The 72,089-nt window shown below is 40.9% G+C and overlaps 2 protein-coding genes and 1 long non-coding RNA gene across 4 annotated transcripts; 2 read left to right on the top strand and 1 right to left on the bottom strand.

Moving 5' to 3' along the window:
* Positions 1–12,414: 12,414 nt before the first annotated feature.
* On the bottom strand, positions 12,415–47,003 carry LOC107771819 (uncharacterized). 2 transcript variants are annotated; one of them, XR_001644886.2, is made up of 3 exons: positions 46,591–47,003; positions 31,419–31,482; positions 12,415–13,179 (listed from the first exon to the last, which is right to left on the bottom strand). It is a non-coding gene; the product is annotated as an uncharacterized LOC107771819 (long non-coding RNA). The 2 variants fall into 2 exon arrangements; XR_012706148.1 differs by having other exon boundaries at positions 12,415–13,968.
* Positions 47,004–51,269: 4,266 nt separating this feature from the next.
* LOC107771825 (uncharacterized) lies at positions 51,270–52,070 on the top strand. The gene has a single exon (XM_016591272.2). It carries the CDS (start codon positions 51,270–51,272, stop codon positions 52,068–52,070), a length of 801 nt encoding a protein of 266 aa, XP_016446758.2.
* Positions 52,071–52,082: 12 nt separating this feature from the next.
* LOC107771824 (uncharacterized) lies at positions 52,083–52,883 on the top strand. Its single transcript, XM_016591271.2, has one exon. The coding sequence runs from the start codon at positions 52,083–52,085 to the stop codon at positions 52,881–52,883; it is 801 nt and encodes a 266-aa protein (XP_016446757.2).
* Positions 52,884–72,089: the final 19,206 nt, after the last annotated feature.

A 72,089-nucleotide genomic window follows, 5' to 3' on the forward strand; every position in this document is an offset into this window, starting at 1 on the left:
GATCAGTTGGGCAGTCATGCATCATACGATAAGGATAATAGTCTGAAAGAGAAGAATTATATATATAAGTATAATAAGTATGTATATACGATGGCACTTCAGAGATTCAGGTTAATTCTTATATGTCTTTAATTAATGTTGACTTATTGTTATGTTTTAGTTCCGCCTTACATACTCAGTACATTATTCGTACTGATGTCCTTTTGTTGGGGATGCTGCATTCATGCCTGCAGGTATAGATAATCAGTTTAACAAGCCCTCATAGCAGACAAGGTCAACATTCAGCGAAGGATCAGTAAGACTCCACCTCATTCAGAGTGCAGCCAAGTCTATAAGTCATCTTGTCAGAGTTTTGCTACAGATTTATGGGTAGGCCGGTACCCTGTCCCACTTGATGTCAAATAATCTTAGAGGCTTTATGGACAAAAGTTCGTTTTGTACAGTATGTTAGAGGCCTTGACGGCCCATATGTATACATGTTTTAAGAACGATAGTTCATTGATACAGCGTTTGCCCACTTACAGTTGTACATTATGAGTGGTGGCCATGTGGGCCCATGATAGTTATAAAAAGAATGAGTTCAGTTAATTCGACCTATGTATGTTCTAGTTTTGGTCGAACGATCATGAGTTCTAGAGTGGTTTTCTCGGGCCAGCACGGCACCGGGTGCCAGCCACGCCTCACCAGGTTTGGGGCGTGACATTATGGGTTGTTATTGAATATTATTGTTTGACGGTTGACGATATTGCTTGATTTTATCATATCAATTTGTTTATTCAACCTTGCGCTCTATTATTTTACTGTATAGCTAACAGTAGAATACTATCTATGAATTTATAGTTGAATTTGAAAGTGGGAACTATTGATTGCAAATAAGATTGAATAGATTAAGTTCTTGAATCCGGGCATCGCAGAATATATTCGCAATTAGGATAGACCTATTCTGGTTGCCTTATTTGGTTATTTGTTTAGGAGATATACATGCATTCTTGTTAACCCTGATTATATAGATATATAGCATTAGGTTGGCTTGAATACACGAGCAAGCATCGAAAGAACTTCGCGATCATAATGAACTCTGTTAATCAACAAATTAGATAGACAAGTAATTGAATCAACCGGAAAAAATGCAATAGGAGAGACATTAATCCCGTAACCTCGTTATATTCCCATCTTATTGAATTTTATCTTAAGTGTTTGTTTGAACTATTTTCATCCTTATTCGTTTGATTGTTCCTTATTTCCATAGTAATATTGGTTAGTAAAAGTCACAACCATCTTCTTCAAAACTACTTAAACAATGAACTCATAAGTAGTTTAGTTTAGACAACAGTTAATCATAACTTCTCGTGGGATGATACTTTCTCATCACTTTATTACTTGTCAATCACATATACTTGCGTGTGCGTTTTCCCCCAATACCTACCGTTCTGCATCAACACACACCCAAGGCCAACTTGAAAAACATGATAATAGACAATGTACAACCCCGTTCCTGAGGCCAATACTAAAACTAGAGTTGCGGTCAAAGCAGTCTTGAGCTTCTAAAAGATCTCCTCACACTTCTCCAACCATCTGAATGGAGCGCCCTTCTGAGTTAGGTTGGTCCATGTAGCTGCAATAGATGAAAATCTCTCTACAAAGTGACGATAATATCCCGCCAAACCTAAGAAACTCCTAATCTCTATAGCGGTAGAAGGTCTGGGAAACTTTCAACTTCCTCAATCTTCTTCGCATCCACCTTGATCCCATCACTAGACACCACATGGCCGAAGAATGCCATTGAATCCATCCAAATATCACACTTGGAGAACTTATCATGCAACTTCGTCTCCCTCAAAATCTAAAGCACAATCCTCAAATGCTACTCGTGCTCCTCCCTGCTATGGCAATATACCAAGATATCATCAATGAACACAATAACAAAGGAATCCAAATAAGGTTGAGACACATGGTTCATCAAATGCATGAAAGCTATTGGGACATTGGTCAAACCAAAAGACATCACTAACGCATAATGCCTATAACGAGTCCTAAAAGCCATCTTAGGGATGTCTGAAGCCCTAATCTTTAACTGGTGATACCCCGATCTTAAGTCAATCTTTGAGAACACCCTAGTGCACTGGAGTTGAGCAAGTAAATCATCAATGTGTGGTAGTAGATAATTGTTCTTGATGGTAACCTTGTTCAATTGCTTATAATCAATACACATACTTGGTAGACCCATCTTTCTTCCTTACAAAGAACACCGATCACCCTAAGGTAAAATACTAGGCCTGATGAACCCCTTATATAGAAACTCTTGCAACTGTTCTTTCAATTCCTTCAACTCAGCTGGATCCATACGATATGGAGGAATAGAGATAGGCTGAGTGCCTGGTGCCAAATCAATGCCGAAATTAATATGCCTATCGGGTTGCATGCTTGGTAGGTCTGTAGGAAATACATCCGGAAACTCTCTCACTACTGGGACTAACTCAACAGTAGAAGTATCAACATTAACATCTATGACAAAATTTAGATATGTGAAACCCCCATTCTCTACCATCCGCCGAGCTTTCAAATAGATCACTCAGCTAGGAGTATGACCATGAGAGCCCTTTTATTGCAACCTTGACAATCCCGGCATTTCCAACATCGCGGCCTTAGCTTGACAATCAAGAGTAACATGACATGGAGATAACCAGTCCATACCCAATATCACATCAAAGTCTACCATATCTAACAATAGCAACTATGTTCTCGTCTTAAAACCACATATAGTGACCACACAGGCCCGATAGACTCGATCCACCACAATGGAATCCCCAACCGGTGTAGGAACATGAACAGGGGTGGCAAGCCAATCACGTGGCATATCCAGACAAGAAGAAAATTATGATGGCACACAAACATAACCGGGAATAACTGTATCAGAAGTGACAACCTTGGTCCTCCCTAGGAACGCATAGCATGAGCTCCACCTCTAGGATGACCACGTCCTGGATGTCCACCACCCCAAGTTGGCTGAGCGGGTGGTCTAGTAACTAGGCACAAGAACCATAGTCTAACTTCCCTGCTGCCCTGAACCTATGCGAAGATGGGGGGTAGTATTTCCTGGCGTGCCCCAAGTCTCTACACTCATTGCAACCTCTGAACGAAAATGACTGTGGCGCCTAAGTCGGACCCCGTGAACTAGGATATCCACAGAAGAACTTAGTACAGATGAAACCTGAAAAGATGAAGCACGATGATAACTCTGCGCTAAAAGTGCACTGAATAAAGACTGCACAGAAGCTCCTCGATTGGGTGGTGGTGTATGATAAGCTGGCTTGCTAGAATTGCTAGAATGCAACCTCTAGTCTCATTGAAGATGCACTCAATACTATGTGCTATCTCCACAACCTGATGAAATGAAGTTGCGGTCTCTACCTCTCTAGCCATGCAAGTCGAATATGATGGTTAAGACTATCAACGAATCTCCTCACTCTCTCCTCCTCAAAGGTAATAAAAATAGTAGCATGACAAGATAGCTTGGTAAACCTCATCTCATACTCAGTAATTGACACTAGACCTTGCTGAAGGTACTCAAACTACCTCCTCAGCTCATATATGCTAGTTAGGGGCACAAATTTCTCCAGAAAGACCGCGGAGAACTGACCCCAAGTAAGAGGAGGTGATCATGCTGGTCTACCCAGCTCATTAACCTGCCACCACCTCTTGGCTGGACCTTGCATCTGGAAGGCGGTGAAGTCAACTTCATTGGACTCAACTAGTTCCAAATTGCACAAAATCTCGTGACAATGATCCAAAAAATATTGGGCATCCTCTAAAGGTGTACTGCTGATGTGAGGAGGATACAACTTTGTGAACCTATCCAGCCTTTTCAGCTCATCAGCTGACATCGCGGGCCTATACTCAGGCTACGCGACAATATTAGGCTGAACTCCCCCAACTGGTAATACTCCCAGGGTCTGATAACCATGGGCCATCTTCTTGAGGGCACGAGTAGCTGGAGTCTGCGCTTTGTCCTCTGCCTGAGATGTAGCTGATGTAGTAGAGAATGCCCTAGCATAAGCTAAACTCTCAAATAAACCAATCATACGGACAAAAGCGTCCTGAACAACTGGTATTGGAAATAAACCCTAGGGAACATGAGCTGGTCCATTGGGATCCACATGATCTAGAATTTGCTCCTCAATGGGATCTACTAATGGCTCAAGAATAGGAGCTCGAGCAGAGCCCTTAGCTGTAGTGTGTGCTCCACCCCTGCCTCAGCCTCGGCCCTGGCCCCTCGAGGCCCTGGCCTAAGGTACTGGTGCCTACTCAGCTGTACCGGAAGAAGGTGTCCTCACCATATGTGAGATAATATAAAAGCAAAGCTTCAGACATAGGGATACACAAATCCTTATAATATATAATGAAAGAAAGACAAGTTTTCTTAACAACCCTGTAGCCTCTCAAAGATAAGTAGAGACGTTTCCGTACCGATCCACAAGACTCTACTAGACTTGTTTATGCCTCGTGAGACCTAAGCAACCTAGTGCTCGAATACCAACTTGTCACGACTCACAATTCATGAGAAGTCGTGATGTTACCTAACATCGCTTGCTTGGCAAGCCAACAACATATATGTGGAAATAAACTTCAATAATAATAAGAAACACTCCCAAATAGAAAAAGAACATAAATAATTGAAGTCGAGTAATGATACAACTAAAACTACCTCAAAATCTAGTGTCACTGAGTACATGATCTCTAAAAAAATACAATATTGTCCAGATATGGCTCACTAGCAACCACCATGATCAGCAACACCACATGAAGTGCAGAGTGTAGTATGAATATCACCGACCCCATGTACTCAATAAGTAGCATGCTTAACCTTGGGCTAAAAGCAGTGAGGAGCTTGGAAAGGTCCAATACTTACTTTCAACAACCAATAACAACAATAACAACATAGTGATGGCAAAAAGGAAAAGTAGCTTAACTAATATCATGTTAAAATCTATCACAATAAGATAAGAAATAGGCATACTTTTCAAGTATATTAGTCAAGGCATCAATGTTTCCACAGAAATCACCTAAACAAGTATTTATCAAACTAAGCTACAATTTCAAGATCTAAACATCAGATAAAGACATTAAATATCCATTAGCATGAGGTAAATACAACTATATGCCTGAAGTACTATGTACATGCCAAAGTAAACAACATCACAATTTAATCATCAAGTATACAAAGTCTCAGCACTTTGATAGTTCCTAGCACAAGTACAACTCAATCATGCTCTCAGCACTATCACGGTGCCTGGCATAATGCCCCTGAATCATCTCTCACACACGCTCAACATTGTACGGGTGCCTGACATAAGTCCCTCACTAAGCACATATCAAGTGCATGCACTTATAAGGCCCAAAGTAACATGAACTATCACCTGACTCCGGAGGAGTGGATCCTAGCACAACCGCTGATCAGATCAAAAGTCAACAATCAATATCACTCTAAGCAATATGGGTCCTGGCGCAAGCGTCACCTCTCAATCAATATCAACACTCAACAATCAATGCCATTCAGCTCAATTGTCACTACCCAAAATCCTAAACCCGTTGTGATGGCGCCTAACACACTTGCCAGGCAAGCCGGACATAACACTAAAGAACAAAAATAACGAAATTTATAGAAATAATATAAGTCTGAAACTGCTAATACATGATAAATCCCCCAGAATTGGAAAATACAGAGTCATGAGCTCTACAACGAAATACAAGTCTATAAGCTAAACAACAATATTGTCTGAACTAAAAACAACAGTACATAAGAAAAGAGACATCAAGATTGCGGGTGAGATTGCAGCTCTTCCTCGTCTCTCGATACTCGGCTCAACAAGCAACTCCGTTACTGATAACCGGTCCCAACACCTGGATCTGCACAATTAAGTGCAAAGTGTAGCATGAGTACAACCGGCTCAGTGTACTCAGCAAGTATCATAACTAACCTCGACGAGGTAAAAGAAGCAAGAATTCTAAATGATACTTGTTATAACCTGTACAGTTTCATCAATTTTACAAGTACAGAACAATAATGTGATCAAGTCATAAAGCACAGAAAGTACCCTCTAGGTGTGTGTGTGTGTGCAATTACTCAAGTTCTCTATTCAGTCAATGACACAACATATAAAGATGATATGCACATAAATCAGGTAATTAACCATGAAATTTGCAAGTAAAGATGAAATGTAAATCCAAAACAAACACTGGCTAGACTTTTCTCAATCTTTCCATATCCGTACCAAACCACTGATCAGTTTTCCTTAATATCTGCATGTACACCATCAAGAGAGAAACATGAGAGGGTGACCCTAGGGGGATGGATCCGTATCCACATGCATGCATGGCCAATTCAATGTGCTACTAGCCCGGCGTGGTCACAGGCTCAATATCATAATCTGCCCGGCATGGTCACAGGCATAACAGTACAATACGCCTGGCATGGTTACAGGTATGACAACATAATCCACCCGGCATGGTCACAGGCATAACAACACTATCCGCCCGGCGTGGTCATAGGCATAATAACAGAATCCGCCCAGCGTGATCACATGCATAACAACACAATCCGCCCTGCGTGGCCCCAAGCATAACAACACAATTTTCCCAGCATGGTCACATATATAACAACACAATTTTCCCGGCATGGTCACATGTATAACAACATAATTCGCGCGGCGTGGTCACAAGCATCCAGTCAAAATCATATCACACAGAAGCAAATATATGAGAATACATGTATATGATGAATGAATAACAGATCTCATGCTCTTGGACTGGTATAAGTGACATGTTAAAGTGTAGGGATGTGCAAAGTGTGCTATCATATCTCAAATCAGCAATTTCATCATAAAAATAACAATTATCAAGTTCATTCAGGGAATTAGCCTCTTTGTAACCTCAAACATGGCTCAAATAGTTCACACCAATGTTATAAATATGAGAAACAACATATCTTAAAGCTTAACAGTCATATCTAGGCATATCACAACCTAAGCACTACCCTAAACATGGAAATATACCTCGGTGCTCGCACATGGGCTCAAACCCCACACATATGCGCACCCATAGCACGTAGCTATCACAAATAATTCAGCCAACTCGTGCCTCAACAAAGTTTAGGTAATATACTTACCTCAAGCAAGCCAAGTCACTCCTCTAACAAGCCCTTCCCGCGTGAATCAACCTCCGGATAACCCGAATCTAGCCAAAATAACTTAATATAATAAATAAAAGACATAGGAATCAAATCCAAATGATAAAGCTAAGATCATTAACCAAAATCAAAAAGTCAACCCCGGGCCTGCACCTCGGAACACGACAAAATTCACAAATTCCGAACACCCATTCAATTACGAGTCCAACCATACTAATTTCATCCAATTCCATCCACAAAGCGACCCTCAAATCACCAAATCTCACTCTCCATACCATGGTCTAAAATCCCTAATTTTCACTTCAAATTCAAATAATCTAGGTGTAAAAATCAATGGGTAATCAATATTTATCAACATAAGTGATTAAACATCACTTACCTTTTTAATTGTCGCCCTTCGCCGAGTTCCAAATCTCCCAAAATGAGAAAACACTCAAACCCTTCGATGTAATATCTTGCCCAGCGATCCCGCACCTGCGCTCCTACTTTTTGCTTTTACGGGACCGCGCACACCTGCGCATTTCACTTAAATCCCATCCAATCACTTTTGCGGTCCAACTTGTGCTTCTGCGCGTACGCACTTGCGGAACCCTTTCGCATCTGTGGTCCAAAGCCCATCCAGCCACACTCCGCTTCTGCGGAACTCTACGCGCATCAGTGAAGCTCCCTTGGCCAGGCCGTCATCCGCTTCAGCGACCCTTCAGCCACACCTACGGATTAGCATTTGCGGCCAAGCCCACCGCAGGTGCGATTACATCGGAAGCCATAAACCTTCAGCAATCCTTTCCAAGTCCAAAATTATCTGTTAACCATCTGAAACACACCCGAGGCCCCAGTGACCCCATCCAAACCTACCAACAAGTCCTAAAACACAATACAAACTTGCTCGAAGCCTCAAATCACATCAAAAATATCAAAATCACGAATCACACCCCAATTCAAGCCTAATAAAATTATTGAACTTCTAACTTCTAAAACTAATGCCGAATCATATCAAACCAACTCCGAATGACCCTAAAATTTGCACACAAGTACCAAATGACACAACAGACCTATTCAAACTTTCGAAACCAGAATCCGAACCCAGTATCAACAAAGTCAACGCTCGGTCAAACCTCTCAACCTTCCAAACCTTCAACTTTCCAACTTTCTCCAAAAAGCCTCAAACCAACCTACGGACCTCCAAATAATTTTTGGATATACACCTAAGTCCCAAATAACCATACGGAGCTATCGGAACCATCAAAACTCCATTCCGGAGTCGTCTATACAAAAGTCAAACTCCGGTCAACTCTTCCAACTTAAGCTTCCAACCTTGGGACTAAGTGTCCCAATTCACTCCAAAACATCCCCGAAACCAAACCAACCACCCTGACAAGTCACATAACTACAAATGAACATAAAAGAAGTAGTAAATAGGGGAACATGGCTACAATACTTAAAATGACGGACCAAGTCATTACATTCTCCCCCTCTTAAATAAATGTTTGTCCTCGAACGGGTCTAGAATCATATCTGGTGTCTCAAATAGGTGTGGATATCTGCTCCGCATCTCCCGTTTGTCCTCCCAAGTAGCCTCCTCGACCGACTGAGCTCTCCAACGAACTTTCACTTATGCTATATTCTTCAACCTCAACTTTCAAACCTGCACGTCCAAAATGGCCACCGGCTCCACATCATAAGTCAAATCCCCATCCAGCTATACCGTGCTGAAGTCCAAAATATGTGACGGATCACCATAATACTTTCGGAGCATAGAAACATGAAACACTAGGTGAACACCTGATATACTAGGTGGCAATGCAAGTCTGTAAGCCACGTCTCCCACTCTCTCAAGCACTTCAAAAGGACCAATATACCGATGGCTCAACTTGCCCTTCTTCCTGAACCTCATCACACCCTTCTTGGGTGAAACTCTGAGCAACAACTTCTCACCCGCCATAGCCATATATGCAACATGACGAACCTTCCTATCAGCATAACTCTTCTGCCTGGATTGTGTTGTCCGAAGCCGATCCTGAATCAACTTGACTTTCTCCAAGGCATCCCGAACCAAATCAGTGCCCAACAACCTAGCCTCTCCTGGCTCAAACCAACCAACTGGAGAACGACATCGCCTCCAAAATAAGGCCTCAAAACGAGCCATCTGAACACTCGATTGGTAGCTAGTGTTGTAGGCAAACTCTGCAAGCAGTAAGAACTGATTCCATGAACCCCTGAAATCCATAACACAGACAAGTAGTATATCCTCCAATATATTAATGGTTCACTCGATTGCCCGTCTATCTGGGGGTGAAATGATTTACTCAACTCAACATGTGTACATAACTCACACTGCATAGCCCTCTAAAGGTGCGATGTGAACTACGTGCCTCGATCGGAGATAATTGACACTGACACACCATGAAGACGAACAATCTCACAGACATGGATTTGAGCCAGCTGCTCTGAATAATAGGTAACCACAACCGAAATGAAGTATGCAGACTTGGTCAGTCAATCTACAATAACCCACACCGTCGAATTTCATCAAAGTCCGTGGGAGCCCAACAACGAAATCCATGGTAATACACTCCCACTTCCACTCGGGAATCTCAAGTCTCTACAGCAAACCGCCCGCCTCTAATGCTCGTACTTCACCTGCTGACAGTTCAAGCACCGAGACACATACTCCGCTATATCATTCTTCATTCGTCTCCGCCAATAGTATTTCCTCAAATCCTGATAAATCTTAGCGGCACCCGGATGAATGGAGTACCGTGAATTATGGCCTCCTCAAGAATCAGCTCCGTAACCCATCCACATTGGGCACGCAAATCTGAACCTACATCTGCAATACCTCATCATCATTAATAGAAACCTCATTGGCATCACCATGCTACACTGTGTCCTTAAGGACAAGATAATGGGGTTGGCCATACTGACGCCCTTTGATGCACTCATACAAAGAAGACCGAAAAACTACGCAAGCAAGAACCCGACTAGGCTTCGAAACATCTAACCTCATGAATTGATTGGCCAAAGCCAAAACATCCAATGCTAGAAATCACTAACCAACTTGAATATATGCAAGGCTACCCATACTCTCATCCTTTTTACTCAAGGCATCGGCCACCACATTGGCTTTCTCGGGATGAAACAAAATGGTGATATCATAGTCTTTTAACAAACCTAACCATCTCTGCTGCCTCAAGTTTAGATCTTTTTGCTAACACAAGTGTTGTAGACTCTGATGATCTTTGAATACCTCACAAGGCATGCCGTAGAGATAGTGCCTCCAAATCTTCAATGCGTGAACAATGGCTGCCAACACTAAATCATGAACGGGGTAGTTCTTCTCATGGGGCTTCAGTTGAAGTGAAGCATAAACAATTACCCTACCCTCCTGCATCAAGACACACCCGATGCTAATCCGCGAAGCATCACAATAAAATGTATAAGAACCCGATGCTGACAGCAAAATTAGAACCGGAGTTATGGTCAAGAGAGTCTTGAGCTTCTGAAAGCTCTCCTCACAGTCATCAGACCACCTGAATGGGGCACCCTTATGAGTCAATCTAGTTAAAGGTGTAGCAATAGACGAGAAACCCTCTACGAAATGGCGATAATAACCTGCCAAACCAAGAAAGCTCTGAATCTCAGTAATTGAGGACGGTCTGGACCACATCTGAACTGCCTCAATCTTCTTTGGATCTACCTTGATCCCCTCACTAGACACCACGTTTCCCAGAAACGCCACCGAATCAAGCCAAAACTCACACTTGGAAAATTTAGCATATAGCTTCTTCTCCCTCAAGGTCTGGAATACAATCCTCAGATACCGCTCAGGATCCTCCTAGCTGCGTGAGTACACCAATATATCATCAATGAATACTATGACAAAAGACTCAAGATATGGCTGGAACACACTGTTCATTAGGTGCATAAAGGTGGTGCATTGGTCAGCCCAAAAGACATCACAAGAAACTCGTAGTGACCATAGCGGGTCCTGAAAGCTATCTTCAAAGTATCAGAATCCCGAATATTCAGTTGATGATACCCCGACCTCAAATCAATCTTCGAGAACAGGCCATCCCAAACCTAAAGCTACAGGTGAGTCCCTCAACAAATCTACAGACCCTCTCCTTCTCAGTAGTAACCAAAAGTTTGCATAGCACGATAACTCTGTAAACCTCATAGCATACTCGGTCACAGTTATACCATCCGGGCATGAATGCTCAAACACACTACGCGACACATCCATGCAAGTCTGTGGGATAAACTCCTTCAAGAATAGAACTTAAAACTGAGACCATGTGAGTGGTGTTGTTCCAGCTGGCCTACTCAACTCATAAGTCTGCCACCATCTGTATGCTTGCCCCGATAGTTGGAAGGTAGTAAAATCAACCCCGTTTGACTCCACAAAACCCAAAGTGCACAGAATACGATAGAACTTATCCAAGAAATCCTGTGCATCCTCAGTAGGCTCTCTACTAAAATGTGGAGGAAGAAGTCACTGAAACCTCTCCATCCTTTTATGCTCCTCAGTAGATAAGACTATCCTTATCTCGAACTGAACTGCAACCATTGGCTGCAATAGTAGAACACCCGAGGATTGATAAATATGAGGCAGCTGCTCTGGTGTACATGCAACGAGAGTCTGGGCTCCTCCCCCATCCTATGAAGTACCGGTGCAACTGGAATCAATCCTACCTAAGTCAAGCTCTCAAACATACTCATAATGTGAGCCAAAGTCTCCTAAAGTCTAGGTGTAGCAGTGGGTCCATTTGGTGCCTGAGCTGCTCCCACTTGCTCAACGTGATCAGGCACCTACTCCTCAGCTGGAGCTACTGGTGGCTCCACAACGGCCTCTACCCTGTCCCCGGCCTCCCACGGCTTTGACAGGGGGCACTATTGCCTTATCAGTTGCTCTCGTAGAATGTGTTCTCACTATCTGTGAGAGAATAGAAGGTAAAGGTTCAAACTTTAGGATAAACAAATCCGCACAATAAAGAATGAAACAAAGTCAAGCTTCCTAATAATCTGGTAGCTTATCGAAGATAAGTAAAGACGTCTCTTTACCGATCCGAAAGACTTCACTAGACTTGCTCATGACTTGTAGAACCTATGAACCTAGGGCTCTCATACCAACTTATCAAGACCCAAAATCCCACCAAAGGTCATGATGGCACCTAACCTCCAAGACTAGGTCAACCAATCACACAATAATATAAAATAGCAAAAAAAGATATTAAAAGACTGAATTAACATAAATAGTAGTATAAAGCTCCAACAATAGCTAATACAGTAATACATAAACCAAACTCCCAAAATCAGGTAGTACAGAGTCATGAGCTCTAAAACCAAATACATAATATGTCTCAATAGTACTAAACAATTTGAATGAAAAATAATATCATAAGATAAAGGAAGGAGATTCCAAGGGTCTGTGACGTCCATGCAACAATACCGTGAATCCTCTCGATCAATCAAAATCTCACTCTCAACATCCACTGCTGCCAACTCCCGGATCTGCACAAAACATACAGCAGCGTAGTATGTGTACAGGACAACATGTACTTAGTAAGTATCAAGACTAACCTCGATAAAGTAATGACAAGGTTCAAGTCATGTGATACTCACTAATCAAAGAACATGTGGAATATACAAAATAACTTGCAACGAGAATATAATTGAATGTAGTATCATCAACTCAATAAAACAAGAGTTATCAACTCAACACAGCTAAATCAATCTTGACAATAGAATTATCATTCAATAACAGAGGCATAGAGTAGCATGTTAAAATCTAACATAAAAGTATATAAAATTGCATAACAAAGCATAAAGGATTCCCTTGCATGGCCAAGCTTCCACCCTTACACTCCAGTCATTATCAACTGCCTCCACAACAGAATCAATCAACATCAGTCAAGGTACCACAATCCGCATGAACGCCATCAAGAGAGAAACATGAGAAGGAGACCCTAGGGGGATGGATCCATATACACATGCTGCACGGCAAAGACCTCATGACATAACAATAACAATATCATCTTAACCGCAGAACAAAGACCTCATGCCATAAAATAACACTATCTTCAATCCGTACGGCAAATACCTCTTGCCATAACAACAACAACATCATCATAATCACATGGCAAAAACATCATGCCACAACATCAGCACACCATAATATCCATACAGAAGAGACCTCGTGCCAACACCAAACCAATCCGCTCAACATGTCCATATGTGCCAAAAATCATATCAATCCAGGGTAAAAATTTATCATCAAAGAGATATATGCTCACAATTCATCAATAAGGTGCACAAGGACATGAAAATAATTAAGTGTGGATGTGTGCTCAAGATGTGAAACATGACTATGGCTAAATCAATATAGCAATTATTCCACAAATGCCCATCTTGGATAATTAGGAGATAATAATCCTAGATATGATCTCTAGTATGAATGGATAAGCTCATGTAGTCATAAATAGGATTACACATGTAATATAGAGATCACACAATCAAATTAAGGCATGGTAGAAGCCTAGAGTCAAATTAACGTATAGTAGAAGCCTAGAGTCAAACTAACGCATAGTAGAAACCTAGAATCCGCATATACACTTGTTGCCTCGCATATACGTTGCTTTACCCACATTACAATTAGACAAATAAAGTCTCATCCTAAGGGTTATTTACTCACACAAGATTAGGCAATATACTTACGTCAAACGGGCCAGATCAATACTCCAAAAATGCCATCCCCTTAGAAACCACCTCCAACCGGCTGTCATCTAGCAAACAACAACTCAATAACATCCGACAAATCCATAGGAATCAATACCAAACAATAAAGCTTCAATCTTTAATCAATGTAAGGCCCCATAAAATTTAACCTAAAACCCGGGGTTTTATGGTTAGAAATATCCGCGGCAAACTTGCTCGCCACAGTACGGACTTTTTGGGTTAAACAACGCGTTGGGGAGTTGAAGAAAATAATTTGCAAAACAGGGCATTTTTGCGGTCCATTATACAACTGTAGAACTGATCTGCGGACCGCAGATCTGCCGCAGAGTGAAGCAGAGAAATGGGCAACCTTTGGAGTTTGTTTTGCAATCAACTATGAGACCGCATAGTCGTTTCGTAGGCCGCACATCCGTCACAGAACTAGCATGAAGATTTCTTGGGGGAGATTCTACGGTCCATTCTGTGGCCGCATAATTGGTACGCAGACCGCAGATCTGGCCATAGACTGGACCAAACCAGACCAGTTTTTTGGGACAATTTCTGCGGTCCATTTTGCGGGCTGCAGACCTGATCTGCGATGCACTCTACGACCGTAGAGTTGAGTTCGGAGGGTCCATTTTTCTATTTTTATTACTCGACCCCATTTCGTTTTATATAGCCATAGGGGTCATATTTGAGGGATTATCTGATATTTTAGAGAGGGAAGAGAGCTATTCTTGAGAGAGAAAGGGGAGGATTCAAGGACTTCATTACTGAACTCTAATCAAGCCTTGGAATTTTATCAAGAGGAACTTGCTAGGGTTTCTAAAAGGTAAGAATTTCTTCCCCCAATTCTCCAATTTTATCAGATTTGGGTTGGTTATGGGTGATGAGAGTAGACTTAACACATGCATGAGCTCATAGGGATTGTGGGGAAGTTGTTGGACAATCTTGGGTGGTTTTGTTGTTGAATTGGTTGAGGAAAGGTTGGGTTGTCATTGTGGTAGCTCTTGCCATACGAATTCCTCTAATCGCGCTTGTAATTATCCCCTATTCTATAGATTGGCATTGTTATGAGTGTCGGGACGTTATCGTTACACAACGAAAATCTCTTTCGAGGTATGAAGGCTAAACTCTTCTTCTAGTATCGAAATTCCCGTATTCTTAGATGGCTCCATCGTGTGTGGTTCGAACTTGAAACACCATTGAAGTGAGATATTCAAGCTAGTAAATTGATTCTCAAATTTCATAACGTGTCAGAACCCTCATGTGTTAATGATTCTCTATTATGACTTAAATATGTTATACCCCTTTTCGGAAAGAAAGTTTTGTACAAAATCAATGTGATCAAATTCTTACGTCTCATATGATGAAATCTTATGAACTTCTACTTGTTAAGGCCAAAGGTTCCAAAGGGTTTGATTTGAAAAGAAATCTTTTGTACAAACTATTATCGTTTTAAGAATCCAAATTGTGGTATTGTGATTACACCTCCACCTGCATACATTGGGGTGAGGCGACAAGGCCACTTTGTGTAGAGATTGTGGCATTGTAATTACAGATCCACCCACATACATTAGGGTGAGGCGGAAGGGCCGCTTTGTGTAGAAATTGTGGCATTGTGATTACACCTCCACCCGCACACATTGGGGTGAGGCGATAGGGTCGCTTTGTGTAGAGATTGTGGCACTGTGATTACACCTCCACCCACATACATTGGGGTGAGGAAGCAGGGCCGCTTTGTGTAGAGATTGTGGCATTGTGATTATACCTCCACCCGCACACATTGGGGTGAGGCGGCAGGGCCGCTTTGTGTAGAGATTGTGGCATTGTGATTACACCACCCGCACACATTGGGGTGAGGCGGCAGGGCCGCTTTGTGTAGAGATTGTGGCATTGTGATTACACCACCCGCACACATTGGGGTGAGGCGGCAGGGCCGCTTTGTGCAGAGATTGTGGTATTATGGTAGAGGTTGTTATAGAGGATCCCCAACTTGAAATTCATAAATGTTATTGAAAGCTTTAACTGAATTTGCTGTGGTTTTAATGGCTATTTAAACTCTTTTATTGCTTCCATGATTCATCACATTCATGTTTTACTTCTAATCCTTGAAAGGGGTGTTTGATTTTCATACTAGTACTATTCGTCATGTACTAACGTCCCTTTTTGCTGGGAGCGCTACATCTTTAATGGATGCAGGTGGTTCCATAGCAGGCGGCTTTGATCAGTGATAGCAGTGCACCCTCCTCCCAACTGACTTGGTGAGCCCCACTTCATCTCGGGGTCGTATATCTTTTGTTCCTCGTGTATTATGTTTTGAGGTATAATCGGGGCCTTGTTGTTGGCACTACCATTCAGGACTCGGACCGCAAGTACGACTTGGTCTTGTAGACCGAGTTGCTCCACGACTCTTGATTGAATGATGTTGACCAAGCTAACTGGATCAATTAACACACGTTTAAACCGAATTTTATTCACAAGTATCATAGTACTCTTTTGTATCTATTAGAGGCTCTGTAGACATAGTGTGGGTTGTATGTTGGTGTCGGAAAAGTCAAAGTAGTAATGTTGTATTTGTATCGTATGTTTCCACTTCTAAACTATGAATGTGTAATGTAATATTTTGGGAGATCTTGAATGAAGTTCTAACGGTAATGAAATTTGGACTGTTCATGTAACCTCCTTGTTGCCTAAGAAATGAAATATATCTTCTCTTTATTCATGGGTGAGTTTGGGTAGGAGGCATTGTACAAGCTTGCTTGGCCGGGTTATCTCGATTGAGTGCCGGTCGCGCTCCCCGAGGTCGGGGCGTGACAATCAAATCCCCAAGAGTCAATAAAAGCCAACTCGGGCCCATATAGTCAAAACCCAAGTCAAGAGGTAGATCCCGACTACCCATAACCCCACGAGTATAAATATGTCATTAGATTCAAAAATGAAATCCAAATCATAGCTCAAAACCCCAAATTTTACTCTCTTAAGTTGTTGGAAAAACTCCCAAAATTTCCTCAAAATTTCATGTTTTGGGTGTTAAAAATCAATGTAGATTCTTGAAACAATACCAAAAATGAGTTGAAATCATTTACCCCAAAGTCTTGTGTGAAAATATCCAAGCCAAAATCACCTTTCCCAAGTCTAGGATTAAACAATATGAAAGAATGGCTAAAATCCTGAAATTCATCACTTAAATGCACTTCCCATGGGTATTCTTCGCGAACGTTGCATGTACCACGCGTTTGCGAAGCACAACGGCTTATGGCCCCAAAAATACCCTTCGCATTCACGTAAAGTCTCTCGCTAACGCGATGCACAAATCATGCCTCCCTACGCGAACGCGGCCAAGCCTTCGCATTTGCGAAGGCCAAATTTCTAGCTCCCAGTCCCCTTCGCGAACACAATAGCCCAGTCGCGAACATGAAGAACAAAACCTTCCCAACACCATATCCTTCATCGCGAATGCGAGGCTCCACCCACGAATGTGATGAACACCAGACACCAACAGAATCAACCAACTCCAAACTTGTTCTGGGTGGTCCGAAACTTAGCCGAGCCACCCAGGACCCCGGCCAATCACACCAACAAGTCCATAAACACTACCTGAACTTATCCAAAGCCTCCAAACACATACAATAACATCACGACAAGAAATAAGGATCAAACCACAAGTTGAAGTTCTCTTACGTTCAAGAACTTCCAACTTCAAGCCAAGCGTCCGATTCAAGATTAACCACTCCGAATTACAACAAAACTTTGCACACAAGTCCCAAATGAAAAAACAAACCTATCTTAACTTCGGGAACAAGAATCCGAACCCGATATCATCCAAAATCAACTCCCATTCAGAATTAGGAACTCTCCAGACATTCAAAGTGCCTACTTTAGGAAAATAGAGCCAAAACATCCTATGAACTTCCAAATCAAAATCCGAACATATGACTAAGTCCAAAATCTCCATGCGAACTTGTAGGAACCATCAAATCACCAATTTGAGGTCATCTATAAAAAAAGTCAAATATTGGTCAACTCTTACAACTTAAGCTTCCACCAATAGAACTAATTGTTTTGATTTACTATCAAACCTCCCCGTAACCAAACCAACCATCCCTAAAAGTCACAAAACAACAATCAAGCATACGGGAAGCATCAAATAGGGAGAACGGCTTAAATACAAAAAATGACCAGCCGAGCCGTTACCGTGGTGATTAAAATCTCTCCAAAATATTGCCTCGAGCTGAGCTCCAAAATACCAAATAATGAAAACATAGTCAAAATTGACTTAAAACCCTTCTACCCGGCCTCTCGCACGGTCTATGCGATATCGCATGAAAACATGCGACTTAAAACCCTTGACTTGAAAACATGGTCTATGCGATATCGCTTCTGCGACAAAAGTTTCGCATCTGCGAGCTTCACTTAAAAAACCAACCACTTGCACCTGAACATAACATCTCGTATCTATGTCTACGTAGGTGGGATAAAACCCTGCAGGCGTGCTCACCGAATGCGCGGCCCTTATGCGCTCCTGCGCCTTTCCATCTGTAGGCCTTCCTTCGCAGGTGCGGTCCACAACCTCACAGGCCGCACCTATGCCCATCATTTCGCATAAGTGGCCTATCTCCCAAGCCTCAACCACTTCTCGTCAGCAACTTCACAACGCTCACCTGAAACTTCGCACCTTTCGACCAAAGTTCCGTAAGTGCGACACACCATCACCGAACCGGCCAACAACACCAAAAATAGTTAAGAATTATTCTGAAACACACTCGTGCCCCTCGGGATCCTATCCAAAATACCGACAAGTTTATAAACACTACTGATAGTAGGCTATAATCTCATTTTTTAGTCGCTTATTGCACTCTAATTTACTGCACTTTAGTCGTGTTTGAGCTTTAATTGATAGTGTTTCGCACTTATTGTGTGTTTTATGCCTTGTAGGAGTGATTCTGAGTTATGTAGATGGTATGGAATGAATTCAAGCTATTTGGAGCTTTGAAGTCTGAGTAAAAGCCGAAGGGATTAAGCCGGGATCGTGTTCGGGGGTCGAGGACCATGTCTGGACGTCAAAAATTGAGATTTGATCCGTACTCTGAGAAATCTCCACTGCCGCAATGCGTGGGGAGGCGCGCTTGTGCAAATTCCTATTTTCTGGCAGAAGTTAGCTCTCTGGATTTCCCCACTAATGCTCTGCATGGCGCATCGCCGCATGTGGCGTGCCTGTGTATTATTTACAGAGTAAATATCCTATTTCGGCTAGGAAAAGGTGATTTCGTCTGGGGCCGACCCTACTTAAAAATGTTATTTTCTAAACTTTTGACACATATTTGACCTAAGGAGGCTAAGGAGGAGTTGGAGGAACACGAGCACAAGGATTTCATCATTCCTTCCTCACTCAAGAGCCGAGCTTGGATTGAATTTATGTTTTACTATACTTTAATTATATTTTTGATGAATTGCTCCATATCTATAGAGTAGTTATCTTAAGGGTTTGATGGATTTGATGTATTGATGATTGTTTGTGGATTATAATTCAAGTTTTTGTGGATAATTGTTGCATCTATATTAATTTATTCATGTAATCGAGAGAGGCATAACTTGTGATATCTTTGCATTATATTGTTGGTTGAGTTTATTAATTCTTCTTAGTAATCGAAAGAGGTTAGTTGAATCATTGATTAAACCTAGTTAGGAGGATAATCGAGAGAGGGTCTTCTAAAGACCAATCCACTATGCATTCTTGCATATCTTCACGTGCTTAAATTTGTTCATCTTGTGAGGTTAAAACTTAACCGAGAGAGGAGTTTTTGCTGAACGTTTGAACTAATAATTGAGTGAATTCGAGAGACTCACTTAAACATTAGAATTGAATTATCTAGAGTTAGATCCCAAACAATTATCTTGCACCTATCCTATCAAAACCCTATCTTCTCCCACTGATAACTTCCTTGCTTATCCTTGTTTTAATTGTCATTTGTCAATAGATTTGGATCTTAGTTAATTTTAGTTAGAAATCATATAAATCTCAATTGTTGATCATCTTAGATAGCAATTAAGCTAGAAACTACGAGAATATTGTTTAAATCCAATCTTTGTGGATACGATATTATACTATACTATATTTGATTAACGAGCATAATTTAAGTGTGTGTTTAGAGCCCGTCAACTACCCACTCTATCCAAAGCCTCCAATTTCATGCGATAATGTCACAACATTGAATCAAAGATCAGAACACAATTCGAACTTCTCTTAAGTTCAAGAACTCTCAAACTTCCAACCAAGCGTCTGATTCAAGCCCAACCAATCAGGATTACACCCAAACTTTGCACACAAGTTAAAAAGGAAAACAATAACCTATTCCAAGTTCCGGAACAATAGACCGAGTCTGATATCCTCAAAGTCAACTCCTGGTCAAACTTTGAACTCTCCAAACCTTGAAATTTTCAACTTTCGACAAATAAAGCCAAAACATCCTAGGAACCTTCAAATCCAAATCCATACATATGCCTAAGTCCAAAAATGCCATACGGACTTATCATAATCATCAATTCACCAATCCGAGGTCGTTTACACAATTACAATCTTGATCAACTCGTACAACTTAAGCCTCCAACAAAGGAGCTAGGTGTTCCAATTCACTCCAAAATCTTCTTGGAGCCTAACCAACCATACCCGCAAGTCCCAACACATCGAATAAGCATACGCGAAACATCAAAGGGGAGAAATGGTGATCAAATACACAAAATAACTGACTGGGTCGTTACTGCATTATCATATATTGGCATGTTGGACTCAAGTAGAAGCATTCATGTAAATGTTGTTTGAAAATTTATGCGAAATTTGATATTTATCATGTATTAACACCCTACATTTAGGTAGAAGTTTTCGAGTTCATGTTACTTCGCATTTATTTCCTAAGTATGCAAATTTGGTGCATTTGTACTTGCGTTGATCTAGTTATTTGAAAAGCATGCTTATTACCTCATTCTGGAATTGTGAACCTTGTTGTTGAAATCCACTATTATTTGGCTATTTCTTTGTCGTTGTATATGCTTATGAGCTGCACAGGTTATTTAAAGTGAGTATCTCCTTACTACACCCCCTCACTACTTCGTTGAGGTTAGTCTTGATACTTACTAAGTACATGGGGTCGGGTGTACTCATGTTGCACTTCTACACCTTGTGTGCACATCTTTGGATCTGAGTTGCTGTGGAGCCGACGGTTACCATTAAAGATGTACCGGCGTTTCTATTGCGAGCTACCATTTTGTTCATGGTAGATTAAGGACTTATATTTCTGTTCATATATATTTCGAACAAATTATGTATTCTTCTGCATATCATTATTCTATTCTTAATTTTACTAGCTTATGACTTGTACTACTAGTCCTTGGGATAGTTATATTAATTTTTGCATTCTTATTTATTATTTATTTGACAATTTCCAATTCTATCTGTGTTATATATTGGTTGGCTTACCTAGGGGGTTGAGTTAGATGCCATCACGACTTGGTGGGTTTTGGGTCGTGACAATCGCGAAGATTAAACCTAGGCTAGAAGTTTGTGAATTGCAATCATAGAGGTTATGGTCATGACAACAAAGGGTTAATTGTTGTCAGGGTATTTTATGTTCAGAATTTCGGTTTTTGCTTATTTTCAGTATTTTTGAGTTTTGGAGAATGGGAGAAGGCAATTTTGAAGAGGGATTTCACCCAAATCTATAGGGTAAGTTCTTTTAACTTGGTTTTGATTATATATCATGAATACTCGTGGATTATTACACCTAAATCAATGATTTAAAGAGTCAAAATTGGATTTTAATTAGACTTGAAGTTTGAGAGAGTGAATTTTGGGGATTTGGACCTTGATTAGAAGTAAGATTTTGAAATAAATCATATATTTAGACTTGGGGAAGAACCAGTCACCGAGATTTGGTCTTGGATGCGGGTACTGACCAAGTGGGTCTGGTTGACTTTTGTTGACTTTTTGGAATTTCTTTAAATATTGAAGCTTTATTAATTGGGATTTCTTCCTTTAGCCCTATTTGACTTCCTTGGGAGATATTTGGCTAGGCTGTGGACAATTAGAGGTCAAGAGAAAAGGATAAGGCAAGATTTGGGGTTGAAGACTTGCCTGGAGAAGGTAAGAATCTTCCTTAACCTCGGCTTTAGAGATGGTTTTCTATAATGGAATTATATGCTACATGATATGTATTTGGGGGTGACGTATATGTGAAGTGACGAGTGTATATGCAGGCACCAAGGTTATAACATGCTTGGGGTAGGTCTTAGGATTCATTATGTCTTATTTTGGTACATGCTCTACTTGTGAGATAATTTAGTTGTTTGTATGACTACTGGAGCTTTCTTATTCATATTAGTGATCATGTCTAGGCTTTTGAAGCTTTATTTGGACATGATTATTAGATTGCATGTTGTAGCCGTAGTCATACTTGTTCATACGCATACATTCCTACATGGTTATATCTTTTCCATGTGCATCATACATGCTTATATCTTATTCATATGCATATACTCCCGCATATGGTTCTATTATATGGACTGAGATTATGATACATGAGTTGTCCGTGCAATTGAGATAATTATAGCACATGAGTTGTCCGTGCAATTGATATTTTTATGGCAAGATAGTTTATGCAATGCGGTTATTATGATATTAATATTGTTATGGAACGATGATTTATGCCGTGCAGTTATTATGATATTGATTTGTTAGCCATGCTGGTACTTGGATATAGATCCATCCCTCCGGAGTCACGTGATCACCCATGTTATATTGGACCCTGTGAGCGTAGTTGACACGCGTATTGTGTTGGAGCACATGGGATGTACTGGATATTGGTTATGGTTGAGTCTTGAGCAAGCGCTGATATTCTAAACTCATGTAGAGACATTCATGCATATCATCGACATATGCACATTCATGTATTTTATATATGCATGGGACTTGTTAATGCATTGTTAGAAACTTAGTGTAATGACCTGGGCCGGTCATTTTTTGTACTTGAGCCCCTTACCCCTATTTGATGCTTCCTGTATGCGTGTTTATTATTTTGTGACTTGCGGGGATGATTGGTTTGGCTTCGGGAAGGTTTGTGAGTGATTTGGAACACCTAGTATCATTTTTAGAAGCTTAAGTTGTAAGAGTTGATTATGGTTTGAATTTTGTATAAACGGCCTTGAATTAGTATTTTGATAGTTCCAATAGGTTCATATGGTATTTATGGACTTAGACATATGTTCAAAATTGGATTTCGAGGCTCCTAGGGTATTTTGGCTCTATTTGCCGAAACTTGGCAATTCGTAGGATTGGAGAGTTCAAAGGTTTGACTGTGGGTCAACTTTGAGGTAATCGAATTTGGACTGCTGTTACAGAAGTTGGGATGGGTTCATTTTGACATTTGGGACTTGTGGGAAAATTTGGATTGTAATCCGGATTGGTTAGGCTTGAATCAGACGCTTGGTTTGAAGTTTGGAATTTGATGAACTTAAGAGAAACTTAGCATATGTTTTGACCGTCGATTCTTGGTTTTGATTTTATTCACTTTGTTTGAGAATTTGGATAAGTTTGTATTAGGTTTTTGAACTTGTTGGTATGATTGGATGGGGTTCCAAGGGGCTCGGGTGTGTTTTCGTGTGGTTTCGGATCATTTCCATGAGTTGAGGCATCAGATTTTTGCTGGCGTCTGATGTTCATTGTGTTCACGGGGGTGGTTCCACATTCGCGATGAAGGATTTGGGAGCTGGGGGTTTTTTCTCTTCGCGTTCGCGGAGGGGAAACCGTGTTCGCGAAGAAGGAAGCTAAGCTGGGATGTAGACATTCGCGTTCACGAGTTGGCCGCATTCGCAAAGAGGAGGGGCTTTTGGCCTTTGCGTTTGCGGGACCCCTATCGCATTCGTGAAGAAGGTATTCTGGGCAGAGGCAGTGTGTGCTTCGCGAACGCGAGAAGGTGCCGTGTTCGCGAAGGGTATGCTTGGGTAGACCACTTTATGTTGAAATTTCGGGATTTTAACCACTTTATCATATTTTGAGCCCTAGACTTCAAGAGTGGGAGACTTTGAAGACAAAATTCACTACATCATTGGAGGTAAGAAATTTACACTTGGATTTAACTTTATATCATCATTTTTCATGGATTTCTACACCTAAAAGCTTGGATTTTAATGTGAAATTTTGGGGGGTTTGTCAAAACCTTTGGAAAATGCATAATTACGATTCAAACCCTGATTTGGAGTCAGTTTTGGATGAAACTTGTATATTTGCACTCATATCGGAATGGGAGTTAGGGATTTTTGAGTTTTATCGGGTTCTAGGAAGCGAACCCGGGTTAACTTTTTGGTTGACTCTATTTATTTGATTAAAGATTCAATCTTTATTTTCTAGGTTAGATTTCTATGGCTTTGTTTGATGTTATTGGGTTGTATTTGCCTAGATTCGAGCTGTTTGGAGTTGGATTTTTGAGGATTTTGCATTTTTTGTGATCTTTACGCTACCAGGTAGAGGTAAGTCTCTTGGCTAACTTTTTTAAGAGGGAAATCCCCCTAGGATTTGACTTGATAGCTATGTGTTTAAGATATTGGGGGTGGTGTATAAACATGATGGTGAGCGTATATGTACCTCCCGAGTTTATGTCATGACCGTGGTAGAATTCGAATTTTGTATGCCTTGTTTTGACGATATGCTCATTTGATTCAACACCCAGTTCATCAAATCCATAAAGGCTGTTGGGGCATTAGTCAAGCCAAATAACATCACCAAGAATTCGTAATGACCATATCGAATCCGAAAAGTTGTCTTAGGGACATGCGATGCCCTAATCTTCACCTGATGATAGCCAGACCTCAAATCAATCGTGGAAAACACCATAGCACCCTAAAGCTAGTCAAATAAATCATCAATCCTCAGAAGCGGATACATGTTCTTGATACTGTCCTTGTTCAACTGTCGATAATCTATGCACATCCTCATCGATCTGTCTTTTTTCTTCACAAACAACACCAGTGCAGCCCAAGGCGAGACACTAGGTCTAATGAACCCTTTGTGAAGCAAATATTACAATTGGTCCTTAAATTCATTCAACTCAACTGGAGCCATACGGTATACCCGGCAAGTCTGTAGGAAATACCTCTAGGAACTCTCTCACCATTGGAACTGAATCCATGGAATGAACCTCCGCAGTGGAATTGCGGATATAAGCCAAATACACCAATCACCCCTTCTTGACCATACGTCAAGCCTTCAAATATGAGAATACCCTGCTAGTGGAGTGCCCAAGAGTCCTTTCTCCACTCCAACCTGGGCAACCCCAGCATGGCTAACGTCATAGTCTTGGTTGATAATCCAAGATAGCGTGATATGGGTACAGCCCATCCATACCCAGTATAACCTCAAAATCCACCACATCTAACAACAAAAGTGTAACACCCCAACCTCTGGAGGTGCAACCGGCACACGATGCCCGAAGGCCCGTGGGAACTGTCATCCATGCTTACACTTATTTAACCATAAAACTTGGGCCAACGAGGCCTCAAAGCAGCAATACTAGAAATTTAAAATGTATAGACCTGAATTTGAAAGAAAACATCAACATTTGTACAACTTCACAAAAATTACCAACATGGTCATAAGCAACCATTACATACAACCCAACACTAGTTTGCAAGCCTCTAAGAGTGCTAAAACGTAGTACATGACTTGGTCGGGACAGCGCCCCACCGTACCAAAAATAACTGGAACATACACTGAGGTACCAATTGACTTCTGAATAGCTACTCCGAAGAAGTGGAGTGCAATGACCAACAGCTGGGACGAACACCCTACTGGGGAGGGACGTCAACGGGTTTATCTGCACCTGTGGGCATATTCTCATCACCTTCTCACTCGCCCTTTCTATTCCTTACTCCTGTCTTCCTAAAACCTTGTCGCTTTACCATTCTTTAGCTTGCAACCTACACATATCTATTTATACTACTCGCAACCTTCCTTCAACTTACTTGCATAATAGATTTTCGTGTGTCATTCTGGGACATCAAGAGAGACATCACATCGTCTCTAACCCTTCGTTACTCTCTTAATCAGGCTTTTCGATACCTAGAAACCACAGGTTGGAAGATATGCCACTGACGATGCCGTTATCATTCCTGGATATTGAATCCCCGTGCTTCTAGCCTTCTATCCTAAGTATGGACTATTCACACCCTTCTGCATTTGAGTATTTCGTACGTTGTTCACCTTTACCTTACTTACCTTAAAATCTCGCATCACATCTTCTATCTCTTTCATGACCTTCATTCCACATAGGTATAATTCACATCCACAACTTGAAGCTCAATTATAACACTTGCACCTCAGGTGCATACACAATCCGGTGGGAGCTTCATACTGATTCTTATGAGGCTGGTACTTTACTAACTGGCTCTAACGTAGGGTCGTTATAGAATATGGTTGTTGTACTATCTCTCTTGTACCTCTGATATTAAGAGTGATTCTACAATGTTCTCAATCATGATCTCTATAATTTTCTGGATCCAATAATCAGATTCCCGATTTTCTTAGTTGATGTAGTTTCCTCTTCCTTTTGATCAGCCTTTATGTAGGCTTAAGCTATCTTCCGATCTACGGCTTCTGGTATTACCTATTACTTTAGCCTTCCATGGGCGCTATGGAATATCCATGATACAATCTTTTAACAATTCAATCCTTTGTCTATGACATGGACTCAATTCTTTCTTTTAACTTACACCGGAGTCTTTTACGGTTGTATGATTGTCAACATATATGCTTCTTGGATAATACTCCCAAATCTTAAGTGTGTTCATAACGTAACTAACTCTGGATCATTGATCGAATGATTCTTTCTGTTCCTTCTCAGCTTTCTTTAAATGTAAGCAATTATTTTTCCTGGTCTTCTTGCCCCCTTGTTGTGTGCATACTTAGCTTACCTTAGTGCCAACACATATTGAATTCCATACAACTCATGTGATCTTGAATATCACTTCTGATTTTACTTCCCGTTCATTAGCCACGGTAGGTGCCACTTTCTTATGGAGTGCATGCAATGTTGTGGTAAGACTGTTATTACAAGACCATTTCCTCGTTAGGTCACTGTGCTTAGGCTGAAGCCTTCTTCCTTATTCCCTCATCTAGTCTTTTGTTTTAGTACTTAGGGAGGGCCCTCTGACTCTTGTAAAGCTGCAAGCTTATTGCATCGTATACTTGACGAAATTTTTGATGTTCTTCCTTGCCTATAATTATCCGTAGTTACTTATTTCCACGCCCTTGTGCTTCTAGGGTTGCTCATGAACTGAAGTTTGGACTGTCTTCCCAGTGGCATTCTCTTTTATTTACCTTTAACTACCCCAACTCCTATCTGAATATATCTCAAGGATCACGATGTCATATCTGCGAGACTGAATTCCCATGTTGGGGTTCACTATGTTTATCTTGCACGATCTGTTGATTTGTCTGTAACCTCTTATCTAGCCATAACTAGACTCTTCCTGAATCAACTACTAACTGCTCGTTGGTCCATTTTCATATCTGTATTCCGCGCAATCCCTCTTGGGTTACTCCATTTGTCTTAACTTACGTCTTGCACTGGCTCCTTATTTATCAATAACATCTCGGGTAGGAACCCTTACTTCCTTTCCTTGACATCGTGTTTGCATAATGTTCTGGAATCGTAGAATATCTGCAGGATAAGTACAATCTCATTCCTTTCACATTTATTTTATCGCATTCTTCCTTTACCATTCCATAGTTACTAGAACCACTTAATTCTGACTTAAAGCCACATCACTCCATATTCCATCTGCTTGAACAGATGCTGGAGACTCTGATTTTCGGTATAGACCTTACATAGAATGTCGTACAGATAGTGCTTCCAAATCTTTAGTGCATGAATAATAGCTGCCAATTCTAAGTCATGCACAGGATAATTATTCTCATGAACCTTCAACTATCGAGACGCATAGGCAATCACCCTACCGTCTTGTATCAACATTGTGCCAATCCCAATATGCAACACATCACAATACACAGTGTAAGATTCCCAACCTGTAGGCAACGCAAACATTGTGGTCGTAGTCAATGCAATCTTGAGCTTCTGAAAGCTCACCTCACACTCATCGTACCATCTGAAAGGAGCACCCTTCTGGGTCAATCTAGCCAAAGGTGCAGCAATGGACGAGAAACCCTTTACAAAACGGCAATAATATCCGGCCAAACCAAGGAAACTCCGGAGCTCAGTAGTTGAAGACGGTTTGGGCCAACTCTAAACTGCCTCAATCTTCTTTGAATCTACCTTGATCCCCTCACTAGACACCACGCGATGCAAAAACACCACTGAATGAAGCCAAAACTCACACTTGGAGAATTTTGCGTATAACTTCTTCTCCCTCAAGATCTGGAGCACGATCCTCAAGTGTTTCTCATGATCCTCCCGGCTGCGAGAATACACCAAGATGTTGCCAATGAATATGATGACAAACGAATCAAGATATGGCTGGAACACACTGTTCATCAAGTGCATAAATGTTGTTGGGCCATTGGTCAGCCCAAATAACATCAACAAAAACTCGTAGTGACCATACCGAGTCCTAAAAGTAGTCTTCGGGATATCTGAATCCCGAAACTTCAACTGATGATACCCTGGCTTCAAATCAATCTTCGAGAATACTCTAGCACCCCGAAGTTGATCAAATAAGTCATCAATGCGCGGTATTGAATACCTTTTCTTCACTGTAACCTTGTTCAGCTGCCTATAATCAATACACATCCTCATAGAGCTGTCTTTCTTCTTCAAAAATAGAACTGGATCACCCCAAGGCGAGACATTCGATCGGATGAAACCCTTATCAAGCAACTCTTGAAGTTGTTCCATTAATTCTTTCAAATACACTAGTGCTATACGATATGGTGGAACAAAAATGGGTTGAGTTCCTGGCACCAGGTCAATACCAAAATCGATATCCCTATCGAGCGGCATACCCAGCTGGAAACACATCTGGGAAATCTCTCACTATCGAAACTGACTCAACGGTAGGAGTATCATCACTAACATCCCTCACAAAGGCTACATACGCTTCACACCTCTTCTTAATCATCCGATGTGCCTTTAGGAAGGACACAACCCTGCTAGGAATATAATCCAATGTACCCCTCCACTCCAACTATGGAAATCCTTCCATAGCCAGTGTCACAATCTTGGCATGACAATCCAAAATAGTGTGATAGGGTGACAGCCAATCCATGCCCAAGATCACATTAAAATGTGCCATACTAAGTAGTACTAGATCAGCTCTGGTCTCATAACCACCAATAGTGACTAAACACAACAGATAAACACGATCTACAATAACAGAATCTCCCATAATCGTGGACACATATACATGAGTACTCAAAGAATCACGAGATATATCAAAATACTAAGTAAGATGACACAGATAGTGGAACTTGGATCAAATAAGATTGATACATCCATATGACAGACCGGAACAATACCTGTGATGATAGCTTCAGATGCAACTGCCTTCGTCCTACCAGAAAAAGCATAGAAACAAGCCTGGCCTCTCTCTCTAGGGCGACCTCTACCTACATGACCTCCACCCCTAGCTGGCGGCACAGGTAGAGCGGCAACTGGAGCAGTAACCATGACCTATGAACCCTGTAGAATCCGTAGAGCCTGTGTAGTCTATGGAGGTGCACTCCTCTTAAGTCTGGGGTAGTCCCTCACCATATGTCTGGTATCACCACACTTGAAACAAGCTCTCGGTGGGTGCGGCTACTGAAACTAACTCTAGCCTGGTCGGCTAGACTGACCGCTGAACGCACTCCGTGCATGAGGTGCACTGAAAAGTGGTTGTGCATAATGGGCGACTTGAGACCTCGGAATAGCCAGAGCACTATGGGTAGCTAAAAGTGTTGAATGAACTAGGTAGCTCACATACCCTCTGCCATGACGAGTTGAAACTACAGCGTGGGCACTACTAAATCATCCAAAACCTCGAGGCCTCTTGGCCTCCCTGTCCTCTCTCTCTCTCTCGGCCCCGCATACCATTCATCCTCAAAGCGATCTCTACAACCTGCTTAAATAGAGTATCTGTCTCCAACTCTCGATCCATGCTGAATCTAAGACCATAACTGAGCCCCTAGATGAATCTACGAACTCGCTCTCCGACTTTAGAAACCAAGACAGGTGCATGTCGGGACAACTCACTGAATCTGATGGCATACTCTGACACTGACATAGTCCCCTTACACAGCTGCTTAAACTCTATGCGCCACGCATCCCGAAGGGTCTGGGAACAAACTCCCTCAAAAACATCTCTGAAAACTGAGCCCAAGTGATTAGGGTTGCATCAGCTGGCTTACCTTCTCGTAAGCCTTCCATCACTGATACGCTGCTCCTAACAGCTGAAATGTAGTAAAGGAAACTCCGCTCACCTCCACAATACCCATGGTGCAGAGAATATGGTGGCACTTGTCCAGAAAACCCTGTGCAACCTCAGTAACTACGCTACTGAAAGTAGGAGGATCATACTTCTTAAACCTCTCAAGTCTCCTCTGCTCCTTCTCAGATGCCTCTAGCCTGACCTCAGGCTGAATCGGAATAACGGGTTGTGCTGGCATGACACCCGAAACCTGATCAATATGGACCCGCTGCTCTGGAGTACGGGCGCAGGAGTCTGAGCTCCTCCCCCATCCTAAGATGTAGCTGGGTGCAACAGAGATCAATCCTACCTGAGCTAAAGTGCTCAACATACTTAAAACGTGTGCTAGGGTCTCCTGGAGTCTAGGGGTGACAATAGGCTCCTCAGGTGCCTGTCCCCCAACCAGAGCTACTGCTGGCTCATAAAATACTACTCTTGCAGGTTCTCTGGCTGCAATACATGCTCCTCCTCGACCTCTACCCCGGCCCCAGCCTCTCGCGGCTCTAGCAGGAGACGCGGGTGTCTGGTCATCTTATCAAGCAGTGTGTGTCCTCATCGTCTATGATAAAATAAAAAGACAAAGACTCAAATTTCGAAATCAACAAATCTACATGATAAGGAATCAAGGAAGTGGAAATTTCCTAATAGTTTTGTAGCCTCTCGAAGATAAGTACAGACGTCTCTGTACTGATCCGCAAGACTCTACTAAACTTGCTTAGGAGTAGTAGGACCTATGAACCTAGAGCTCTGATACCAACTTATCACAACCCCAAAATCTCACCTTATGATGTCATGATGGCACCTAGTCTCTAAGACTAGGTAAGCCTAACATACATTGAGAATTTAGAAGAGATTGATTTAGATATCAAATTAAACTGGTAACCTATCATAATAAAACCCAAAGGGTACAACAGTCACAATGTTTCCAAAATCGGTGAAACTCAGTCATAAGCTCTAAAGAGAATGTACTAGTAATCTCTAAATACCACTTTGTTTGAAATGTAGATACACAGTCGTAAGGCAAAAGAAGAAGGTGACTCTGAGGCCTACGAGTGTCAAGAAGGTATACCTTGAAGTCTCCAAAGTAACTGGGTCCACTCACTGGCGTCCGACAATAGCAGATGTACCTGGATCTGCACAAAAATGTACAAAAGCGTAGCATGAGTACACTACAATGGTACCACTAAGTATCACGTCTAACCTCGATAGAGTAGTGACGAGGCCAGGTCGAGACATCTACTAGACATAGAAACATGTGTTAGATATTGATATAATCTAACAACGGAAAATAAAGGCAATGGAAGGACAATAAAGCAATTTATCAATACAAGGCTAACAATGAAATTAAAGCAACAAATGACAATAAGAGAGTACATGTGATAAAGACAACAAGTAACCAATTACAATCAAAAAATACAAATGGAAGGAAATAAGGAAACAAGAACAACAACCATTCAAATCATCAAGCCTTTCCAATATAGAATGTACAACAAGAATCATACTAAGTTACCTCACAAGTCACGATCACAATCTTCCTTATATCGCCGCGTGAGCCTTGCATTTATATTTTTGAAAAATATTTTTCCCAAAATAGCTACACACGCTTTAGCCCCCTTATCTCACCACGTGGATTCAAGTAATCCCCTTACTAGAAACACGCGTATAAACCCCACGTTATCTCGCCGCATGCACATCAAACCATATCCTTATATCGCCACATGCACATCAATATCACAACACAATAATCAACTCGCACCATACGTGCCCATATGCCATAACATTGCCAAAATCAACAATACCAATGTTACCACAACATATGGTCCAAGGCTCAACCACAATGTGTACAAGAATCTCAATAACAACAAAAGTGATGAGAAACAACTCAACAAGGAAATATATCTCAACAATTAACAACTTCAATCACAATGTGTTAATAGCTTTCACAACTACAACTTCAATAACTCAACAATGAAGGTATTCTCATGAAATGGAAACTTTCAATTAAAATACATGACATAAGCTTAACAATGAAAGAGATAGCATGAAATAGCGACTAAGTGTAAATGCATGACAATAACTCAACAATGGAAGGAATGGAATGTAACAACTACTACAAGCAAATGCACATACGAGTAACTTGACGATGGAAACTAGAACATGTAATGACAATTTCAACTAAAGCATGTGAGAGTAAAAGTAACAACGAAAGATAGAACGAATAATAATAACTTCAATTAAGTGTTTATAAGTAACCTAAGAGTCTAAACTGGTCAAATACCACATATAAGCCTGTGTACACACTCGTCATCTCATGTACACGTCTTCCACACAATTCAAATAGTACAAAAAAAAACCAAATCCTAAGGGTAGTTTTCCCCACACAAAGTTAGGCAAGATGCTTATCTCAACTAGGCCAGATCAATACTCAAAAATTGCTTTTCCTTAAAATTTTCCTATGCACAGCTCAAATCTAACCAAAAACGACTTAATATCATGAAACAATGCAAGAGAAATCAATTTCGATTAATAAGGCTAAGATCTTTACACAATTTCCCAAAATTCAACCCCAGGTTCGCTAATCAAAACCCGGGTCTAAGGGTAGATCCTGAATACCCATAACCCCACGAGTTCATATATGTGTTTTGTATTCAAACCAAGTCCAATTCGATTCTCAAATCCCAAATTTTCATTTTTTTCAAAATATAGACAAAATTTTTTAAAATTTCTCTTTGATTCTCATAACTTTGATGTTAAATCTCATATATAATCATGTAATATAGTTGGAAATTGATCAAAATCACTTAGCCAATGATTGTAGGTGAAAATCCCCTCTCCAAATCGCCTCCTATCGAGTTTAGGGTTCTAAAATAAGAGAAATGAGACGAAATCCCGTTTTCTCAGCCCTTTTGTTAAGGCGAAGATGTCGCATTTGCCACACTGGGTTCGCAATTGCGGTGCTTGTCAGGCTAATGGGAAGTCGCAATTGCGACACTGGCTTCGCATTTTCGAAGCCTTCTCCCATGGCAAAGGCGACAAAATAGTCGCAATTGTGAACCTACCCAGCCCAGGCACTTCTTCGCAATTGCGATCTAGGTATCACAAATACGACACCTGAGGCCCCCCTGCTATGATCTCTATTGTGATGTTGGTGCTCGCAATTGCGACACCTGAGGCACCAGCACACCAGCAACCTGGAATTGAGTCCAAACCATTACGAAACACGTCTGAAACTCACCTGAGCCCTCAGAGCTCCAAACCAAATATCCACACAAGTCGAAAAATATCATATGAACTCGCTCGCGCGATCAAAATACCAAAATAAAAACTAGAACCACGAATCGAACATCAAAATGCATGAAATTCAAAAGAAAACTCAAGAACCTCTAGAATTACAACCAAGCGTCTGAATCCTATCAAACCAACTTCAAATGACAACAAATTTTGCAAATAAGTTCCAACTAGAAAAATGGGCCTATTCCAAGTCCCAAAACCAAATTTCGAACCCGATAGCCGCAAATTCAACCTACAGTCAAACTTAGGGAAACTTCTAAGCCCCAAATTGCCAACTTTCGGTAAAATAAGTCAAATCAACCTAGGGACCTCTGAATTTAAACACCGTTCTGGGGTCGTTTTTATAAAAGCTAAACTTCGGTCAACATTTCCAACTTAAGCTTCTAAACCAAGAACCAAAGGGTCCAAATCAATCCAAAACCTTCCCGGAACAAAACTAACCAACCCCGCAAGTCATAAAACCACAAATACACATGTGTGAAGTATCAAAAGGGGAAATGGGGCTCAAATACACAAAATGACCGGTAGGGTAATTACAAGCGAGCAACCTGATCCCAATTTTATTTCAATATATGTTGCGGTGAGCAACCCTATCCCAATATCATTTCAATAACATTAACAACTCAATACAACAAATTCCAAAATCCTAACATAAAAAGGAATTGGGGTGTTTAAATCACCAAGGACCTACGAGTACAAACAGAGAACAACCAACAACTCAAATTCACAAAGTACCCTCATATCGTAAGCCAACACGAACCTCGCCAAGTCATTAACGCAAGAATATCCACGGGCTCACATAATCGGGTATAACATAATCAAGTGCAACAAGTAAGGTAAAGGAAAGTAAAGGCACGAAACAGTATTGACGTTCATTTAATACAGGTGAGAGAATATAGCAGGTAAAGCGGTTAATAATCAAGGAATGAATAAATAGAAACATGTAACAAATAAATGGCAGTTAACAAGTAAAGGCAACAATAACAAGTAATGACATATAGCAATCAAAGCATGCAACTAGATATAACATGGAATAAATGATGACATAATGATAAATAGCCCAACCGCATTATTGAACCCATGACAGCGCATATACACTTGTCACCTTGCATATACGTCGTCACCACACAGAATTCACGTAGCAGGTAGACCATAAAAGTCATATTTCCCTAAAGTCAAAGTTAACCAATTGGGATAACTAGTCCAGGAAAGAATGGGGTTCAAAATGCGGCTAAGGCAATGTCTCCTAATCCTACTCCTACAGGGATTGAGGAGGCTGCTAGAAAGGAGTCTACTATAGATTGGGTGCATAGGCAATTTGGTACGAGCAAGGAAGAACTTAGGGAGCCCAATGTCACAGTTGACCACTCTTGTCATGCGATTCCTTCTCAAACTTATAAGGATCCTGGGCAGAAGGATACAAATATTGAAGTTAATTCTGGGAAATCTTTGTGGAGTGATGAAGTTGATAATATAGAGGCACAAATACACACAAAAATTACTACAGGAGGCAAAGAAAATAAGGACAACTGGAAAAAATAACAAACACAAGTAACACTAGTGCTACAGTAAACCCTAGGGTTCTACAAACTAGGGTTAATGGTAGCTTGAGCTCAAACAAGCAGCAACCAATTCCACCAGCTAGAGTTGATAAAGGTTCATCTAAAGAAGCTAGAACTACTGGAAATTCAGTTGTGGAAGCTTCGGCTAAGAGGAAGGCCAATGCAACAGTAAACCCTAGTGATGTTGTTGAGGTTTTGGCTATTGTTAAAGATGATCCGATGGAAGTTTCAGGTGGTGTGTAGGTTGGGGAAATTCATACTAAGGTGCTACATGATTCAGTGAGGTCAGAACATGAGACAGCCGATGGGAATCCATCTAATCTTAATGGAACAGTAATTCCAATACTTCCAGCTATAGTAAACCCTAACCTTGGTTCTGTATATGAACTTCAATTTAGAGTGATGCAGGAGAATTTGGGGGTCATGGAGAAGAACTCTGAAATGTTAAAGGAGGCAACAATGAGGGCACATGATGAAATTGAGAAAGTTATAGTCCCTAGGAACTCATGTGTAATTGAGACACTACCTATGGCATGTGCTTCAGGCACTGGATCTCCAATGCAAATTCAGATCAATGTGCCATTGAAATCTCCCAATCAGGTGTTAAATGATATTATCACACACAATGTTCTGTATGTGGACATTCACAATGCACTAGTAAAGCAACAACAATTAGAAGATGAAGGTGATGATGAGTCAACTACTGGGAACTTTAACGTTGTAGTTAGGGGAGAAGATTTTTTACCTAGAGTTTCTGCTAGAAGGGGAAAGAAAGGGAAGGAGCAAACACAAAATAAGGAACCACTACCACCTACAAGAATCTTGCCCAAGAGGGCAGCCTCAATGAATAAATGATGATCAAAACATTAATATGGAATATACGATCTGTTAAGACTCAACAGGCTTTTCAGAGAGTCGTCAACATGCAAAGGGAACATGCTTTTTTCATTGTAGCTCTTATGGAACCTTTTCAAAAGCCCAGGTATATTCAGAACTACAGGAGGAGGCTAGGTATGGAAGCTACAATATCAAATGTCAATGGAAAAATATGGTTATTCTTTGATATTGTGGTGGAATGGGATTTGTTGATAGATACTGAGCAGCATCTGACTATCAAGGTGTACCATCAGGATATTGGTAAGCACATTATGATGAGTTTTGTATATGCAAAATGCTCATCACTGGAAAGATTAGAATTGTGGGACAATCTGTATTATCTTGCTAGTGACATGGAGCTTCGTTGGGTGGTTGGAGAAGATTTTAATATGGTTCTTAGTGAAGAGGAGAAGATAGAAGGACTACCAGTCTACCCCCCAGAATATAAAGATTTTGCTTTTTGTGTTAACTCATGTGGATTGTTTGATCTTGGATATAAAGGTTGCCTCTTCACTTGGTGGAATGGGAGGCCAAATGCTGAATGTATTTTCAAACGATTGGACAGAATTTTTGTTAATTTGCCTTTCTAGTCTTTGTTCCCTAATATAGAAGTGGAGCATATCATTAGAACAAGCTCAGATCATGCTCTACTTCTGATGAGTTGGGGAGATCAGGCTTTGCAATTTGTCAAACCATTCAAGTTTTTGAATTTTTGGACTAAACATGAAACTTTTAAGGAGGTAGTTAGGCTGAATTGGATGGCTGACTTCATTGGAGATCTTTTCCTTATATTCAAGTAGAAGCAACAGAGGGTTAAAATTGCACTTTCTAAATGGAGCAAGGTAACTTATGAGATATCTTCAAGCAATTGGCTATCAGGAAAAATGTGGTTAGAGTGAAGGAAATGATGATTAAGGAAGAGCCAACTATGGAGAATAGAATAGTACTTCAAAAGGCTCAAGCTGAGCTAAAGAAGTATTTGAGCATTGAAGAGAAGTATTGGAAACAAAAAAGCACGTATGTCATGGTTTGCAGAAGGGGACAGAAATACTAGATTTTTTCATAACCATGTCAATGGTAAAAGGTAGAGGCTACAATTGAAGAGAATTCAAAATAGTGATGGTGTATGGATTGATTCACAAGATCTTATGGCTGAGATTGCAGTTGAATTTTTCCAGAAGCAGTTCACACAAGAATTTGATCCTACAAGCTTTGAACTTCTAAACAATGTTCCTACCATGGTGTCTATTGAGCAGAACTTAGAGCTTTGTAGAACTCCTACAAGAGAAGAGGTAAAGGGAGTTGTTTTTGCACTGAGTGGTGAGAGTGCAAGTGGTCATGATGGCTTCACTGGCATTTTCTTTCAAGAATGTTGGGACATAGTAGGGGAAGATATACACAACATGCTGAAACTATTCTATGGAGGAAGATCTTTGCCAAAATCTATAACACACACGAACCTTGTGTTGCTGCCAAAAAACCCCATGGTCCAGACATTCTCTTATCTCAGACCAATAATTTTGAGCAACTTTATAAACAAGGTGATTTCTAGAGTGGTTCATGATAGGTTGGAAAAGATTCTACCTTCTTTGATATCATCAAATCAATCAGGATTTGTTAAGGAGAGACGTATCTTTGAGAACATCTTGTTAACACAAGAGATTGTCACTGACATAAGATTAAGGGGTAAACCTGCCAATGTAGTTATCAAACTTGATACGGCAAAGGCATATGATAGGGTGTTTTGGAAGTATATAATACATATGTTGAGGAGAATGGGATTTGCTTAATGTTTCATCAACATGGTGTGGAATCTTATTGCTAATAACTGGTACTCAGTGTTGATCAATGGCTAAGCTTTAGGTTTCTTTCACTCAACAAGAGGAGTTAAACAAGGGGGTCCTTTATCACCGGCCTTATTCATACTATAATGATCCGACCGGTCATTTTTGAGCTCTAGCGCGTCGTTTAGTGGTTTGAGGCCTTGGGTAGTTTCACTTCAGGTATTATGACTTACACGTATGGTCGAAATTGAATTTTGGGAAGTTCGGAGTTAGTTTGGGAAGAAAATTTTAATTTCGGAAGCTTTAAGTTGGAAGAATTGACTAAGGTTTGATTTTTGAGTAAACGACCTCGAAATCAGAATTGGAAGGTTCCAACAGGTTCGTATGATGATTTTGGACTTGGGCGTATGTCCGGATCAGGTTTCGGATGACCCGGGAACGTTTCGGCGCCTATTGTGGAATGTTGGCGTTTTGGAAGAATTTCATAAATTTGGGTTGAAGTGCATTTCAATGTTATTGATGTCCGTTTGGGATTCCGAGTCTGGGAATAGCTCCGTATGGTGATTTTAGTATTGAGAGCGCGTCCGGATGTGGATTTGGAGGTTCGTAGGTCATTTCCGGGTCATTTGGTGAAAGTTAAAAATTTGAAGGTTTTTGAGAAGCTTGACCGAGAGTGGACTTTTTTATATCGGGGTCGGATTCCAATTTTCGGAAGTTGGAGAAGGTTCGTAGTGTCGAATGTGACTTGTGTGCAAAATTTGAGGTCAATCGTACGTAATTTGATAGGTTTCGGCATCGAATGTAGAACTTTGATGTTCTAAAGTTCATTAAGCTTGAATTGGGATGCGATTCATGGTTTTGGCATTGTTTGATGTGATTTGAGGCCTCGAGCAAGTTCGTGTCATATTTTGCGACGTGTTGGTAAATTTGGTTGAGGTCCCGAGGGCCTCGGGTGTTTTTCGGATGTTTAACGGATCAACTTTTGGACTAAAGGAATGATGAGGCAGCTGGTATCTGGTGTAACCGCACCTGCGAGGTTTTGGCCGCAGGTGCGGAGCCGCAGAAGCGGCCAAGAGGCAGCGCAGAAGCGGAATTGGCTGGGGAAGGCTGGGACCGCACCTGAGCACGAAGAGCCGCAGAAGCGTGGGCGCAGATACGCATGAGGGCCGCAGAAGCGGCCAGCGACCTTGGCTTGGTTTCTCGCAGGTGCGAGACTTGGAGTCGCAGAAGCGGCTGTTGTAGAAGCGGCCTTCGCACCTTAGAAGCAGAATTCGTGCTGGGCAGTGAGGTTTCTTTAAAACGGGGTTTTGACCCATTTTCTTCCATTCTCTCTTGGTTGGGCAATTTTTGGAGAGCTTCAAGTGGGGGGTTTTCATCATCTATGTCAAGGTAAGTTATTCCCACCTATTGTAAGTTAAATACATGGTTTTATACAGATTTAAGCATGGAAATTATGTAGGAATTTGGGATTTGGGATGCACTTGCGAATTTGGGATCGTCGGTCGAGGAAGGTGACTTGAGCTCGGGGACTGTCGTTCAACTCTCGAGATCCGTGGTCGAAGATGGTCACGCCGAGATAAATTCTACAAGCTTAACCTGGGATTGGAGAAATAAGTACATTGAATACTTAAAGAGCGGAAAGCTCCCATCGGACACTAAAGATTCAAGGACCCTACGGACCAAAGCTGCTCGATTCACGTTGGCTTCAGATGGAACGCTATACCGAAGGATATTCGATAGACCATTAGCAGTATGCTTGGGTCCAGGAGATACCGATTACATCCTATGTGAGGTGCACAAGGGCACTTGTGGGAATCACTCCTGTGCCGATCCATTAGTCCGAAAAATAATCAGAGCAGGGTATTATTGGATCGATATGGGCAAAGATGCGAAGGAATTTGTTCGAAAATGTGACAAATGTCAAAGGTTTGCACCAATGATCCATCAACCCGGAGAGCAACTTCACTCAGTCCTATCCCCATGGCCATTCATGAAATGGGAAATGGATATCGTCGGCCCTCTGCCATCGACACCAGGTAAAGCTAAATTCATTTTATTTATGACTGACTATTTCTCTAAATGGGTCGAAGCACAGGTGTTCGAGAAAGTAAGAGAGAGAGAAGTTATAGACTTCATCTGGGATCATATCGTATGTCGATTCGGGATACCCGCCGAAATAGTATGTGACAATGGGAAATAATTTGTGGGCAGCAAAGTGACGAAATTCTTCAAAGATCACAAAATAAGAAGGATATTATCAACACCGTATCACCCCAGTGGGAACGGACAGGTCGAATCAACGAACAAAACCATCATTCAGATCATAAAGAAAAGGCTGAACGACGCTAAAGGAATGTGGAGAGAAATCCTACCTGAAGTCCTTTGGGCATATCGAACGACGTCAAAATCCAGTACGGGGGCAACCCCGTTCTCCTTAGTATATGGGTCCGAAGCATTGATACAAGTCGAAGTCGGCGAACCCAGTGCCAGATTTCGATACACAACAGAAGAATCAAATAACGAGGCTATGAATACTAGCCTCGAATTATCGGATGAAAAACGAGAAGCTGCTCTCGTCCAATTGGCCGCTCAAAAGCAATGAATTGAAAGATATTATAATCGAAGAACCAAGCTCTGCTATTTCAAACCCGGGGACTTAGTGCTAAGGAAAGTCACCCTCAATACCCGAAATCCAAACAAAGGAAAACTAGGACCGAACTGGGAAGGACCATATCAGGTTCTCGAGAACGTCGGAAAGGGATCATACATGCTCGGTATTATAAACGGCAAACAACTATCAAGCAATTGGAATGTGTCACATCTAAAACAATACTACTGCTAAGGTACGACCCCTCCATATTCATTTACATTTCAAAAATGACCCTTGCAGAAGTCCGATCAGGAGCTAAGATGGATCATTCGATACGAAGCCATAGATCTGAAAGCACGCGTTGCACTCTTTTTCCCTTAGACCGGTTTTATCCCAAATGAGTTTTTCGGCAAGGTTTTTAACGAGGCAACCAATGATCGTGATGCACTTACAACAGTATCTGAGGCCTCTTTACAATCGACCTCGAATACTGGGGGGGCATTAGGCCCTCAAATATATCAAGTTCAAATGCAAAAAAGTTATTTCGCAACAATAGGGTTCCAATAGGAAAAGTTGTAAGAGCCAAATGGTCAAAACGAACCATGCTTATGTAGATTGGCCCAAACCCAGGGGCGAAACATGAACACATGTGTAGTGACTTGCAAAGAAAGTTCTCCTCTTTACCGACATCTTATACCCAAGAAAAATTCCTCTATTTGGAGATTTATTACGCAAATATAATTAAGATAAATTCGACCATTACGCCTACGGGCTACATTATTTCGAGTTCGAATCATTCACCCGACGACTAAGCCTACGGGCTACTTTTATTTCGATTTCGAGCAAGCACTCACTCGACCATTACGCCTACGGGCTACATTACTTCGAGTTCGAATCATTCACTCGACGACTAAGCCTACGGGCTACTTTTATTTCGAGTTCGAGCAAGCACTCACTCGACCATTACGCCTACGGGCTACATTACTTCAAGTTCGAATCATTCACTCGACGACTAAGCCTACGGGCTGCTTTCATTTCGAGTTCGAGCAAACATACACTCGACCATTAAGCCTACGGGCTACATTACTTTGAGTTCGAATTATTCACTCGACGACCAAGCCTACGGGCTATTTTTATTTTGATTTCGAGCAAGCACTCACTCGACCATTACGCCTACGGGCTACATTACTTCGAGTTCGAATCATTCACTCGACGACTAAGCCTACGGGCTACTTTTATTTCGAGTTCGAGCAAGCACTCACTCGACCATTACACCTACGGGCTACATTAATTCGAGTTCGAATCATTCACTCGACTAATAAGCCTACAGGCTACTTTCATTTCGAGTTCGAGCAAGCACTCACTCGACTATTACGCCTACGGGCTATATTTCTTCGAGTTCGAATCATTGACTCAAGTAATAAGCCTAAGGGCTACATCACTTCAAGTCTAAAAAAATACTCGATCGATCATAGAGACTACGAAGTCCAAATTTGATTAAGTTGTTTAGATCCTTGTGAAAACATTCATAAAGGCGTGAATAAAGTCTTCACGAAACAGAAGCAAGTCGGCAGAATTATCAATATACAAAATTATCTACATGGTTGATTACAACGTAAAAACTAAGGACTAAACTTCTTGGTCATCCTCAGGAGCGGTCTCTTCTTTATCGGGCTCCCCCCCGTTCTCGGATCTGCTCTTGCTCCCATCATCACCATCGTCATCATCATCGTCATCGGAAACCAGAGCTTCAGCATCAGCTTCGAGCTCCTTGGCCCTTTTTATCTCTTCAGGGAGATCAAAACCACCAGCATAGATCTCCTCGAGGGTTTCCCTTCGGGATCGGCACTTAATTAGTTCGGCTACCCGATGTGCTCGAGTATCGGCGGTCTCGGCTGCCTCTCTTGCTTGGACCTAGGCAGCTTCAGCATTGACCCGATAGACTGCCACGAGTGCATCCGCATCGGCCTTTGCCTTTTCGGCATCAGTTTCGGCCTTGGCAAGTACAAAGGCCAACCGAGCCTCAAGCTCTATTCTTCTCGCTTGAACCAGGCCTTTTTCCTTCATTTTCTGAAGTTGGGTTTCGGCCGATGATAACTGGGCTCGAGCAGTTTCTTTTTCTACAGCAAAGAGGTCCATATCTTCTTTCCACTGCAAAGACTCCGCTTTTATTACATCGACCTCCTCACGAAGCTTCCCGATCATCTCGATTTTTTGCTGTAGCTGTGAGACCGAAAAGTTAGCCATCATTCCGGTATCAAGCCTATAGACTTTCAAAAGTATCATTACCAGCTCAGACAAATCGGTCTGATCTTGGTAATCCTTGGCCAACTTAGCTCAGAGGTCTTTTATTTCCTTTTCTCTCTGACCTAAGAGAAGTCTTAGGGAGTTCCTCTCATCAGTAACCCGTTGAAGGTCGGCCTCGTATCGACGCAGCTCGTTTTGGGACCGAGAACATGCTTCCCGATGAACTGCCGCTGCCTACAAAGAAACAAAAAACGAAGTTAACGAAAAGTAAACATAAAGGTAGTACCGACAAAATAATTTTAAAAGCTTACCTGATTCAAAGCCTGCCGCACTCCGTGAAAAAGATGCGATTCATCATCAGTACCGGCAACGTCCTCGATACCGGTAAACAGGTCAAGAAAGGGATCCTCTCCATCGTGAGGCATGTCTAGATCGAGGGCCCCTAGAGCTTGGGCTTCCCGAATCACCCCTGCGGAAAAAGCGGGAAAGGCAGGTGAATCTTCGATTGCTGCTGCCCCAAATGAATCACCTGGATCATTCTCTTCGGTTCGAAGGGATTCGAGGGCCCCTTCAGTCATATCCTCCATCCGTTGGCTCCGATAAGATGCGTCTCTGATCTCCGATAATTCGGGGACTCCACCCGAATATTTCTCCGGTATATCCTCAGTTCGAGGCAGAGCCTCATGTAGCATCATCGATCCAGCTGCCGATGGGGCATCGGTGGTTCTCTTCGTTCGGGCCACCAACGCGGACCTATCATTTTCTTCTTCTTCATCATCTTCATCTTCATCCCTTAGACGCAGAACTGATTCCACGGTCAAAGGAATGGCATTCTTGTTCGGCTTACGAGCCGTCCACTTCTTCGGTTTTGGATCTTCGGGAACGGAGGCTCTTTTCCTTTTATTTCCCTTCACCGGTTTTGGGACAGAGGCCAAGATTTCTTCCTCGTTGGACAAGGGCCTCAAAACCGCGTCTTTACCCAAACCTTCATAGGGAAAATCTTAATAAAATATTTGAAAATCACCTCGTTCGAATTATCAAAGAGTACGAGAAATGGGCTTACCAAGATTTTTGGCCTCCCACTGACCCTGTGACAAATCACGCCATGAGCGCTCGGCGTTTGTGGAGGTCGAAACAAGAGCTCGTGCCCAGTTCTTGAGATCGGGAACTGCTCCGGGCATCCAGGGAACCGCTACATCACAAAAGGAGGAGTGTCGATGAGAGAAGAAATGAAAGAACAAAGTAGAAGTAACAGCAGGATCACACTTACGTTTCATATTCCACTCCTCGGGAAAGGGCATCTTTTCAGTCGGAATCAGGTCCGAAGTCCTCACTCGAACGAACCTGCCCATCCAACCCCGATCCCTGTCCTCGTCAATGCTCGAGAACAGAGCCTTGGTAGCCCGGCGTTGAAGTTTTATTAACCCTCCTCGAAAAAGTCAAGGACGGTACAATCAGATAAGATGGTCGAGGGTGAACGGCATCCCCTCGATTTTGCTCACCAAATATCGGATCAGGATAACGATTCGCCACAAAGAAGGATGGACCTTACCTAGGGTTACCTGGTATTGACGACAAAAGTCAATAATAACGGAATCGAGGGGACCTAAAGTGAAAGGGTAAATATACACATTCAAAAACCCTTTCACGTAAGAAGTGATATCTTCGTTAGGAGTAGGAACTATTATTTCTTTTTCACCCCAATTGCAATCCTTCTTTAGCTGTTTGAGGTGCTTCTCGGTTATCGAACACATGTACCTAGATACCGGCTCACACCGGCCAGGGACCGATGAACCTTTATCGACCTTTAAATCAGAAGTAAGAACACACGCCCCAGGAACGCACTCCTCAGGCCGTGGTTCTGCCGGTGTCTCATCGGCGGCACACTGTAAAGATAAAGCCTTCTCTTTCTGAGGAATGGTATGTGATGTTTTCGCCATTTTCGAATTCAAAGGTGAGGAATAGAAGAAAGTAACAAAGATTTGTTAGAATTGAAGAGGAGCTTTTGGGAAATCACAGATTTGCGGGTAAATCAGAAAATACGAAAAGGGACTTGGGAAATTTGGAAGATTGAAGATGTAAAAGTGTTAAATGGTAAGAGGAAGGGTTATTTACAGGCTTAAGCGATGGCGGTTCAGTATCAGCGGTGGCCGACCACCGTCTGACATACATTAAATGCCTTAAAAGACTAAACCGACGGGACAGCTATCACATGCGTCATGATCGAGCCCGATGGGGACGTCAGGTTATAATCCGATCGAGCCATTAAAAAATCATATCGTTTATCACCACATTCTTCCTGAAAAACGAGGGGACTATCTGTATACGGTCGAAATACAATTCGGTCTTCGCACGTCCGATCGATCGAACTGACTCCGAACGATGATCGATCGAACTGACTCCGAAGATGGAACAAACAAGCCTCAAACCCGAGGGGCCGATCCATGTCGAGTCAGACATCGTTTTCGAGCTCGAATCCAAATCGAACTATGGCGCAGAGTAAAGCTATCATGTTTATGATCTAGAGACCAACTAACATTTACCCCAAATCAATTCGAGAGCTCGAGTCAGAATCGAGCTCGAGCCAAGATCGAGAGCTCAAGTCAGAATCGAACTCAAACCAAGATCGAGGGCTCGAGGCAAGATCGAGCTCACAGACAAAAGCCATTGCAATCCCATTAGCAAGAATCTTGGCAAAAATTATGGAAAAGCTGATTTATCATGGGTCTCCCACTGAGTATTGTTTTATTATGCTTAGAGCAAGGTCTCTCTATTATAAAGGGCAGGGTTATCATTTATGAAATGGCAAGTTTTTTCAGGCATACATTGTAATAAAAACGCTATATTCCCCCACAATAAAGAATCGTTCTTTCAGGTTTCTAAAATTGATTCTACTTGTTGAATCCTAAGATTCGTTTTTCCTTACAACCTTATCTATTTCGCATTCTTTGCAATCCATATTTATATTTCTATTTATCCTTGCAATTTATATTAAGTTACGCCACATATCCTTGGAACTACGTATAAATTCAACTCTATCCATTTTTCGGGTAAACACATTAGCCAACAAAAACAATGTATGAAACAGGGTAAGAATAAGAAGACTGAGTAACAGAAGTACAAAAAGGAAGCAAGCTTATTGTTCAACTATGATTTTCTTTTTGGGTGATAAGGCAAATGTTATTGTTCAGCTATGATAGATGAGTATGTTACAGGAAGTCTACGGAATCTTGCCATCAAACACCTTAGGTGAATAAATGTGCACATGATGTTGGGTGAATGAATGTGCACGCGCGGTGCTATAATAGTGATCGAGGATCATCTGTATGAATCTCATATAAGACAAAATAGGCAACAACGAAATATAATAGGTATCGATAAAGAAAACAATCATAACCTTGAACCTGAATTCTAAAATCGTGATCTTTAAACTCTAAACTCAAAAAAGTCTAATTCCAGCACATGAAAGAAAAAATCATATCACCTACTAACTGTTAAAGTTACAAACTCATCAAAAGCATCGAATAAAGATAACATATATATACACGTAGAAAGATACAGAATTTCATTATTACTGTCTAATAAGACATGTTTTTCACTATTTTGAATAGATCCATTAAAATCAGAATACAGCAATTTAGAATTAGGCAAAGTTTTCCTAATTAAGAAGATTTTATCAGGCATTTTATGGATATCGCAAATCTCAAAAGCGGATTCAGAAGTCAGAGACTATACAATATAAAAATAAATCGTCAAACATGCATGTGCAAATCAGATACAATTACGATGTCTATGTACAAAATCCAACAAATAGCTATTCGAGAACAGAAAAGAAAGAGATATCCACCAAAATTCCTTTAGCACTAACAGACAAAATGAAGAAAAACTTACCCAAACTGATTCATTTTAAATTCACAATTTTTGTGTAGCCCGTGCAATATGAATATCATTGCCAAGATCTGAGAATATAATTGCTCAATTAATGGTAACAGAGATGGCCAAGACGTGCAAGAGTTGAACCACCAAAATAGACCTCCAAGGCTCCAAAAAAATAAATACATTAGATTCACTCTCTAAGTCCTAAAAGGCGAGGAAATTAGTGAAATTCAGAGAACCACCTGACGATATTCGAGAAGCAACATTTAAAAAGAGCGAGAAAAGAAGCAGCCGCAGAGAAAAGAAGTTGGAAACTGGGGTTTGATATTGAAAAGGGTGAAGATGAACTTTCTAAAGAACACGTGTCTATGAGAGGAGGGGGCACAATTTAGTCACCAATGAGAGAAATCCAAGTTTACCATACAATCTACGCTTACTGTAGTTTCTCACTTTTATATATATATATATATATATATAGTACTAGTGTAATGCTCGTGCTGAGCTCCAACACAATAAGGCTAAACTTTTTTTAATCATATGAGTAGTATTGCATTAATCTACAAAGTCGCTTATATCGTTTATATATCAATAGTATGATAGTAATGCAAATTTTAATTGCAAATTTTATGTATTTCACTTTCCTTTTTAACTTCTTCCTCTAGATTCTCATAATTGCTCAACTCCTCTTTCAGTTTTCTTTGTCCCTTCCGATCTTCTCTCTTCCTACTCAATTTATGTGCTTGGTTGTATAGTTATAAGGTGAGTTTTGCTTTCTTAATTTTTTAATTTTCGGAATCACTGTTGCGTAAAAATTGTTTAAATTGGATAAATTATTGATCCACTATTTTCTGTGTTTGTTCGCAAAAAATTACGATTGATTGTGGACTCTGAAAAACGGGGCACTCGTGTTCCTCCAGATTCGCATAATTGTTCAACTCCTCTTCTAGTTTTCTTTGTTGCTTCCAGTCTTCTCTCTTGTTGCTCAATTTATATGCTTCGTTGTATAGTTATAAGGTAAGTTTTGCTTTCTTATTTTTCTGATTTTCGGAATCTCTGCTAGGTAGAAAATGTTTCAATTGGATAAATTGTTGGTCCACTATTTTTTGTGTTTGTCCACAAAAAATTGCTATTGATTGTGGAATCTGGAAAACAGGTCATGCGTGCAAAGGGATAGGTTTTTTACCAAGATTTATTTGTTATTTGTTTAGTTTAAAGAGAGGGGCGTAAGGTGTTTGCTCATTTGCCTGAAGTATGTGTATGTTCCTATACTGCAATATTGAATCTGTATGACTGCAAGATACTCATTTACACTACTAAATAACGAATAATGGTGAAATTTGAGTACAAATTAAAATTACTGGTTGAGAAAGGTATTAGCTTTAGTCGAACTGGACAGAAGTATGCAACGACAAAATTGATTGCTACCATCTTCATAGGGTTAGATGATGTTAAAAAAAGTTGGGGCTTTAGTGGTGAATTTTCCATATTGTTGTTCTAAAAATGAAAGTTTTGATGCATATTCAAGTCACAACACAAGAGTAGTCATAACGTTAAAGTAATGATTCAAATCATCACCGGAGTACAGAATTAAAAATTATGTGGTTGTACCTTGTAATTAAACTTTTTTCATATGTCTTATTTTCATTTTGGCAAACTTATCCATTTTGGTTATGATTAGTATTGACACAGGTAATTATGTGAGTGAGATTTTTGGATAAGATGTTTCACTATTAAATATAGCAACTTTTGTATGAAAATTTCAGGCCAATAAGCCACAAGCTCATAAAATATCCCTGATTACTTGATTCCAAACTATTTTTACTTCTGCAATATGTGCTAGCAATTGCTGCATTTAAAAAAACAGCCTCTCCAATAAACTAGTTATTTTCATGACTCTGCTAAGTGTAAAAAAATTATTTGTTAATATTTTTTTTCACTATAAGAAGTACTCCTGGAAATTTAGAAAGTTTTCTTAATATTTTAAAAATCAAAAGATAGTTCTACAGGCACTTTCTTATAAATTTGTTATGTTTCTATTTTCTTGAAAATTGTTACTATATGTTAGCCAATTTAATTTAAGAAGCAGTTTAGAAAGTTTTCTTAAATTTTTTTAAAATGGAGTCGACATGTTTTTTTACCAATGGTACTTTTATAAATCAAAAATTGTTTGTATGTCAGCAAATTTTAATTTACTTTAGACGATTTCTTAATTAAAAAATCATGAGTAAAGTTAATTAGAAGTTAACCTATTTTTAACCCATACAATAGATATAATAATGTATCCAAGTATTTCATTTAAGTTACTCCTAATCGTTATGTATTACTTAAAGTCTCCTGTTTAGTTTTAGTAGAGTATATTATGTTTAATCAGGAAATTTGAGATAATATGATTAGTAACTGGAATATGGACCTATTCTGATTCCTATGCAGAGTTGGAGCAAATATGATGGCCCACATACATATGTCAGTTAAATAAGCCCTTACACATTTTTTCTAAAGAAATTATTTGTATGTTGCATGACATCACATATGGGCATGTAAAATTCCTTAAACTTCATCTTATTTACAAAAACGTGCTAAGAAACATAATAGAATAATCAGAAGAACAGGGGCAAAAGTTGTAGGATAGGCCCTACACGCTTTACGAAAAACGGCTTCAAGTGACCGTGGCCTTGGGTATTTATGTCAATTCAACTATAAGGGTCCAACTCCTACTTAATAATGTACAACGCCAATTTAAGCATGAACTAAGAATAAATTAAATAAAATATCAAAGATGTCCTTTTGGTCAGCAACCAGGACAACCCTAAGCTCCTCAAACTCCCTCTTATTAATAGTAGGAAAGTAGTAAAAGTAAAAGTAAAGTAATAGTAATAATGTATAGGAATTTATAGGAAAAGAAGAAAAGAAATAGTGAAGCGCTACGACATGATCTGTTAGGTAGATATATGCGGGTGCGGATGAACATGCTAGTTTTAGGTGTTCAAGCACCCATTAACCTTGACGTAAATTTTGTATAGCTATAATAAAAATACAAGAAAGCGGATATAATATTTTAGCGAGCACCCAGGAAACAAAATGACTAGTGGGTGATGTGGAGCTTAAAGCTGAACTAAAGACAAAGACCAAGGTTCGAGTATTCCACACCAAAATGACCTCTATATTTTTAATGGTCAGCTTTTTGTCTTTTGTGAAAAGTTTTACTTTTCCTATACCCTTTAGGTTTTAGTGTGAAGGCTGCAACCGACTTTTTAACCTTTCTCCGTTTTTCAACTAAATTTTCCTTTTCTGATTTTTGTTTTCTCCTTTTCCTTCTTCCTTTCACCTTTAGGTATATTAATTAGATTTAGGAATAAAAAAGGACATCTTCCAGAAAATTTTAAAAACTAAACCCTTCTTGACTTTTCTCACTGGAAACGCAGAGCAGAGAAAAACTAAGACGGAACAATTAGCAAACTATCCTGTCATTCACAAAAATATCAAAATCAGAACATATCACAAGATAATAAGATTTGGTATTTTTATTAAAGTAAGAGATTAAAAATATTTTGTAGAAGGATTTTGAATTTTTTTCATGCTTATTGTTTTTTCTTTGAAAGCATATTCAATGAAAAATATTGTCTTTGTTACCAACTTATTTGATTCCAAAACTTAATTTTGAGAATATATGCAGGTTATTAATATTGGTGGGTTGTGCGATTGAAGAAATTGTGATCGTCATTGCTTCAAAAATTTGTAAGTTTTCATCTCGTCTTTCGAAAGATAAAATAGTTATATCGTTATTGCCGTATTGTTTGTGTTGTCGATTGAAGGGCATTGTTTCCCCAATAGAAATTAATTAACTTATGTGCAGTAAATTTCAGGTGAAATTAAATAAAATTAAATCTTGTTTGTAGGAATTTTTCATCAACCTTTTGTGTCGAGATGGATAAGTTTGTCACAAGATCAAAAGTTGGGCAACCAAGTTCTAATTCTACTCATCCATCTGTTGCTTCATCCATAATTTCGGAAATTCAAAGGGATATATCTCTTTCAGATCATAATTTAGGATCTCTTGATATTGACCAGGGAGATAGGAAGTCCATTGCAGAATATAGCCCTAATATACGAGATGAAGTTAGAAGATATTATATTTAAATGGGACCTTGCCAGCCTGCGAGTCATGATTTTCCTAAAACTAAGTTTGAGAAGACAATGCGTCAGTTTTATCTTGGTTAATTTAAGGGTCAACATTCAAAGTGGTTGGAGTACAACATATCAAAAGATGCTGCATATTATTTGTGTTATTCTTTGTTTAAAAATGAACATGAAAGTCATGGAAATATGGGGGATGCTTTTACAAAAAATGGCTTTAAAGGTTGGAACAAGGCTATGAAAAGATTTAAAGCTCGAGGTAAATAACATCCACAACAAGTGTTTCAATAGGATGATTGATTTAATGAATCAATCACAATCAATTTGCGTTTTTTTTTTAAAAGTAATCCGAGAAAGGAAAAAACGAGTCTCGATGTCGCTTGAGTGCTTCAATCGATGTGGCAAGATTTTTTTTGAGACTAGGATTGCCATTTCGTGGGCACGATGAGAGTTAATCTTCTACAAATAGAGGTATCTTTCTTGAACTCTTGCAATGATATAGAGATATTGATAGGGATATTGGACGCATTATATTAGAAAATACTCCAAAAAATAAAATGATGTGTTCCCCAATGATTCAAAAAGATATTATTAATGCTTGTGCCAAAGAAACAATCAAAGTTATCATTGAAGACTTAGATGGAAATTTTTTCGGGATACTAGTTGATGAATCAAAGGATATATCACACAAGGAACAAATGACATTTGTTTTGAGATATGTTAACAAAGAAGGTGAAGTAATTGAGAGATTTGTTGGTATTATTCATGTTAATGATACATCTGCTCAATCATTGAAGAAGAAAATCGACTCTTTTCTTTTGTATCACTCATTAAGTTCATCCCAAATACGTAGGAAAGATTATGATGGAGCTAGTAACATGCAAGGAGAGCTACGTGGTCTTAAGACTTTGATTATGAATGAAACTCCATCGGCTCATTGCATTCATTATTTTGCCCACCAATTGCAATTAACACTTGTGGCTCTTGTAGTGAAGCATTCAGATGTGAATGACTTTTTCTGTATAGTTACTAATGTGTTAAATATTGTTGGAGCATCTTTTAAGCGCAGGGATTTGCTTCGACAATATCAAGCTGAAAAATTAGAGGAGTTGCTCATATCAGGTGAAGTGTATACTGGGCGAGGATTAAATCAAGAACGTGGGCTTCAACGACCAGGTGATACTCGTTGGGGTTTTCATTATAGAATGTTAGATAACCTCATTGTCCTGTTTTCATCAATTATTCATGTTCTTGAATTTATTGCTTGTGAGGGTCCAAATTATGCTGATAGACTTGTTGCTGAAAGTCTTATGACTAAGATTAAGGAATTTGAATTTGTTTTTATGTTGCACTTGATGTGAAAAGTTCTAATGATGACAAATGATTTGAGCTCCTCATTACAAAGGATGGATCAAGATATTGTCAATTCTATGGGACTCCTCACTCATACGAAGCAAAGATTACAAACGACGAGGAATAGTGAATTTGAATCATTAATGGTTGATGTCTCTTCCTTCTGTGATAAACATGAGATACTGATCCCGAAGATGGACGCTCGCTATTTTCCTGGGAAGTCAAAGCGTAGAGCTCTTGATGTTACATACTCTCATCATTTGCATTTTGAGATATTTAATGATGTTATTGATTTGCATCTTCAAGAGCTTAACAGTCATTTCGATGATGTGAGTACCGACTTACTTCTCAGTATGGCTAGTTTAAATCCACTTAATTCATTTGGTAATTTTGATAAGAACAGGATAATGAAATTGGCTGAATATTATCTGAATGAGTTTGACAGCAACAAGCTCCGGGATCTTAGTTGCCAACTTGACAGTTTTATAGTTTATGCTCATAGTCGTGACAAGAGGTTCTTCAACATGAAGGGAATTGGTGACATTTCTAAAGTGTTGGTTAAGTCAGATCTGCATCAAACTTGGCCACTTGTGTATTTACTTATCAAGTTGACTCTCATTCTTACTGTTGCTACTGCTTCTGTGGAACGAGCTTTCTCATCCATGAACTACATAAAACATGAGTTTCGCAATAACATAGGTGATGAATTTTTAAATAGTTGTTTAGTGTGCTATGTAGAGCATAAGATATTCTCAACTGTGAACAATGATGCCATTATTCATCGTTTTCAGCATATGAAAAGTCGTCGATCACAGTTGTGAATTGTGACTATAAGTCCTTTTTGGTAATGATAATACTATTAGTAGTTCATTATGACTTGTGACAAAGTATTTTTTGGTAATGATAATACTATTAGTAGTTTTCACATTAACTCTTTTTGCTCTTGCATTCGAATAGTTATGCACTAATACTATGAGTCGATAACAACTTTATATTAAAGGAAGTGAGCACCCACGACCTTAAAATCCTGGATCCGCCACTGGATGGAACCTTAAGCTTATCTTGTGAAAGGCAGAAAGGATGAGGTCTATCATGTATGCATGAATCACAGTTAATTCATGCATATTTTAACTTTAATATATGATTAAATAATTTAATTAATATAATTGTAAACGTAGTGTTTATACGGTTTACTCCCTTTCTGCTATCTTACCTGTCACCCCCCTTCAGGAAGGAGAATTAAGATATGCATTCGGTAAAGGAGAAAGTAAGTAACGCAGCAAATTAAAGGAGCAGGTTGACAAGTTTAAAGCAAAAGCTGAAGAAAAGCTAAGGTCTGAAATAAGTATTTTCAGTTTGGTAGAGTTTGTTTTGCTTCATGAATCCAAGGCTAGGCATAGGCATGCTGGGGAGAAGTTATAGAGTAGTTGTATATGGTAATCATAATGAATGGATCGTGTGCATGTCCAGGAAATTAAATTCATTTTGTACAGATGGGACCTACATCTATCTGGGTCAAGTTCGACTCATTTTATCACCTTGATGTTTCCTCGAACAGGGGTCGAAATGTAAAAGGTAATAATCCAAATTGGTTAAAATGCCTCCATATTTAATTTCAGTTTTATCTTATTGTTTTCATTGTTTTGAGATAGCTACATTTGTGGCTTTGTTTATTAGCCCTCTACGCGCCCATTATTAATGTTCTGATAGGACGCAACTCTTTAGTATGCTTTAGTAGTGGTTTATTGTTCGACTCTATATTTTTATTTGTTTGATTTCGTTCCTTTTTATCCTTTTAATTTGGTGTTTGAATGCGATGAATTTCTTTTTCCTCCTCCTCTTTGAAGGGTGTCAGTTACATCCTTGACCGAAAAAGATTTTGAGGCTTTCTTGAAGCCCAAGAATTTCTTACATAGCTGGAGAAGAGGTGGACTCCATAGAAAGACACACAAGCTTTGGAATAATATTGAAAATTTAACCTGAATAGCCACTTACCCAAACGCTTAAATTGAAAATAATCGATATAGATATTTATGTATCATATATGTATAGTTGTATATAATCAGTGTATAATCTATTTATATTTAATAAGACAAGTAAACAATAAATTTGACTGACTAATTGTGTAAAAATCCTAACACTATTGCCATGGTCATTTGGTGGATAATTTAGACCGAGAGAAACAATAGAATCTTTGAAGGCAAACTTAGAAACATACATAGCATAAAACAGAAATGTGTTTCTTTGCTAGCTTATTGTTGCAACATGGACTTTGTAAATGATGTAGATTCCATGTTAGAAATGATAGAGGCTTTGCACACTTTGTAATTTTTAACCCATTGTCTTAGAGCTGTATATACATTTATAAAATATCATTAATTAACAAAAAACTACTGATAACTTGGAGGAAATTGATTCGCATTTGAGAGAAGCTGAAAATTCAAGTTCAAATATTTTATTAGATCTAGCTAGTTTAGTGGTATAACTATAAGATTGTTTACCCTCAAAATCGATAACAATTGAATTTGTAAGTGATTTTAAGGATATGCGGATTAACTTGATACAAAGTGATAAATTAAATTACAATTGAAATAAATAACGACAAAGTAAGTTCAAATCACACGAATTGGACAATTTCAGTCTTGGAAGACCAGTCACCCTCGAATCGGATGTACTTCGATCGGTCTTAAGATACAGATGAATAAGAGCTTAAAGAAAAATAATAATGTATTATTTTTGAGTGCGTGTTACAATGTGTCTTATGAATTATCAGACCCCCTTTATATAGTAGAGGAGTTCTACTTTAGGTACAATTCTATAAACGGTAAATAAATCTCTTGATTTACTGATTAAGGATCCCTTATCGATACGTGTCGTGATTCCCGCCGTAATATCTGACCGGTCACGGATATTTCGACATTCTGTTGGTTATGTTAACAATGTTTCTTCGAACTCGTTCGAGGCTAGGACCGATTCCGGGATCACAGGCTCAATATTCTTCGAAGGCAGGCGTTCTGCCCCCGGGTTCTAACGCGGTGGGACTTGGGGTCGATCTTCAGCCCTTTATTGCCACGTTTCGAGCCTGATCTACCATATCGCAGGCGAGCTCGATTTTGATCGTATACAGATAGTCCTATCATTTTTTGGAGAGTAGACGACGAGAAACGACATGAGCTTCTGATTCTTACTTGGATACCCCGTGACAGAAACGACAAAACAAACAAAACATCTCATCAGTCAAGTCTTAATGGCACTAAATGCTTGTCAGCCGCCGGTCGGCCATTCCTGGATGCGAACCGCCACTGAAAAACTATAAATACCTCTTGCTTTGTTCATTTAAAATTTACATCCAAGCCTTCTACCCTCGTACCTTAGAAATTTCAAAACTTTCTGGCACTTATATCCCGGTTATTTGAGATCTTTTGTAAGAACTCTTGTTCGTCTTCATCTCAAACCATCAAGTGCATTCCTTTAGCTTCCTTTTTTTCCTCATTTTCCTCAATTTTTCAAAGAAATGGCGAAGACTTCAAAAATCATTCCCCAAAAAGAAACTCCTTCCTCCTCGCAGCCGGCTACCGAGGCCGAGGAGACCGCTTCGCGTACTGCCGTCGAGGAACCAGTATCGGAACCTCATCTGAAAATATTCATCCCCGGGGAGGGTATCCAGTCAATGTTGATTTTAAGGTTGAAAAGCCTTCCTCCGTACAAGGCCAGTGCAAGGAGGTCTCGAAGTACATCTGCTCGATCACTGGGGATGTTCTCCCCACGGTAAAAAAGGATTGTAATTGGGTTGACAAGCACGTAGTGGTTCCCGACCCCGATGAAGCCATCACCGCCCACATCGAGGGATACTTAAGTGTTTACACTTATCCCTTTACATTGGGCCCATTGGATCTGATCATCATCGACTTCTGCAAAAGATACGAGGTATGCCTCGGTCAAATTCACCCTTCACTGTGGAGGATCGTGATCCTTCTCCGGTTCTTCGTGAGCAAGATCGATGGATGCGTTCACCGTAAACCACCTTATGTGCTTATACACTCCCCGAATCTTCCGGGGAGGGACTGATAAAGCTCATGCGCCGGGCCAACAAAGTCCCATTCTTGAGTATTGATGAAGACCGGGATCGAGGCTGGCAAGGCCATTTCGTCCGAGTGAGGACTTTGGATTTGATCCCAGCTGAGCGTATGCCGTTTCCCGAGAAGTGGAATACGTCACGTAAGCATAATTTTTCTTTCAAATTTTTATTTTACGCTTTTTTTCCTTCCTTCTTATCGGTGCTTTGTGATGGTGCAGTTGTTGCTTGGGTCCCGAACGCAGTCCCTCGACTCAAGGAGTGGGTCGAGGGAATCGTATCACAAATGCCCTATTCTGAGCGCTCATGGCGCGAGCTTTCGAAGGCCCGCTGGGATGCCCGTTCTCGTGGTGAGATTCCTTTCCTGAGTAAGTAATTTTTGGGTTCCTCTTGTGTCATTAAGTTCTCACTTGTTTTATTTCTTTTCGCGGGTTTATCCAACGATGTCAAACTGAAGCCTCCAGCCAGTAGCGAGGACTTACCCACCGAGTCCCCTGCTCCAAGACAGGCCGAAGAGAAGAAAAGAAAGAGGGCTCCGAGTTCTCCAAGCTCAGAGAAGAAGAAAACAAGAAGAAGGTTGGTGCGCAAGTCTAAAGAAAGCACCAGCACTCGAGCACCATCTTCGGATTCACTCTATCGGTTGAGGGACGAATTCGAAGAAGAAGGTGAAGCCTTCGATCTGATGGCCCGCGTGATGTCGCAACTCGAAGGGCAAGGGGCCTCCGAACCGGAGAGAGGCGAGGCCGATCTGCCTCAGGTTAGGGAGGCCGACGAGGAGGCCGGGGCTGAGGCTTCCCGGGATGCAGGCAATGCCCCGAAGGAAGTACACGGTGTGATAGACATCACTAAGTTGCCTTCATTCACTGAGTTCATATATATCGAGGCTTAGACGGTGAAAGAACGTCCCAACTAGGGGGCCCATAGAGCGGACGACCCCTTCCGTAGATATTTTGATGGCGTGGATTCTACCTCCACAGAGGACGTCATCGGATTGGGTGACTTAGAGGTACCGAAGAGAGTCCATCTTCGGTAATAGGAGGGCCGTCCTCTCCGCCCCCGTAGGGGTGGCCAATTACTTTCGGTGTCTGTTGACCGAGGAAGACCAAGCCAAGATGAACGAGGTAGATGCGCCCTGCCTGTTCAATGAAGCACAACAGGCGCTAAACCGAGTAATTTCAGATATTTCTTGATGACTTTAACTTTTACTTAGACTAATTCATAGATAACCCTAAAAATTTATGTCTGTAGGCCTCGGTGCTTCATCATGAAACTTTTCTTTAATATTGGGACTAGCTGAAATAGCTTGAAGCCGAGGTCCGAGAGATCACTGAGAAGAGAGATACTTACAAACTTCTGAGCGAGCAGCGTGAAGGGGAGGCTAAGAGTCTCCAAGCTGAGCTGGAGGTGGCCCGGAAGGAGCATGCCGACCTGGTTGAACAGGTAAAAATATTTGAAGTTAGTGACGATGAGCTAGACTCGGTGACTAATGGTCGGAATCCGCAAGTCCAATAGAAAATCGATCGGATCGACCAACTCCGAGCTGAGCTGGATGTAGTCAAGGCCGAGGCCAAACAATGGAAAGGCAGGATAGACCACCTGGCCTTGAAAAAGGAGACTGCTCGGCCGCAGCTGACTTCAACTGAGGTCCAGCTTCGAGTGGCAAAGGAGAAAGCCGAGGCGCGGGCCCAAAAGTTTGAGGAGCTCTAGTCTCAACTAAGCTCGGCCGTCTCTGATCAAGAAACTCTCTCCAAGGAGCTCAAAATGGCCAAGTCGGTGGTTGTGGTGGTCAAAGCCAATGCCGATGAGATGGTGGCCCAATATAAGGCCGAAGCCGAGGCGGCGCAGGATCGACTGAAGGATATCGTCGAGCACGCGAAGCGGCAATCTCGAAAGGAGACCCTCAAGGAAATTCATGCTCGAGGTTTCGACTTATCGACTGAAATTGAGAGTGCTAAGGGGCTCGAAGCCGAGGCCAAGAAATTGGCGTATACCGAGGATGAAGAAGACTCCGAGGGTTCGAGTGGATCTGAGGGTGAAGGAGACTCCGAAGACCCTGGCGAAGAAGCGGGCTCCGGTGAAGACCAGGCCATTTAAGTGACTTGTACATTTTCCTTTATTTTTTGTGCTTTTGTACTTTTGTACTTTTTGTCAAGGCCATTTAGCCTTTGTAAAGACTATATGTATATATAATATAAGGCTTCTTTTTTCCCTTCGACAATTTCTGAGTTTGTTTTCCTTTGCTTTATTCTTTATGTTTGCAAAGATCGAAATGCCTTAGCATGAAATAGTTAGATCATGTTCGGAGGTTCGAACAGGCCTTGCCTTCGACATTATTTTGTTTAAGGCATCATGGGTGTTCGGTATGACCGGAAACTTTTCCCCAAAGTACTTATAATATTTTAGATTATAGTTTGTCGAGGGTAGCCTTTAGAACCGATTTAGAAATTTTGAAGGCCTTGTTTTTTATTACGGGTCTCGAACGTCTCCTAGCCGCTTTAGTATGACCGTAGCCTTTTTAGTTCGGGTGTTGCCCAGTGGGCTTGTTACCCCGAGTTATTAGGACTTGCCTAAGATAACAACCCCTGAGTGGGGATGGTCGTAGCCTTTAAAGTTCGGGCATTGCTTAATAGGTCTTGTGCCCCCGGGCTCTGATAGCCCAGGCCGTCCGAGTTTGTCTTTAGAAGGCAGTCCCCGAGTGAGAGCGATCCTTTGAACTCGGATAAAGGCGGCCCTTGGACTCGATACCTTTGGTGGATCGAACATAGGAAATTCTTTAAGAGAAAAGAAAGAAAAGAAATTTTTTAAGGGACAAGATATTTATCCGCAAGGTAGAGACTTCTTTTTATTTCTATGTGTAATATATATGGTTACACATGTGTACAAGCTTTATGTCAGGGCTCGAGTAGTCTATGTGGGCACGGTTCATTCGACCTTTTGGCCCTTACAGTAAATTCTATCGATTGAGTTGAGACTATTCAGTCACAAAGTTTCTTTCCTTGCTAAAGTCATTGTCCAAGGGTGATGCCCCCCAGTGTTCGAGGTCGACCATAGAGAAGCCTTGAATACTGCTATTGTGTTCTTCAACACCGGTTCGTAACCAGCCTTCAATTCTAAGTTAGCACAATTTACTGTTGCCTCGTTAAAAATCTTGCCCGAAAACCCATTTGGGACAAAACCGGTTCAAGGAAAAAAGAGTGCAATGCGTGCTTTCAGGCCTAAAAATTGTATCGTTCTTTGACGGTTGCCTGCAAGTGTTAGTTCGAAATACAAAAATGAATGAATGCGGTTGTACCTTAGCAGTAGTATCGCTTCAAATGAATTACGTTCCAGTTGTTTGGTAGTCGTTCACCGTTCATTGCTCCAAGTTTGTACGATCCTTTTCCGGTGATCTCGATAATTTGATATGGCCCTTCCCAGTTTGGCCCCAGCTTCCCTTCGCTTGGGTTCCGTATGCTTAGTGTGACCTTCCTTAACACTAAGTCCCCGACATTGAAGTATCGAAGGTTGGCCCTTCAATTGTAATACCTCTCGATCCGTTATTTTTGGCCGGCCAATCAGATAAGGGAGGCTTCGCGCCTTTTATCTAATAGCTCCAGGCTCGTATTCATGGCCTCGTCGTTTGATTCCTTGGTTGCATATCGAAACCTGAGACTTGGTTCTCCGACTTCGACTGGTATTAGAGCTTCGACACTGTAAACCAGCAAGAACGGGGTGGCACCGGTACTGGACTTCAAGGTCGTGCGGTATGCCCATAGGACTTCAGGCAGGATCTCCTTCCAGTTTCCTTTGGTGTCGGTTAACCTCTTTTTGAGATTTTGGAGTATGGTTTTGTTGGTTGATCTGTTTGTCCATTCCCACTAGGGTGGTAGGGGGTTGATAGGACCCTTTTGATCTTATGGTCTTCGAGAAACTTGCTTACTTTGCTGCCGATGAATTATTTTCCGTTGTCGCACACGATCTCAGCTGACATTTCGAACCGACATATGATGTGGTCCCAAATGAAATCGATGACTTCTTTCTCCCTGACCTTATCATATTCCTGGGCGTCCACCCACTTAGAAAAATAGTCAGTCACAAATAATATAAATTGAGCCTTACCGGGTGCCCATGGAAGGGGGCCAACAATGTCCATCCCCCATTTCATGAACGACCATGGTGACAAAACCGAATGCAGCAGCTCCCCGGGTTGATGAATCATTGGAGCATGTCTTTGACATTCATCACATTTTCGTACGAACTCCTTCGCGTCCCTTTCCATGTCGATCTAGTAGTAGCCGGCTCTGATTATCCTTCGAACCAATGATTTGGTGCCTAAACGATTTCTGCAGGTGCCTTCGTAAATTTCCCTCAGAACGTACTCAGTATCTCCTGGTCCTAGACATATCGCAAGTGTTCCATCGAATGTTCTTCTGAACAGGGTTCCGTTTTCGGACAAGCTAAATCGGGTTGCCTTCGTACGCAGGCCCTCGATTCTTTTGGATCCGAGGGCAGTTTTACGGTCTTTAGATATTCTATATATTTGTTTATCCAGTCCCAAGTTAGGCTCGTTGAGTTTATCTCGGCATGGCCTTCCCCTACTACTGATCTCATGAGTTGTACGACCGCCCCAAGTTGAACTCATCGTCCTCGACCAACGATCCCAGGTTAGCAAGGGCATCGGCCTCACTGTTTTGATCTCGAGGTACGTGTTGTAGAGTCCACTCCTTGAATCGATGTAATGTTACTTGCAACTTATCCAGGTACCTTTGCATTCGTTCTTCTATGATCTCGAACGTCCCATTAACTTGGTTCACCACAAGGAGGGAGTCGAACTTAACTTCGATCACCTTCGCCCCTAAGCTTTTGGCTAGTTCGAGACCTGCAATCATGGCCTTATATTCGACCTCGTTGTTAGTCACTTTTACAGTCCTAATAGATTGTCTAACTATATTGCATGTCGGTAGCTTCAATACGATGCCAAGTCCGGACCCTTTTGCGTTCGAGGCGCCGTCCGTAAAGAGGGTCCAGATCCCCGAAGAAGTCCCCGAGTTCAACAATAACTCTTTTTCAACCTCAGGTATTAGGGCCGGCATAAAGTCGGCCACAAAGTCTGCCAAAATTTGAGATTTCATGGTTGTCTGGGGCCGATATTCAATATCATATCCACTGATTTCCACGGCCCATTTGGCAACCGTCTCGAGAGCCCGGGCTTATGCATTATATTCCTTAATGGGTAAGTAGTCACAACACATATGGGGTGACATTGAAAGAACGGTTTCATCTTTCTAGAGGCGCTTAGCAAAGCGAGCGCCAATTTCTCTAGGTGAGGGTATCTAGTTTCGGCCTCGCCTAAAGTCCTACTAACATAGTAAATTGGACATTGCGTACCTTTCTCTTCCTGGACTAGGACTCCACTTACTGCTACTTTCGATACCGCTAAGTACAGGTATAACTGCTCGTCCGTATTCGGAGTATGAAGCAGAGGTGGGCTCGATAGATACCGCTTGAGTTGCTCCAAGGCCCGTTGGCACTCCGGTGTCCATGAAAAGTTATTCTTCTTCTTCAATAGTGAGAAGAATCGATGGCTCTTGTTAGAGAACCTCGAGATGAATCACCCCAGGGCGGCTATGCGTCCGGTTATCTTTGCACGACCTTCACATTGTCCACAACTGTGATATCTTCGATGGCTTTGATCTTATCAGGATTGATCTCGATTCCCCGGTTGGATACCATGAATCCGAGAAATTTATCGGATCCAACTCCAAATGCACATTTCTTCGGGTTCAGCTTCATATTGTACTTCTTCAATATGCTGAAGGTTTCCTGCAAATGTTTCAAATGGTCCTCTACTCGTAGGGACTTAACCAACATATCATCAATGTAAACCTCCATTGATTTTCCTGTTTGTTCATCGAACATCCGGTTTACTAGGCGTTGGTAAGTGGCACTGGCATTTTTTAATCCAAATGGTATCACGTTATAGCAGTAAGTGTCGTACTTAGTGATGAAGGAGGTTTTTTCCTAATTGCCCGGGTTCATCCGTATTTGGTTGTACCCGGAGTAGGCGTCGAGAAAACTGAGAATCTCGTGGTCGGCCGTGGCATCAATCATGCGATCGATGTTGGGCAAAGGGGAGTCCTTGGGACATGCCTTATTCAAATCCTAATAGTCTACACACATTCTTAATTTATTCCCTTTTTTAGGGACTACCACTACGTTCGCCAACCAATCCGGGTATTTAACCTCCCGAATGGACCCTATTTTAAGGAGTTTAGATACCTCGTCCTTAATGAAAGCATGTTTGACCTCGGACTGGGTCTCCTCTTCTGCTTGACCGGGTGGAACTTCGGGTCCGGGCTATGCTTATGAGTGGTTATTTCCGGCGGGATCCTTGTCATATCAAGATGGGACCAAGCGAAACAATATCGTTAGCTATAAGAAATTGAATGCATTTTTTCCTAAGCTCGGAGTTTAACCCTGTGCCCAGGCATACCTTTCGATCGGGAAAGTGTTTAATTAGTATGACTTGCTCCAGTTCCTGATACATTGATTTTGTAGCGTCGGAATCGTCGGGGGCTATGAAAGATCTGGGGACTCCATAGTCGTCGTCCTCGTCTACCCCTCGTTCCTTCGATTTTGTCGAGGCTGGTATCGGTGATTGCTATTTGGCCCCATCTTTGACCATCCGATTCGGATCCTCCGATGTCGAGAATATGGGTGCCGGGATCACCTCATCGACCGTGAACATCTCCTTGGCGGCCGGTTGTTCCCCATAAATTGTTTTGATTCCTTCGGGTGTTGGGAATTTCAGCACCTGGTGTAGTGTCGAGGGTATTTCTCTCATGTTGTGAATCCATGGCCTCTCGAACAAAGCGTTGTATCTCATATCCCCTTTGATTACATAGAACTTGGCTTCCTGTAGGGTTCTGGCGACGTTAACCGATAATGTTATCTCCTTTTAGTGGTCTCGCATGCCATGTTGAACCCGTTCAGGACTCGAACCGCAGGTACGATCTGATCTTGTAGGCCGAGTTGTTCCACGACCCTCGATCTGATGATGTTGGCTGAGCTACCTGGATCAATTAACACCCGCTTAATTTGAGATTTATTTACGAGTACCGATATTACCAGTGCATCATTATGCGGCTGCACGATCCCCTCAGTGTCTTCGTCGTTGAAAGACAAGGTTCCTTCCGGTTCGTAATCCCGAGTTCATTTTTCCCTTGTGATGGATACTTTGGTGCGCTTCAGCATCGGCCCCTAGGGAATGTCGACTCCACCGATGATCATGTTAATGACGTGCGGAGGTTCCCCCTGCTCGGTATGCTTATTAGAATCCCTGTTCCTGAAGTGGTTCTTGGCCCGATCACTCAAGAACTCTCGGAGATGCCCGTTGTTAAATAGCTGGGCCACCTCTTCTCTTAATTGTCGGCAGTCTTCTGTTCTGTGGCCATGAGTGCCATGATATTTGTACATTAGGTTGGAATCCCTTTGGGTTGGATCGGACTATAAAGGTCTAGGCTATTTGGTATCTTTGATGCGTCCGATGGTAGATACGATAGCGGCGACATCGGCGTTGAAGTTGTACTCTGATAATCTTGGCGCTTCTTTAGGTCTGACGGGCTTGTCGAAGCTATTTTTGCTCATGAGTCCCCGGTTGCTCTGACCTCGGTCATTTCTCCTTTCATTTCTTATAGGGTTCCGCCAAGATCCACTACTTCTTCGGTCTCTATTGTACGGCTGATACCGATCCCTGTTTGATTTTGATTCACGATCGATGTCTCTCTTGACTCTGTCGATGGTTCTGACGGGATACACAGACCCGGAAGGGGCCCCAAGCTGATCATCTTTGACCCTGATTTTCGATTGATGGCCACAAGCGAGTTAGCATCAATCGGGTCCGCGACCGGAATTCCGATGGGATCAACGAGCGGTACCTCATCACTGGGCACTATATTGTTATTTTCACCGTGATGACCGGACTCATTGTTAACATGTAAGGGTGCTGACTGAGAGTTTGACATTTTGAGCTTTAACTTGCAATTAGATACACTTCAAAGAACAAGTGTAAAGTAGTGTGTGTTATGAAAATTTATATCAAATAACCACTATTATCCTTAGCTAGTTTAGTGGTATAACTATAAGATTGTTTACCCTCAAAATCGGATAACAACTGAATTTATAAGTGACTTTAAGGATATGCATATTAACTTGATACAAAGTGATAAATTAAGTTGCAACTGAAATAAATAACGACAAAGTAAGTTCAAACCACAGGAATTGGACAATTTCAGTCTTGGAAGACCAGTCACCCTCGAACCGGATGTACTTCGATCGGTCTTAAGATACAAATGAATAATAGCTTAAAGAAAAATAATAATGTATTGCGTTTGAGTGCGTGTTACAATGTGTCTTATGAATTATCAGACTCCCTTTATATAGTAGAGGAGCCCTACTCTAGGTACAATTCTATAAACGGTAAATAAATCTCTTGATTTACTGATTGACAATCCCTTATCGATGTGTGTCGTGATTTCCGCCATAATATCCGACCGGTCACGGATATTTCGGCCTTCTGTTGGCTATGCTAACAATGTTTCTTCGAACTCGTTCGAGGCTAGGACCGATTCCGGGATCACGGGCTTGATATTCTTCGAAGGCAGGCGTTCTGCCCCCGGGTTCTAACCCGGTGGGACTTGGGGTCGATCTTCAGTCCTTTACTGCCACGTTTTGAGCTTGATCTACCATGTCGCAGGCGAGCTCGATTTTGATCGTATACAAAGATGACAACTTTCCAAGTGAATCTATTGATAACTTTTGTTAGTTTGATGATTAAGTTCTTCAAATTTCTTGTATGGTTAATTTATAACTCATACGTATTTGTGATGGATTCTTTTTGGGTTATGAGGCGTATGAATCGATATGTTATGAATAAATTTATGAGTAATTTTGGTTTTGCGTTTGAGTATATGACTAATTTTGTGTCTGAATAGTTGAAAGATTGCGATTAAAGTGGAGGTTTTGGTTGAAATTTGGATGAGGGTATTTGTGGCCAATGTATGTTTGTTTTGTTTTAGTTGGGTTCATTATCGGGCTTCATAATTGGTGGTATCTTGATGAGAGGGGGGGTTAAAATGAGGGTGGGTAGATGGGTTAGGAAGATTTCATTGAAATGGGGTGGGTGTTTAAAATTGAGTCCGTATTTTATAAGCTGAGACCGGACTTTTTACCTGTGTAAGGGGCACATAGCTTAATGTACAATTAATGGTAGGCCCCTAAATCTTAAAAAAGTTAAATGAATGGTAAACATGACTTATTTCTAAGAGTAGAATATGATATTTTCGTAAAAGTTATTCTTCCTTCCATTGGTAGAAACTTAAATTGAGTATTTTTAAGTTGTAATAGAGTGATTTAGGAGTTGTTTGAAGAAAATCGATAACTTAAAATCTCTTAAGGAAACGTTGCTACAATTGAAATAATGCAACGGTTACAACTATTGGAATAATAGAAATAATTAAACTTGCAAAAGAGCAACATCAATAGCCATCATAACTGCCCACCAACACGAGGCAACATCAACAGCTTATCTTGTGTTCTTTGGTGGAGGGTTGAGGCAACTTTTGACACGGGGGAAATTAGGTATTCGGGGCGGGAAGAAGTTTGGTTTTGGGTTGTGGTTAAAGTAAAGAAAACGAGAGAACACAAAAAGAATGGCACATTGGTATGCGTATAGAAGAAGGCGCCATCATTGTTAATTACCATGAAACAATAGTGGATTTGTGTGCTGTTGCAAGTAGAGAGAAAATGAAACTTGTGAAGAATACACAAAATGGTGAGGATATAAATTACATGCAAACTTGGGGCAGCTATGAAATTGAGTCTTGCTTGCCAACTCAAAGAACATACATACATCCAATAGGAAAGAGTATAAAGTCTTCTTCCTTCTCTTTCACTTTGAGAAACGGTGGATTTATGCGAGTTGTTTTACATCGATGTTAGTCTCATGAATAAATTGCATGTTTTTTTAATGAATTTGTCTTGATTGTTTGGCTTGATATTTGTTTGTATTTGGGTGTGAATGTCTTAAATAACATGGTTGTGCAGGTCAAAAACCAAAAAAAAAGTGTATTATTTTTCCTTTTTGAAAGATAGATTATGAGAAACAAATACACATTCCTAAAGTGACAACAATATAATATTTTCCTATGAACAAAAAACTTAGTTTGGACATGCAAAAGATACAACATCAATGCTACCAATTTTAACTTTTACAAGATGAAAGTTTGTGATGACCTGTCATCACGCCCAACTATGCCTTATAAAAAGGACTAAGCGGTCGTTGTAAATATATTCCGGCTAATAAGTTCGGAGTCGAATCCCATAGGGAATTAACCTATCAAACACAGCTACTAAACTCGCACAAATTCACACAATCAATCTTCAGAAATATTTAAGTAACAGATTGGGTTTTTATTAACTAAATATTACGTAATAAAAATGTAATAATTAACAACTAACTACGAATGGGTTGTAAACAAGAATTGGAATGATCTAAGGCTGTGATTTCCCCTATTGTCGGAATCTTTTCCGCTACGTTTCCTATAAATTTGCCTAAGTCTTCTCTATCGACCATGAGCACTCTAACTGTCGTAACTCTCTCCCGAGTAATTACCATAATTTACTAGGCATATTCTCCCGAATTACGCTAGCTGGCATTAAGTACAGCTCACTCAGATAGCATCAAGGTTTCATTATCCCTAAACCCACCTTTAAACCTCCGTATTGATCCCTCATATACGTTTAGGAGTGATGTTGTTCAACAACTACCTAAATATGCACTCTCTCCCGAGTAATACATATTAAATAGGTACAGCTAATTGAGGGCCCTTCAATCAACCACAAGAGTAATATAGTTGAACAAATAGAGAAAATACTACGGCAAATCTATATTAACTTAACAAGAAAATCATTCTTCAATAGGTTCCATCAAAACCCTAGATATAGAAATTTAGCTACTCATACTCATAGTAACAATATCCCAAATATTTTGTATAATTAAAATACAGAGTAAAGATAAAAAGATATAGAAATTGATGATTCTAACTCCCAACGGGTGATTCCACCAGCTCTTCTTGCCTCTGGCTGCAAAAGTCCCTCCAAGTGGTGTTTTTAGGTCTATTTATATGTGTAGAAGAAACCCTAAACGTGTAAGCCAAGTCCTAGTCAAACCCAAAAATGAATTAAGTCTTTAAAACTCGGATTGGACCTGGCCTCAGACCTGGCATCGCCAGCCTAACGCCTGAAGTTTGGCTGGCCTCGCCAGGCTAAAGCCTGGTTCAGCCTGGCCTTTGGCTGGCCTCGCCAGGCTAAAGCCTGGTTCATCCTGGCTTTTGGCTGGCCTCGCCAAGTCTCTCCTTTTCACTGTTCTCGAGCACACTTTCAACGTTTAAGTATCCCTTTTACTCTACTTTCATCTCCAATTCACCTACACATAAAATAGATTTCATTATTCGCAAATAAAGTATAATTTATCATTAAAGCATATAAAATGGAAGGCATATAATGTACGAAACTATGAAATTATAGCCACACATCAATACCCCATACTTAAACATTGCTCGTCCTCGAGCAATCAAACTACACTTGTAGATACGACCTTTTTAAGCAATTCTTTTAACTCATTACACCAATAATTTTTTTTTAAAAATAGTTTAAGCACTCAAGTGTGACATCCTCGCCTCAAGATTTGACTCACAAATACCATACCTTATTCATAATTCACTTGCTTACTCTAGCATGGATATCAACAACATTACCTTTCCTTTATGAATCATGTGCCCTCACTCAATCAAAGAGCTTAGTTCCACACCCAATGAATTTTAAGAACATAGGAACTCAAGATAGACAAAATTCACTCGCTCTTAGAAATAACATTCATATGCCACAAATGATGCACCATAGGCTTTCCCGTAGTGTAATACTCTACTAATCGAGTTCATCCAGTCTAAGATCAAGTAGGACTTTCATTGGTTGTAATGTAGCCTGCGGGTCGGGTAAGATACATTTGGATATGAGTGACTACACCTCCCTTAAGCACTTTAATACATATACTTTGTCGCACATCCCATACTTATGCCAAACACAACATTCCACCTTCACTTCAATTTATATTACCCCATATTTTTTTAAGAATAATTACCACTTATCAAAGAATATTCTTTTTCCCAGCAATACAACTATTTTTTTTTCTTTCTTTCTTTTTCAATTCATGCAGCTCTTACGTTTTCAAAACAGTGCACCTTTCTCCTTATTTCCTTAGTTCCACTCAAAAACCAAACCAACCACCCCACACTTTAACTTTTACAAAGTTCATAACAATTCAATTGCTCATTAGAGGTGAAAAGGTTCAAATAGATGGTTAATTCAAACAATTGGGTAAAGGTTGTAGTGTGGTTGCCAAAGAACAGGATTACTGGCTCAAAGGGGTTAACTACGTTACATAACTTTTAGGTGGGTAAACTATATATATCTGGCTTAACAAAGAAATACCTATATCACTTCTCAGACTGAACAAGACTACTATTTTGCTTTGCACACACACAGGGCAAGTTCTAGACATCAAATGGAATGCACAGAATACATACAAAACTCACACACATATGGCACATAACTCACTCAGGATTGGTTTCATCGCGACACTTCAGTCAAAGCAGTTAAGTAAAATTAGGAATCTACGATTTAAGGTACTTATGCGAGAGTCAAAAACCGAGCCTAAGCGTCACAACCATATTACTAACTATTCTCAAGGCATAATAAAGCTAAGAGATATTGCTACAATTAAATGCATAGCTTCGTGGTTCCTACTCCTAAAAATTAAAACTAACTACACCTGGTTCAACTAAAAGCCCCTGAAAAATAACCGCGGCCCAAAGAAAAACCAAGGGGGAATTACTATACTACCTACACAAAAAAAATCTTTTTGGTATTTTCTTTTGACTTACTTCCCTCAAGAAAACTGTCTGGGAAATCCATCGTCGGGATGAGTCCGATTTTTCTGGTTTTATTTTTTTTGTTTTTTTTAACGGCACTAAATAACTAAAACACATAGCCAAATCAATTACTAAACTACTAAAACACATACTAAAACAATTAACACTAAATAACTAAATAACTAAAATTAACTATGTACAAGTCCCCACCCCATACTTAGCTCATGCATTGTCCTCAGTGCATGCACAAAATGACAAAACACAAAAAAAAAAATGAGTAGGGTGTAAAGAAACTCCCTGATCAAGCAAAGCCTTCATCCTCTGACGTTCTCCACTCCTCATCATGTTCGTCCTCCTCCTCATCATCCTCTCCCTCACCATCTGATTGCTCCGGTTCAGCCTCAGACTGCTTCGGTGTGTTGATATCCTCATCATCGGGGAGTCTGTATCTATCTCCTAACCCAACCAGCTGCTGAGCATGAGCATTGAGCGGGTACCGGTGCTCCAATTCAGTCCTCTCCTCAGATGTGTCCTGTCGACCTCCTATCCTTAACTATAAATCCATCATCCCATAAAGATGGGCCATAAAACTATCATCCCGAGCGTTGCGCTCGGTACTTGTCAACGATGTCATAGCAGTCTCTTCTTTCAGCCGGAGGCTAGTGATGTCCGTTTGTCGTAGGGGCTGAACGATGGTGTGGTCAAACTCTGGCTCCTCCTCAACCTTCTCGTGTCTTAAGTACTGAGTTAGAAAATAGGCAAATGGCATTCGATCGATCTTTTTACTCATTCTGACTACAGACATCTGGTAGCGGATCAGATGACCCACATTTACCTTTTGACCCGTCACAAGGAAGTAGAGTACACAGGTCCTCTCACGGCTAATGAGTGTGTCATGATTGCACGGTAGGAGCCATGCATTTATCAGTTTAAGCCACACTTGAGCCTCCGCCCTCATCTTCTTCTTGGGAAACCTCTTGTGCCGATTAATTATCTTATCCCGGACCCATGCTGTCATAGAATCGGCACCACAAAGCATGTGTCTCAACTCTCTGTATGTAGGCCGACGAATGAAGTGGTCCAATGGCTCTACAGGAACATCTGGAGCACCTAAAAAGTTACATATGGCCGTGGGTGAAAAATCTATCAATCGTCCACGAATCGGCACCAGCTGTTCAGTAATCTACGGATCAAACCCTGCATAGAATTCTCAGACTAAGTTGAGATTAATATTACCTGTGTTATTGAATACATAGCTCAACCCCATATCTTGAATGCCCCTCCAAATTTCCTGATACTTTGTTTTCAAGCTGCGTTCATTGATAGTTGTTTCCGGGTGTACATGTTTAGGCCTACAACGCCTGTACCAATCCTTAGTATGCGGTGGTATGATGTTGATGCCAAACTCCCGTTGGCCTTGTGGTTGTTGACGCATGGCTGCTATAGCTGCCACAGCTTGTACTCCACTTAGATTGGAGGTATCTCCCCCCCCCCCCTTTTCTCTTCTTTGGGGGAGGTGCTGAGGTCGCCTTTACTTTAGTCGGCGCAGTGGAAGTAGCCTTGGCTTTGCTTGTGTATTTTCTGGGAGGCATCGTTGTTCCTACACAAATAAGCAGTAGTCAGATAAAACTGCATTACACACTACACACATAATTTTTCTCGACTTTTCGAGGTTACTCAGACTTCACCTCGTATTTTCTTAATGTTAGAATCAAAGAACAATACATGGGCTACCCGCGAGTCACCCCACACTTAAGATTTTATCATGGTGTATGACTTCATAACACTAGTCTATTAATCCCGGAGACTCAGGCCAATGGGGACAAGGATTGCCATTGAGGCATTATATCAAACACTTAACATGCATTAGTGCCGTGGGAGTTCTTATGGAAATGAGGGGTTGCCTCATCCTCCCAAATCGGCTTGGGGGTTCCGTACTACCACATGTTTCCACAATCGCAGCACCATTCCTATGGGGTTTCATGGGGTTGGGGCACACAAACTCAATACTACAATGAAGAACAACCACAAATTTTTGTGTGTAATTGTATACTTGTACCCCGCTCGAAATTACAAAGCAAAGAGATAAAATCATACCTTTGAAGCTTTTGAGAGGAGGGAGCTGCCTGAGAATTTCTGATGAGTGTGAAAGAATAGCAAGACTAAACTTGACTTCAATGGGGATGGGGGAGACCACTATGGCAATGTGTTGTTGAGTGTTTGTGGGTGAGGGAAATTCATGCAGTGTGTTTGGTTGAGAGCAACACTGATGAGAAGATGTGTGTGCTTGTGAATTTATTTTCTAAAGCTTGATGTGTGTTTGGTTTAAGTGAGGTTAGGGTTGTTTGTATTGTGTTCAGTGTTTAGGGTGTGTAATGTGAGGAGGTTCGACTAAAATAACTTAAACTGGGCCGATATAACTTACCTGGCGTCGCCTGGCCGAGTACCTAGCGTTAGCCATGCATCGCCAGCCTAAAGCCAAGCAGAACCTGGCGTTAGCCAGGCGTTGCCAGCCTAAGGCTAAGCAGAACCTGGCATTAGCCAGGCGTCGCCAGCCTAAGGCCAAGCAGTACCTGGCGTTAGCCAGGCGTCGCCAGCCCAAACGCCAGCTTTGGCTGGCTTTATCCTGGCGTCACCTGCCCCAGCGCCTGGTGTACGTCAGGTGATGCTGAAACCCTGTTCGACTTGCCCAAACTCGCCTGCAAACTTGTTAGTACCTAAAAACAAAACAAAAAAGAGAAAATTCTAACTACACTAAAAATCAACTACGAATTGGGTTACCTCCCAACGAACGCCTGATTTAACATCGTGGCACGACGCAAATAATTGCACTTAAGGGTCGCTTAACCTTGGTAGCTCGATCAAATGAGTCACCAACACTACTTTCGCATCTTCCATGCCCAAATAATGTTTTAACCAGTGCCCATTGACTCTAAACGTGCGAGAGTCATCTGATGCAGCAATCTCTATGGCTCCGGTGGGGT

Source organism: Nicotiana tabacum, chromosome 23 (genome assembly GCF_000715075.1).
Source record: "Nicotiana tabacum cultivar K326 chromosome 23, ASM71507v2, whole genome shotgun sequence".
Classification (NCBI taxonomy): domain Eukaryota; kingdom Viridiplantae; phylum Streptophyta; class Magnoliopsida; order Solanales; family Solanaceae; genus Nicotiana; species Nicotiana tabacum.

Coding starts and splice junctions, on each gene's coding strand:
- LOC107771825 (XM_016591272.2), top strand. CDS start 51,270: ATGTGTTCCCCAATGATTCAAAAAGATATTATTAATGCTTGTGCCAAA.
- LOC107771824 (XM_016591271.2), top strand. CDS start 52,083: ATGACAAATGATTTGAGCTCCTCATTACAAAGGATGGATCAAGATATT.